Source organism: Pan paniscus, chromosome 4 (genome assembly GCF_029289425.2).
Source record: "Pan paniscus chromosome 4, NHGRI_mPanPan1-v2.0_pri, whole genome shotgun sequence".
Taxonomy (NCBI): domain Eukaryota; kingdom Metazoa; phylum Chordata; class Mammalia; order Primates; family Hominidae; genus Pan; species Pan paniscus.
In genome coordinates this window covers 25,190,766-25,262,854 of record NC_073253.2, presented here as the reverse complement: position 1 = coordinate 25,262,854, position 72,089 = coordinate 25,190,766, and the positions used below count along the sequence as shown (strand labels likewise).

At 38.9% G+C, this 72,089-nt stretch overlaps 1 long non-coding RNA gene across 1 annotated transcript; it reads right to left on the bottom strand.

Moving 5' to 3' along the window:
• Nucleotides 1-12,738: 12,738 nt before the first annotated feature.
• On the bottom strand, nt 12,739-26,042 carry LOC103786797 (uncharacterized). The gene is made up of 3 exons (XR_612528.5): nt 25,744-26,042; nt 21,801-22,030; nt 12,739-20,365 (listed from the first exon to the last, which is right to left on the bottom strand). It is a non-coding gene; the product is annotated as an uncharacterized LOC103786797 (long non-coding RNA).
• Between the last annotated feature and the right edge of the window lie 46,047 nt (nt 26,043-72,089).

Sequence of the window (72,089 nt, the reverse complement as noted above, 5' to 3'; positions counted from 1 at the left end):
GAGCAGGTGGCTGCTCCTCCGACCTCACCACTCATGGGTCAATCTTTCCATGTCCCTCAATCATCTACTCTTCTGCACGGGCCTCTCCTCTCTAGCGTGCGGCTTTCCTTCTTTAAGACTATCTTTGTCTCCATTTATTTCTCTTTCTTTTTCAACATTTCTCTTCTCTCACTCTCTCACTCTCCCTCACTCCCCATTTCTTTTTTCTTTCTTTCTTTTTTTTCTTTTCTTTTCTTCTTCTTCTTTTTTTTTTTTTTTTTTTTGGATTAGGTCATACTCTGTTGTCCAGGCTGAAGTGCAGTGGCATGATTATGGCTCACTGCAGCCTCAATCTCCCAGGCTCAAGTGATCCTCCTGCCTCAGCCTCCTGAGCAGCTGGGACTACAGGCACACTCCACTGTGTCTGGCAATTTTGGGGGTTTTTCGTTTTTTGTTTTTTGTGGAGACAGAGTTTCACCATGTTACCCAGGCTGGTCTCAAACTCCTGAGCTGAAGCAGTCCACCTGCATTAGCCTCCCAAAGTGCTGGGATTACAGGCATGAGCCACTGAGCCTAGTTCCTTACTCCCTTTTTCTAAATCAAACTAAATATGCGGTTGAAGTAAGTTCTTAAAATGGTGACTGTATTTTATATCCCTTGTTCTTAATTTAAAATGGATATGGGAGAAGGAGGTACCTTTTTATACATCTATGTTTCTTCTCCCACAAAAGAAAATGTCAAAACAAAGTTGCTGTTTACTTCTGTGTGGCCCTTCACTGATCTGTTTCTTAAGTCAAGACTTACTGGTAAGGCAAACGGTTTCATACTACCCATAATTGGTGTTAGGGACTGAATTGTGCCCTGCAAAAATTCATATGTTGAAACCCTAACCTCCCATTAGATTATACTGGAGATAGGTCCTTTAAGGAGGTTATTAAGGTTAAATGAGGTCATAAAGGTAGAGCCCTGATCTGATAAAACTTGTATAATTGTAAGAAAGAAACACCAGATCTCTCTCTCTCTCTTTCTCTTTCTCTCTCTCTCATTCTCTCTCTCTCTCTCTCTCTCTCTCTCTCTGTCTGTCTGTCATATGAAGAGATAGAGAAAGCAGCTGTCTGGAAGCCAGATAGAGAGCCCTCACCAGGAACCAAATCAGCTGACACCTTGCCTCCAGAACTGTGAGAAATAAATGTCCATTGTTTAAGCCACTGAGTCTATGGTATTTGTCTTGGCAGCATGAGCTGACTAATACAATTGTTTTTAAAATATAGTCCTTCTTTATGAAAAAAGTTCACATTTAAAACATTAGTTGTGTGATTTCAAGTTGAGCATTCACATCATTACTGAGCATGTTTGAACTTACTGAGCCTGGACAAAGAAGAAGCATAGTCCTAAGATACTTATACTTAAAACTGATCCATTATTTAAATGATTTGTCCAAGAGTTACCTGGCCATTTAAGATAGGAAGCCATTTTTCTGAAAAACTGAGATTTTGACAGAGGTTACCTGGATCCTTCCCACAAGAAAGAAGAAGAAAAAAGACAGAATTCACTTGATTTATTTACATGTAAGTTTGGAATGCAGTGACTTTTTTCCTGAGTTATTTTATTCACTATCCAGTAGATGACCCTGCTACCAATTCCATCCACATCTGATAAAAGAAAAATAAATCACTTGCCCAGCTATTGGATCCAGAAACTAAGAAGAACCTAACATAAGAAAAATACTCTTTTTCAAAGTTTCTTTATTTTTCCAAGCTAAGAGTAGTGTGAATAATACTGCTGTGCAGCCACTCATTGGAGCTGTTGAAACATCAAATGACTTTAGAAAAATGACAGTGGTTCTAATTATTTCTCCACTGGGAATCTTTGGCTTCATTAAAAAAGGTAAATGGGTGGTTTGTTGGGCAAATGGCAAAATAAAACAAAAACGATACAGAGAATACCTCCAACCAGCACCCCCTTCTAGGTTCATGAAAGTTCAACACAATGTGGTGTGGTGACCTGTCGGATCACCTTTGAGAGGTGGAGAGTCACTGTGAACTCCAGCCTTCTCTGCCCATGAGATAAGCAGAGGAACTTGAGAAGAGGAAGCCTTGTATCTGAGCCTGACTCAGACATGCTTTTTCTGATTCAGCCATAACCTTTGCTTGGAAAACTGTACGTCATGGCCTTGGCGGGTCCCCAAGCTTCCTCCTTTGCAGTCTGCTATTTTTCCTCTAGCTTACCCAAAATAGCTGGGCAGATATTTGGTACAGTTGGGATGCCAGTGTTTATAGGCCCAAGTGTTTCTGAGTTTCTTTCTGTGGGCAAGCACAGGTTTCTGCAGACCGGCAAGAATAAAAGGAAAGGTGGTTCTGGCCTTCTGGTTTTGCGTCCTAGAAAAGTTATAGATCTACTTCTCCTTCTCCAAAGAACCCCAGCATTAGAAAACCCTTACCATGTTTAACCTCCCCCTGTATCTTTTTTCATGTTCTGAAGAATTATTTATCCCATTCTGAACCCAAGGGCTTAGAATTACAGTGTATCTTTACTAATGTAGTTAAATATATTTATTTTCTAGGAACCTGCAAAGACAAAGAGGTTTAGAAGCTTCCTTCTGGAAATATTTCTGGTGTATTATTTCTAGTATTCTATTTTTAAATGCAAAGTCCAATACAGTCATGCATTGCTTAACAACCTGATACATTCTGAGAAATGTATCATTAGGCTATTTTATTGTGTAAACATCATACACGAATCTAGATGGCATAGCCTACTACACACCTAGGTGATATGGTATAGCCTATTGCTCCTAGGCTACAAACCATGTTACTACACTTAATGCTGTAGCCAATTGTAACACAATAGTAAATATTTGTGTATCTAAACATATCTAAGCACAGAAAAGATCAAATGTTGCACTACAACATTACCACGGCTTCAGTGTTACTAGGTGATGGGAATTTTTCATCTCCATTGTAATCTTATGGGACACTGTTGTATTTGCAGTCCATCATTGACCAAAATGTCATTAAGCAGTTCATGACTGTGTCACAGGATCCTTGTGGTGTTGCTTCGCCAGCCGGCAGCACCTTATGCTGAGAGTTGCTTGTGCCTGCTGGGCTTGTTATGCCCACTCAGCCCAGCAGGCTGCGCTCAGCTTGCACTACTGGCCAAGATCCCACACCTGCGAAGGGTAAACCAGGCACAGAGTGGAGAGGGGTGTGTGGACGAGTGAGCACAGGGTCAGCCACTGCACACAGCCAGACATGCCAACTGCTGTGGCGGGGCAGGCAGCTTCAGACACTGGCACAGGTGCCAGCTCCATGCAAGGCTGCAGCTGCTGGAAGCTTGGAGATGCCAGGAACCACAGAGCCCCAAAGAGGGTGTCACAGCCCTGGCTCTGGTGAGCCCCTAGGTCTAGGCTCCCCAAAGGGCCACAGCTATTTTCTCCTTTTGGTCACCCACAATGTGGTGAGCACGGGGCAGAGGGGGGTGTTTCAGATCTGTTGGGGTTACAGCTCTTTCAATCCCGCTATTTGGCAGATCCTGAGTTCTCATCCTCATCCTGCATCCAGGAAGAATGAGGTACATGGACAACTGGAGGGTAAGCAAGGTGAAGAGGACCTTCATTGAGCAACAGAACAGCTCTCAGAAGACCCACAAAGAAGCTCCTTTGTGCAAACAGGTTGTCCAGATGAGTGTCCTGCTCCCAGCAGACAGGAGACATGCAGTGGTCATCTGGACCAATGTCCAGCTCTCAGTGGAGAGGAGACCTACAGTGGGTAGCTCCTTTCTGCAGCTGGTAGTCCCAACTTCTGTGTGAGTCTATCTGGGACCAGGATTTTTATGGGCTCAGAAGGGAGGCAGTGTGTACTAATTGGTCTATGGGCAGCCATGGGCTGGCCTGGAGAAAGCACCATAAGTTCTCATTCCAGGCTGTGGACTCCACCTGGAACTGACAGCCTGGACTCCAGACCTCAGGCCCTCCTTGGCTTGAAGTTGGGGTTTCACTGGGGACCTGCCCCTTTCCACCCAGGAGCCCATCTGCCTCCTGCCACCACCAACATGTCCAAGGTGCCAGGCTGTTCATGCCGACCTGCCCTCAGCCCCCACTCAGCCTCCCTCCTGTGCTTGTCAACTCCCAAAGTCTGGAGGGGGCCAAGGCAGCAGGGGGCTGGCATATCAGCCCCACCCCGAGCACGTGCACACCTAGTCAGGTCAAGACAGCTCCCAGGCTCAGCCACAACTTTGCAACACCCCAGAGCGGGTGCTGGGAGTGGGGAGAGGCCAGGCAGTGGGAGCAGGCACTTTCAAGCCTGCAGCAGGGAAAAGGGGCTTCCTGGGCCCTCAAGAGCACAGAGATGCCCAGCTCTGGAGTCACAGCTAGGTGTTTGCAGTTGCACCCCGGTCCTCGGGGCTCCCACCCTGCCAACTAGGTAGGGGGCGGGGCTCCCACCTGTTCCCAGCCCCCACTGGCTCCATGGAGTGCACAGACCTAGCCACGCCTCCCCTGCTGCAACTGGCATCTTTGCAGTGGCCATTCCAGATGGGCTGCCACCACCATCAACTGTATTTGGGAGGAGAAATACAAGGGGTAGAGAAAACAGGTCACACCTTGAGGACAGAAGAAGAAATAGATTTGCTTTTAACTATTTTGTCTAGAAGTCCTGTTTCTTTCCTCTTATGATATTTGCACTACTTTTTCCCAGCTTTGTAGAAATGATGATCCCCTTCCCCATTCTTTGTTTTTTTTTTTAATACTTTAAGTTCTGGGATACATGTGCAAAACATGCAGTTTTGTTACATAGGTATACGCATGCCATGGCGGTTTGCTGCTCCCATCAACCCATCATCCACATTAGCTATTTCTCCTAATGCTATCCCTCCCCTAGCCCCCCACCCCCTGACAGACCCCGATGTGTGATGTTCCCCTCCCTGTGTCCATGTGTTCTTATTGTTCAGCTCCCACTTATGACTGAGAACATGCGGTGTTTGGTTTTCTGTTCTTGTGCTAGTTTGCTGAGAATGATGGTTTCCAGCTTCATCCATGTCCCTGCGAAAGACATGAACTCATCCTTTTTTATGGTTGTATTCTTTTTTTACTCCCCTCGTCTCTGCTTAATATAGCCCAGTGAAATAAGAAGATGGTCTAGGTCTTTCCCATCTGTTATAGTCTCCCTAGAAAGTTGCTGATCCTCTTGCAATCCCCCAGTGACACCATTGCTGTCCCATCAGGTCATGTTGCAGAATAAAATGAAAGTTGGCGATTCAGTTCTGGATTTGCTTTTTGGGCACCCAATTACAGATCAAGCATAGAACTCTGACATGGAGGAAGGCAAGAAAAAATTACAGATTACACTCAGGAAATCGTCCCGACTTACGTTACTGACTTCCTCCTCCTACAGCTACAAGAAGAGCCACTCAGTGGCTCTCAGCTACTATTTCTCCTGGCCAGCGAAGAGTTATGACCCTCAGAGGCCCTCAGAACTCTATAGGCCCCTCACTCCCAGCCCCAACACATCATTCAAAAGAAGACCAGCACACCATGAGTGATTGTTTATATTCTTGAAAATTACCCCAGATTCACATTTGTGAAAATTAAATTAGGTTCTTTCTAAGTCTACAAATATTCGTGCTGAAGTGTCTATGTTTGCTTTGCTGGGATCCTAAGGGTTGGGGTCTTGAGCATCAGTGTGTCACCTAGCCTTGCCTGTGGCTCCTGGATTGGACACTTGTTCTCTGACTTGACTTCTATATAAAATGACAGACCCAAAATTACATGGCTCATCCTTGTGGAGAATGTCCCAGGGAAACAGTAAAAACAAACATCAAAGAGGATCAAATACCAGTGTTTTGTCCAATTGCCAATGTGGTAGCTCCCTGATAATAGGATAAAGGCACCAAGAACACTAGGTGTTTACATTTATTTTTAAAACACCAGCTGAAAAGAGAACTCTTCTTGGCAGAGTGCACAAACATTTATATTGAACCTTTCATCCCCAGCACTTTTAAGCATTACCTCATTAATCTTCAAAGCAGCTACATAAGGCAGGTAGAACTATTTTCTTTGCAATTTTAAATGTCCCACTTAATAAGAGTGAGAGAGCACACAGTGACAGCACTACCAGATCACTGGGCCAAGACCTGGCTCCCTACAGACAGATTACTATCCAGAGTGGAGAAGCCACTCATGGAGCTCCATCTGGCCAAGTCTTCCTGAACATTCCCATATCCTCAATGCCCTCATTTGTCTCTTCTAGGGCTGCATCCATTATCCACTGCCCCATCAGCTCACATTCAAACTTGCTCATCTTTCCAAAATCCCATGTCTTAGTCTATATGCTGAGCTACAGAATTAATAAAAGACTTTCTGTTACACATTTAGTATGCTCTGCATGTCACTTTTATATTTATTTTTATATTTATATTTATATACTTTTTATATTTATATTTATACATTTATATTTATATTTATATTTTGAAATATAAAAAATATATTTTGATGGAGATGATGAAATAGACGATATATTTCATATATCATATATTATGCAGATATATTTGATATATTAACTAATAATACATGACATATAAAGATGATGTCTTAGTACAAAAATAATGGCTGGAAAAATACAATAAGCAGGAGGATCTTGTGGATGTCCTTTAAATGACATTAGACAACTGTAGGCTTTACCTAATCGCTGGGTCTCTCCAGTGAAGAAGGTAAACTGGGTAGACTGGAATGAAACTTTACCAATGAAAGAACTCCATCCTTAATATTCTGTTCCTCTAGAACCACTCCTGGTACCAAAATCTGTATTAGTCAGGGTTCTCTAGAGGGACAGAACTAATAGGATAGATTTACATATAAAGGGGAGTTTATTAGGGAGTATTAACTCACATGTTCACAAACTGAGGTCCCACAGTAGGCTGTCTGCAAGATGAGGAGCAAGGAACCCAGTCCAAATCCCAAGAGTCCAATGTTTGAGGGCAGGAAGCATCCAGCATGAGAGAAAGACGTAGGCTGGGAGGCTAAGCCAGTCTAGTGTTTTCACATTCTTCTGCCTGCTTTTATTCTGGCCACACTGGTAGCTGATTAGATGGTGCCCACTCAGATTGAGGGTGGGTCTGCCTTTCCCAGTCACTGACTCAAATGTTAATCTCCTTTGGCAACACCCTCACAGAAACACCAGAAGCAATAGTTTGCATCCTTTAATCCAATTAAGTTGACACTCAGTGTTAACCATCACAATTGGAATAAAGCTTTACCACCTCTCACTCTTCTTTATCATCTAAAAAGTGTGTGTGTTTGTTGTGTATGCATGTGTATCCCTTTAAGAAAAATGCTTTCTAGGTTTCTACTTATGTGTTCCAACTTTAATTAATATACAGGTCCTTTACATTTTCCTTTACTTTTAGATTTTAGATAATACTTTTGCATTTTAGTTATTTTATTTAGTCTTTGAATATTTGATCCTCCTCTGTGCTTCATCTTCAAGAAAACTGACTAATTGTCATCAGTTCTGGAATGATTAAAAGCGCAAGACATATGATATTCTTACTGTAACCATTTAGAAATATCAGCTTTGAGAGGCAAAAGAAAGTTACCTAATACCATTTATTGGTTTGTGTGTGACTGCATTCTTAGTCTAAGAGTGCACTAACTAATGCAGCATCATTAAATCTTTTTCACACTTCCCCATAATGGTACAGTTCAATTTTAATCACCTGACCAGACAATATGGTTTGTCAAAAGCAGAATTTTCTACCTAATATATTCAGAACACTTGTATCTAAATATTTGCTTGGGTTCTATCTCAGAAATAACATCAGCAACTAGCATTTAATCTATTTAATACTTAATGACAGCCCTATTGACATCTCAAGTCCCTCTATGCAACTTGCATAAAAAGGACAACAGCTAATCAAGAAGGATTCTTCCAGGAACAATTTGAAAGAAAATAAATCTTATCTTAACCTAAAAAAAAAAAAAAATCAAGTCCTCAGCAAGAGTAAACTTCTGTGTAGAGTAAAATATAGAATGACAAAACTCAATAGCTTCTCTACTCCAAATTATACCCCTAATATTTTGTTTAAGATGACATTTTATATCAGCTTCCATATTTATATTCAGATAAATACAAATGTCTCCAGTGCCTAGCACAGTGTTTGACACATAACAGATGCTTAGCAAAGTTTTGCTGGAAAAAAAAAATGAGCAAAAACCACTCAAATATCAAATATTAATAATTTTTGGACTATCCTCCATTTTACATTACCCAAACCTCGGCTCCCTTCCATTAGAGAAAATCATCAGCAGTTGGCAATAGTTTAATTATATTTTAGGGGATATACAAAAACATAAAATCTATGCTTATAAAACACAAGCCAAAAAACATCTAACTGCCTAAGTATGGCCATTCTCAACTACCCTCCATTTCCTTCTTAAGCGCCACTTAAATGTTCCCTTATTGCCAATTCCAGATATGTGTCTTAAATAAGTAATAAGATAATTAGCCGTGAAGTATACACACTCAACAGGCCAACTATTAAAATAAGACAAGACCTTGAGGAAAAAATAATGCATTATAAAAAGAAATCATGACGATCCAGTGGAGGGTGAAATAATACGGCTGCGGTACAGGACTGAGTCAGATAGGTATGGACTGTGGTCTCCATGATTCCACTGAAGCGTGGAAATTCCCAGACAGAGCCGGATTCTCATGGAGATCATGAGATCTGGGATGCAGCTGAAACATAAAACTAAGCAGCTATGAGAGACTAAGTGTGTGACAGTCTCCAGTCTTGGAGTGATTTTTGGTTTTGTTTTATTTTGTTTTCTCGCACACTAAAGACACTGAATAAATATCTGATGCAACTTTACTCATCTATAAAATGATAATCTCAAAAGTCCATTCCAGGATTAGTATGCAATGATTCTACAATTTAAGGTTTTCAGGGACATGGAATCAGAGTCATACTACAATTAGAAGAGCTCTATAAATGAGGAAACTGCTGCTTTCTGAAGTTTATCAGCAATCATCTCAAAACACTGAGTCCACCTCAGAATCAAAATGAGGGCTTCTCATTTTCTCAAATGTGAAATGCCTTATGTCCAGAATGTATTATCTCACATTGACAATTAGAATATTCTGAATTGTAAGAAATCACATGGGCTGGGTTTCTTATTGTTACATGAGGCAGATCCTTACTTGAGAACCCGTGCGGGAAGTCCTGCCTCAACAGTCCAGCAATCAACAGACAGGTTGGGCTGGACTGTGTCCTTAACTAACTCAGCATTTTCACATCCCAGACACTTGTCTAGACCAGCATCCTTAACGCAGTCTAAACTGGGACTCTGAAGTAGTCCAGTAAACTCAGTCGAACAAGGTTGACTGGGACCCAGCCACTACCTGATACCATTTAGACCTTGCTATTCGATAAATACTTATTGACCTCCTCCTCTGTGCCTGGTACTATGCTGCAGTGAGAATTCAGAGGTGAACAATATGTAACCCTCCCCTTAGAGGTCATAGCCTGGTAGGTATATTAAAAAGTGAATAGAGAAATACAGTGAAATATGTGCTAGGCAGAGATGAGGACAGGAAGCTACAGTCACACATAGAGGAGGCATCTAACCATCCTGGAAGGCCACAGAAGGCATTCTGAAGGGGAAGACATATAAAATGAGACCTGGAAGACAACTAGAGTACTACAAAGCGATTAGACCTTGAAGAAGAGTGACCCGTCTGCTAGAACAGGAAGTTTGATATTAGCAGAGTCTTCCCATGGCAACAGCCAGTGGAGCAGTGTTTCTCCACACAGCTGTGGTCCTCCACCCACCTGCAGAGTCCCACCTTGCAGAGCTGCTAAATGTGCAGATTTGTAGGCTCCAACCCAGCCTGGCTGAATTAGAATCTCTTGAGGTGGAGTCCAGAGTACTGAATTGTAAAAGTTTATCAAGTGATTTTGGTAAAAGTTAAAGTTTGAGAACCACTGTAATGACAAGTAACCCCTTCATGCTGGTGGCTGCCAAGGTCCAGGAGCTAAAGATGGTCATGTGTCTGTATGGAAAGATAGTCAGCAACAAAGAACCCTGAGTGAATTCCCAGTAACTGGGTAGGAGTTTTGAAACAGATTCAAGTTATTCAAGAAAAGGGACTGCAATCCTTATCAGATTGTCAAGCCAAGTTTCTGCCACAGAGGAAAATATCAGCATTAAGGGACCGGAGCTGAAAGACAGAGCAGGACCAAGTGACAAGAATGAGAAAAAAGTTTAAATGATAACTTGATCTTAAAGTCAAAGATAAACAGGCCACATAGGTGACCTTATGGTGAGTGCCTGGTTGTTGGGCCAGGCCTGTAACTGGGAGTCAATAAGACTTAGATCGAAAGAAGACAATTTCTGAGGCTGATAAGTGAGTCAGGCCCCATATATCCTAGGAATAAATTATGTGGTGTGGTGTGCCGTGTTATGTTATAACTTAGTATTCTAATCACTGAATCCCTTTTGCCCTATTATTATTCTCTCTTCTTGTAGATATTTGGCTCTCAATATTTCAATATTTATCTACTTTATATAATGAGGCAGAAACTGTTACTGCATTCTAACCAAAATTTAATCTTGAATTAAGGTGTCCTGTAACAGGATTAGGGACCCACTTCTATAATATTTGTGATGATAATTTAGAATTGCTGATCAATGCTGGTCTTTCTAGTGCAAAGCAAACAATTAAAATCCCTTTACTCAAAGCTGTTTTCTGACTTAATCTGCATTTAATGGTAATTAATTTCACTTATGGTTCCTAAACAACTAACAGTTTCTACAGGTCACAGGATTAGTCCAAGAAACTATGAGCAATAGCAAACAAGAAGCCCCAGCTTTGTCTTTTTTATTCATTAATCCAACCCTGTGTTCATGCTCTTGGCATTCTTGCTTGGATGACATTCATCTACTTCCAACACTCATGGTAGTTCAAAGCAAAAGGTATATATAGAACACCCTCCACAGCCAGTGTGTGTGTGTGTGTTTGTTTGTTGTTTGTTTGTTTGTTTGTTTGAAAAAAACAAAGTGTAATATATGGTATGGGCGCTGGAATCAGAAAGACCTGATTTCAGTCTCTCCTTGCACTGACTAACTTGTGTGAACCTGAGTGAGTTATTTATTTCTGAGATTCTTATCAGTAAAACAGGTATTAATACTATGTAGCTCTCTAGCTCACTGAACTGCTTTGAAATTAAGACAATTGTACATAAGGAAAGCATTTAGAAGAGCATATGGAAAGTTAGCTATCTTTATTTTTTTTGCTCTTGTTATACAGGCACTCCAGCCTTCAGGTACTAGATGAGGTAACATCCTCAGGAATCACTTGTCTACTATGTGTCTCCCTTTTTAATGCAAAGTGTCCTCACAGGTCTCCTCTGGGAACTCCAAAAAGAATGCTCCCTTTACACATGATCAAGGGAAAACTGCCTCAAGGCATCCATCACGTTCTTCCTCTCCTGCCTGGAGCCCTGACATATATCCCCTGTCTATTTCTCCAAGGGATCACTGTCACTACTACTGCTGAGAATGCCCATGTCCTAGCCTATGACGATGCCTTCTGATGCTCTCAAAAATCCAAGAATGTCACACTCTATCACTTGGAGCAGGGCAATGGAGCACCAATAATCCACAGAGTGTCTTATGAGAACAATTTCTTCAGCTATTATATGCAGCCCTATTCTCCACACAGCCATACATACGTGACTTCATGCATTCAGTCAAGATAAGTATTTCTGAAAGAAAGCCTACGCTTTCATTCCTACCCCCTTCCAAGCTCCTTTCACCATATCCTGCAAAATTAACATGCCTGTAAACCCTTACAACAGTGACTTCTTGAAGACAGTAGAGTTCAGTGGTTAAAAGCAAAGGATGTGAGTCACACCGTTTAGATTTAAGGGGAAAATAACAGCCTCTCTGTGCCTCAGTTTTTGGTTTGTTTTCAGACAAAGAAAATTGATGTAGTAATAGCACCTAATTGATGCAGTTTGGCTCTGTGTCCCCACCCAAATTTCATCTCAAATTGTAATCATCATAATCCCCACGTGTGGAAGGTGGGACCTGGTGGGAGTTGATTGGATCATACGGCCGGTTTCCCCCATGCTTTTCTTGTGATAGTGAGTGTGTTCTCATGAGATCTGATGGTTTGATAAGTGTTTGACAGTTCCTCATGCACACACTCACCCTCTCTCCTGCTGCCTTGTAAAGAAGGTACTTGCTTCTCCTTTGCATTCTTCCATGATTGTAAGTTTCCCAAGGCCTCCCCAACCATGTGAAACTTTGAGTCAATTAAACCTCTTTCCTTTATAAATTACCCAGTCTCAGGCATTTCTTACAGCAGTGTGAGAACAGACTAATACACTAATTGACACAGAAATTTTGTGGGCCTAAATGAGGTGAGTATCTGAAACACTAAGATTGGGCCCTGAAACTTATCATTAACTCAGCAAATGGTAACATTAGCAAGAACTCCTTTTCTGATAGCCACTTATGAACTCAATGTTTATGTTCCTCCAAAATTCTTATGTGATAATCCTTAAGTGCACTCATTCCATTCATGAGGGCTCCACTCTCATGACCTAATCATTTCCCAAAGACCGCACCTCACTGTAATAATTATTACAATGTAACTATTAATTACAACAATTATTATTCATTACAATAATTATTACATTGAGGTGGGGTCTTTGGGAAGGGATTAGGTGGTGAGGGTGGAGCCCTCATGAAAGCGATTAGTGCACTTAGAAGAAGAGGACCGAGAACTAGCTTGCTGTCTTTCTGCCATGTGAAAATACAAGTCAAAGTCAGCCATCTGCAACCTGAATGTAGGCCCTCACCAGAGCCCAGTCATGATGGCACTCTGATCCTAGACTTCTCAACCTCCAGAATTATGATAAATAAATGTTTGTTTGCCTGTAATCCCAGGACTTTGGGAGGCCGAGGGGGGCTGATCACGAGGTCAGGAGATCAAGATCATCCTGGCTAACATGGTGAAACCCCATCACTACTAAAAATCCAAAAAAATTAGCTGGGCATGGTGGCAGGCACCTGTAGTCCCAGCTACTTGGGAGGCTGAGGCAGGAGAATGGTGGGAACCCGGGAGGCAGAGCTTGAAGTGAGCCGAGATCATGCCACTGCACTCCAGCCTGGGCAACAGAGTGAGACTCCGTGTCAATAAATAAATAAATATTTGTGTTTAAGTCACCCGGTCTATGGTAATTTGTTACCGCAGCCTGAACTCACTGAAATACTACAACTTAAGACAAAACTAAGGCTTCTTCCACAACTTAACAAAATCACAAATGTTTCTAGTCCTATAGATTTGTTGTTGTTTTTCTCTTAATGGCTACAATTGGCGCAACAGATATTGTAATAAGCCCCTTAAATACAAGTTTAAGTGATGAGAAAATAATATGAAGCTTTGATTTTCAAAAGCAGTAACCAATCATATCCCATATAAGGTTGAAACATCCAGGTTTACAAAAGAAGCATCCCACCCAGCAGATTGAAGACTCTAACACATTGATTTAATTACATTTGTATAAGCATTGTTTCCTCAGAATTTTTGCTTTATGGAAAAAGTGAACCATGAATTGTGTTCACATAAACACATAATAAAGCAGTTCATTCCATAATAACAATATTTGTATATCACATATAATATAAAGTGTTTTGTAAACTTTTATAATTTAATTTAATCTCATAATTCACTTTCATAATTTATAATTTAATTGTATAATTTAATTTAATCTTACAACAATCACATATGAAAAGTACAGCAGGGGGCGTTTCCAAGATGGCCAAATAGGAACAGCTGTAGTCTACAACTCCCAGTGTGAGTGACGCAGATGATGGGTGATTTCTGCATTTCCAACTGAGGTACCAGGTTAATCTCAATGGGGCTTGTCGGACAGTGGGTGCAGGATAGTGGGTGCAGCCCACCGAGCATGAGCCAAAGCAGGGCGAGTCATCGCCTCACCTGGGAAGCACAAAGGGTCAGGGAATTCCCTTTCCCAGCCAAGGGAAGCTGTGACAGATGGCACCTGGAAAATTGGGTCACTCCCACCCTAATACTGTGCTTTTCCAACGGTCTTAGCAAACTGCACACCAGGAGATTATATCCCGTGCCTGGCTACAAGGGTCCCATGCTCACGGAGCCTCACTCATTGCTAGCACAGCAGTCTGAGATCAAACTGCAAGGCAGAAGCGAGGCTGGGGGAGGGGCGCCCACCATTGCTGAGGCTTGAGTAGGTAAACAAAGCAGCCAGGAAGCTCGAACTGGGTGGAGCTCACCGTAGCTCAAGGAGGCCTGCCTGCCTCTGTAGATTCCACCTCTGGGGGAAGGGCATAGCCAAACAAAAGGCAGCAGAAACCTCTGCAGACTTAAACATCCCTGTCTGACAGCTTTGAAGAGAGTAGTGGTTCTCCCAGCATGGAGTTTGAGATCTGAGCATGGTCAGACTGCTTCCTCAAGTGAGTTCCTGACCCTGGAGTAGCCTAACAGGGAGGCACCACCCAGTAGGGGCACACTGACACCTCCCACGGCTGGGTAGCCCTCTGAGATGAAGCTTCCAGAGGAAAGATCAGGCAGCACCATTTGTTGTTCTGCAATATTTGCTGTTCTGCAGCCTCTGCTGCTGATACCCAGGCAAACAGGGTCTGGAGTGGACCTCCAACAAACTCCAACAGACCTGCAGCTGAGGGTCCTGACTGTTAGAAGGAAAACTAACAAACAGAAAGGACATCTACACCAAAACGCCATCTGTACGTCACCAGCATCAAAGACTAAAGGTAGATAAAACCACAAAGATGGGGAAAAAACAGAGCAGAAAAGCCGAAAATTCTAAAAATCAGAGCGCCTCTCCCCCGTCAAAGGAATGCAGCTCCTTGCCAGCAACAGAACAAAGCTGGACAGAGAAAGACTTTGACGAGTGGAGAGAAGAAGGCTTCAGACAATCAAACTTCTCCGAGCTAAAGGAGGAAGTTCGAACCCATCACAAAGAAGCTAAAATCCTTGAAAAAATATCAGACAAATGGCTAACTAGAATAACCTGTGTAGAGAAGTCCTTAAATTACCTGATGGAGCTGAAAACCATGGCACGAGAACTACGTGATGAATCCACAAGCTTCCGTAGCCAATTCGATCAACTGAAAGAAAGGGTATCAGTGATGGAAGATGAAACGAATGAAGTGAAGTGAGAAGAGAAGTTTAGAGAAAAAAGAGTAAAAAGAAATGAACAAAGTCTCCAAGAAATATGGGACAGTGTGAAAAGACCAAATCGACGTCTGATTGGTGTACCTGAAAGTGATGGGGAGAATGGAACGAAGTTGGAAAACACTCTTCAGGATATTATCCAAGACAAATTCCCCAATCTAGCAAGGCAGGCCAATATTCAACTTCAGGAAATACAGAGAACGCCACAAAGATACTCCTCGAGAAGAGCAACTCCAAGACACATAATTGTCAGATTCACCAAAGTTGGAATGAAGGAAAAAATGTTAAGGGTAGCCAGAGAAAAGGACAGGTTACCCACAAAGGGAAGCCCATCAGACTAACAGCAGATCTCTTGGCAGAAACTCTACAAGCCAGAAAAGAATGGGGGCCAATATTCAACATTCTTAAAGAAAAGAACTTTCAACCCAGAACTTCTTATCCAGCCAAACTAAGCTTCATAAGTAAAGGAGAAATAAAATACTTTACACACAAGCTGAGAGATTTTGTCACCACCAGGCCTGCCCTAAAAGAGCTCCTGAAGGAAGCACTAAACATGGAAAGAAAAAACCAGTACAAGCCACTGCAAAAACATGCCAAATTGTAAAGACCATAGAGGCTAGGAAGAAACTGCATCAACTAATGAGCAAAATAACCAGCTAACATCATAATGACAGGATCAAATTCACACATAACAATATTAACCTTAAATGTAAATGGGCTAAATCCTCCAATTAAAAGACACAGACTGGTAAATTGGATAAAGAGTCAAGACCCATCAGTGTGCTGTATTTAGGACACCCATCTCAGGTGCAGAGACACACATAGGCTAAAAATAAAGGGATGGAGGAAGATCTACCAAGCAAATGGAAAACAGAAAAGGGCAGGGGTTGCAATCCTAGTCTCTGATAAAACAGACTTTAAACCAACAAAGCTCAAAAGAGACAAAGAAGGCCATTACATAATGGTAAAGGAATCAATTCAACAAGAAAAGCTAACTATCCTAAATATATATGAACCCAATACAGGAGCACCCAGATTCATAAAGCAAGTCCTGAGTGACCTACAAAGAGACTTAGACTCCCACGCAAAAATAATGGGAGACTTTGACACCCCACTGTCAACATTAAACAGATGAACGAGACAGAAAGTTAACAAGGATATCCAGGAATTGAACTCAGCTCTGCACCAAGTGGACCTAATAGACATCTACAGAACTCTCCACCCCAAATCAACAGAATATACATTCTTCTCAGCACCACATCGCACTATTCGAAAATTGACCACATAGTTGGAAGTAAAGCACTCCTCAGCAAATCTAAAAGAACAGAAAGTATAACAAACTGTCTCTCCGACCACAGTGCAATCAAACTAGAACTCAGGATTAGGAAACTCACTCAAAACCACTCAACTACATGGAAACTGAACAACGTGCTCCTGAATGACTACTGGGTATATAACAAAATGAAGGCAGAAATAAAGATGTTCTTTGAAACCAATGAGAACAAAGACACAATATACCAGAATCTCTGGGACACATTTAAAGCAGTGTGTAGAGGGAAATTTATAGCACTAAATGCCCACAAGAGAAAGCAGGAAATATCTAAGATTGACACCCTAACATCACAATTAAAAGAACTAGAGAAGCAAGAGCAAACACATTCAAAAGCTGGCAGAAGGCAAGAAATAACTAAGATCAGAGCAGAACTGAAGGAGACAGAGACATGAAAACCCTTCAAAAAATCAATGAATCCAGGAGCTGGCTTTTTGAAAAGATCAACAAAATTGATAGGCTGCTAGCAAGACTAATAAAGAGAAAAAAGAGAGAAGAATCAAATAGATGCAATAAAAAATGATAAAGAGGATATCACCACCAATATCACAGAAATACAAACTACCATCAGAGAATCACCTCTACACAAATAAACTAGAAAATCTAGAAGAAATGGATAAATTCCTGGACACATACACCCTCCCAAGACTAAACCAGGAAGAAGTTGAATCCCTGAATAGACTAACAACAGGCTCTGAAATTGAGGCAATAATTAATAGCCTACCAACCAAAAGAAGTCCAGGACCAGATGGATTCAGAGCCGAATTCTACCAGAGGTACAAGGAGGAGCTGGTACCATTCTTTCTGAAAATACTCCAATCAATAGAAAAAGAGGAAATCCTCCCTAACTCATTTTATGAGGCCAGCATCATCCTGATACCAAAGCCTGGCAGACACACAACAAAAAAAGAGAATTTTAGACCAATATCCCTGAAGAACATTGACGCAAAAATCCTCAATAAAATACTGGCAAACCAAATACAGCAGCACATTAAAAGCTTATCCACCATGATCAAGTGGGCTTCATCCCTGGGATACAAGGCTGGTTCAACATGCGCAAATCAGTAAATGTAATCCAGCATGTAAACAGAACCAAAGACAAAAACCACATGATTATCTCAATAGATGCAGAAAAGGCCTTTGACAAAATTCAACAGCCCTTCATGCTAAAAACTCTCAATAAATTAGGTATTGATGGGATGTATCTCAAAATAATAAGAGCTATTTATGACAAACCCACAGCCAATATCATATTGAATGGGCAAAAACTGGAGGCATTCCCTTTGAAAACTGGCACAAGACAGGGATGCACTCTCTCATCACTCCTATTCAACATAGTGTTGGAAGGGCAATCAGACAGGAGAAAGAAATAAAGGGTATTCAATGAGGAAAAGAGGAAGTCAAATTGTCCCTGTTTGCAGATGACATGATTGTATATTTAGAAAACCTCATCACCTCAGCCCAAAACCTCCTTTAGCTGATAAGCAACTTCAGCAAAGTCTCAGGATACAAAATCAATGTGCAAAAATCACAAGCATTCCTAAACACCAATAACAGACACACAGAAAGCCAAATCATGAGTGAATTCCCATTCACAATTGCTTCAGAGAGAATAAAATACCTAGGAATCCAACTTACAAGGGATGTGAAGGACCTCTTCAAGGAGAACTACAAACCACTGCTCAATGAAATAAAAGAGGACACAAACAAATGGAAGAACACTCCATGTTCCTGGATAGGAAGAACCAATATCATGAAAATGGCCATACTACCCAAGGTAATCTAAAGATTCAATGCCATCCCCATCAAGCTACCAATGACTTTCTTCACAGAATTGGAAAAAACTACTTTAAAGTTCATGTGGAACCAAAAAAGAGCCCGCATTGCCAAGTCAATCCTAAGCCAAAAGAACAAAGCTGGAGGCATCACGCTACCTGACTTCAAACTATACTACAAGGCCACAGTAACCAAAACAGCATGGTACTGGTACCAAAAAAGAGATATAGACCAATGGAACAGAACAGAACCCTCAGAAATAATACCACACATCTACAACCATCTGGTCTTTGACAAACCTGGCAAAAGCAAGAAATGGGGAAAGGATTCCCTATTTAATAAATGATGCTTGGAAAACTGGCTAGCCATATGTAGAAAGCTGAAACTGGATCCCTTCCTTACACCTTATACAAAAAGTAATTCAAGATGGATTAAAGACTTAAATGTTAGACCTAAAACCATAAAAACCCTAGAAGAAAACCTAGGCAATACCATTCAGGACATAGGCATGGGCAAGGACTTCATGTCTAAAACACCAAAAGCAACGGCAACAAAAGCCACAATTGACAAATGGGATCTAATTAAACTAAAGAGCTTCTGCACAGCAAAAGAAACTACCATCAGAGTGAACAGGCAGCCTACAGAATGGGAGAAACGTTTTGCAATCTACTCATCTGACAAAGGGCTAATATCCAGAATCTACAAAGAACTCAAACAAATTTACAAGAAAAAACCAACCCCATCAAAAAGTGGGCAAAGGATATGAACAGACACTTCTCAAAAGAAGACATTTATGCAGCCAACAGACACAGGAAAAAATGCTCATCATCACTGGCCATCGGAGAAATGCAAATCAAAAGCACAATGAAATACCATCTCACACCAGTTAGAATGGCGATCATTAAAAAGTCAGGAAACAACAGGTGCTGGAGAGGATGTGGAGAAATAGGAACACTTTTACACTGTTGGTGGGACTGTAAACTAGTTCAACCATTGTGGAAGACAGTGTGGTGAATCCTCAAGGATCTAGAACTAGAAATACCATTTGACCCAGCCATCACATTACTGGGTATATACCCAAAGGATTATAAATCATGCTGCTATAAAGACACATGCACACATATGTTCATTGCGGCACTATTCACAATAGCAAAGACTTGGAACCAACCCAAATGTCCACCAATGATAGACTGGATTAAGAAAATGTGGCACCTATACACCATGGAATACTATGCAGCCACAAAAAATGATGAGTTCATGTCCTTTGTAGGGACATGGATGAAGCTGGAAACCATCATTCACAGCAAACTATCGCAAGGACAAAAAACAAAACACTGCATGTTCTCACTCATAGGTGGGAACTGAACAATGAGAACACTTGGACACAGTAAGGGGAACATCACACACCGGGGCCTACCGTGGGTTGGGGGGAGGGGGGAGGGATAGCATTAGGAGATATACCTAATATAAATGAGGAGTTAATGGGTGCAGCACACCAACATGGCACATGTATACATATGTAACAAACCTGCACATTGTGCACATGTACCCTAGAACTTAAAGTATAATAATAAAAAAAGAAAAGTACAGCAGATATTGTTTCTATATTATGGATAAGAAAACTAAAGCTCAGAGTGGGTACATAAATCAAACTAGTCATGCTCCTGGAAATAGTGAAGCCACAACCTGAATCTAAGACTTTTAAAATTCCATACTAAAACTTGTTTACTGTAACACTATGAATGAAGTTGTTTGCTTTGATTAATTTTTTTGTATATGCATTTTGATATGCCAATCCTTTACTCTTCAATTCTGCCAAATTTACTTGCTGAACACATTCCACCACGTCTTACAATAAGATGCCAAATAGCATGAGGATTCTTGTCCTTCTCTGACCTCTCTTTTGAGTTTCCTGCCTGGGAAAGATTATGAACAAAGAGAATTGAGAAAGCAGTATAGAAAAGAATCAGGAACCATGAATCACCACCACTGGGTTCACTTGAGACTGGATTCACTGGGTTTTTCTGAGACTCCAAGGAACCTGTGGGAAAACAAAATCGAGGATGAGAACTTAGGCAAAACTCAAAGTTTGTGCTCTCTTCCTTCTTCTAAACTTGATTAGGCCAGTGGTTCTCAGTTCCAATTGCACCTAAAAGTATCTGGGGAACTCTCCAAAAATGACAAAACCTGAGTCACACTCAGGGCCAATAAACTCAGAATCTTTGAAGATGGAGCTGGGATATGGGGAGTTTACAAAAGCTCCTGGGTGCTTCCAGTGCGCAGCCAGGGTTTGAGAACGAGTGTGATGTCATAACCACCAGATCTCAAAGGCAAAGTGGGGAACCACAGTAGCTCTTAAAATAAGCATCCACCACTGCTCCAGAGAAGGGTAGAGACCTGAGAAAGGCCTGCACTGTGCCTGGTCCAGGAGGAAAAATGGGAATCTGGGTCAAGAGACAGCCAGATTCTTCATGTCATCTCTAGCAGCAAGGGCTAGAATAGAGGGAACATTCTTTTCTTCACCCAGCCTAACCTTTCCATTTCTATATGTTACCCAAGTTATTTCTAACTGGTAAGGATTATCCTTATTTTCAATTATCATTGTGACATTCATGATTGTGTTGTTGGTGTTGTTGGAGCTTTGACTGTTAGGGCAGTGACTGGTAACAGAAATATAATCTTTCAAAGGTGCAGCATTTATTGGCTTTTATTTGAACTTAAAATAAGTGACCTATTGCTTCTTGCACTATTGTCAACTGTAAGTGTGTGGGGAAAAATCCTATCTTTGCCCTTGATTTATGACAAAAATATTTTTATATGTGAAATCATTCTTTTGATGTTTGCAGTACATTTCAAATGAAGATGGAATCTTTTGCCACTATTCAGAATTTGTCCCATCTGCCCCAATAAAAATACAAGTTATAGATTCAAGAATATCCATAGGAATCCTTTAACTCTGTATCAACAGACAAAGAAATCATTCTTGAAATACATCTGATGACATGATAGACTGGTAAAGTCAAATCTCTCTAGAAGCAAAAATTAACTATGATTACTTGATGTAAGACATCACTCAAACCAATCAAATGTTATTTTGGGAAATCATAAATTTATATCCAGCGTCAGTTTGTCACTCATTAAGTTCTTATAAGAATGATTAGGAAATTATCTTAATAAGTAAACGTTAGTCTTAATCTCTTCTTACTTTGATGGCTTAAAAATATAAGTTTATATCAATTCATTGGGTCTCGCTAAATGACTCTGCCTGCTTGGAGGGTTATTTATTCTACTATTAATAAACTTTAGGATTGACAAGAAATTCTTGCATTGCTCCAATCTGCAACAAATCTACCTACCATGTGTTAGTACAGCTTTCAAAATATGATTTTATAATTAACATTAATAAATATTTGCTGGGTACCTACTATGTTACAGACCCTGTGAAAGGTGCTAGAAATATATGAAAATCTCATTACCTTAAAATTGTTTCCATACACAAAAACTCCAGGAGCAGACTTTAGTCTTGCCAAGGTGTCATTTTAGTGACTGACATGGATCACCACCCCCTGGCAGTCAACAATGACAGCAAGCAAAGCTGCTTAACAGGGAGTTACTGATCTTCCAGCTGTATTTTGCTTGTCACTGCTTTGAAAGATGCTTACTTTGAAGATCTCCATCATGTGGAAGAGAAAAGGTACAATGTAACCTATAAATCAAGGAACAGCGAGGTTTTAGAGACACAAGTAAACCACCATGTAAGTAACTCAGAGAGCTCACAAAGAAGGTAAACATGGTGAATAAAATAAAGAGTTCGTGAACTTGATGATAAAGGAATCAATTTCTTCTCCAATAAACATTTTGTAAGCACTGTACCAAGAATAGAAGAAAAGAGTCTCCGTCCCACCCCTTGCCCAAAGGAAGAAAGAGCTAATCACAGGAGATGCTCCAGAATGCCTAAAGTATCATAATGAATAGTTCTACTAATGTCCACTTTTCAATGGAAAGTATGGACCTCTTAGATTCGCTTCCAAATTCCTCCCAAAATGACTGTCAATACTCTTGTTATTGAACCTGGAAAAAAAAGTTTCTAATATATTATTGATCACTTATCAATTCCCCAAACTGACGACAGCAGTTCTTAGATTAACTGTTAAACCTTGTTCATCATGATTATGCTGAATGTTTGTATGCAGTTTATGGGTTTTATATCTGCAGTCATTCCTTCATTTTTCCATAGAAATCATATAAACAATGATGATGTAATTTAAATTTTATTCAATTTACTGGATTTTAAATGTTTTCTACATGGAGACCATGAAGAGGAACTATGTTCAGAGAAAATGTCTACAAAGCAGGACCATGGCCAACCACTTTTAATTTAACCCAATTCACTAAAAATACAATAAAATATCATCTATTTGGAATTTATTAATTTTAAATATGTGAAAATCCACATTGCTGAAGTTGATCTGTGAAATTATATCTAGATTTGAATACCAGTTCACCACTTGCAAACTTATTGATTAAAATTTCTAAACGTCCATTTACTCATCTGTAAAATGGGTACAATCTCTTTATTTTTTCTAATTACTGCTACTGCTAGCACTCTATTCCAACCTACAAACATTTTGTGCCTAGAATAGTACAAAAGTCTCCTAACTGGTTCTCCTGACTCCATTCTTGCCTACTCCACCTTCCCCCTCCCTGCCAAAAAAACAGGCTATTATTTACATAGAGACCAGAGTGATTTGTTTTTTTAAGTCAGATTATTTCACTCCTCTAATAGAAATTCTAATGACTTCCTCTTTCACTCAATAAAATTCAGACTCCTTGTGGCCAACAAGACCCACATGAGCTACCCCCACCCACACCCCCACTACCATTACATCTTCCCTAACCTCATCTTTTACCACTCTGCCAGTTGGTCCTTCCACCCTAGTTACATGGGCATTTCACATAAGCTCTGCACCTACCTGAAATGCACTTCCCCCAGAATGCCACATGGCTTGTCTGCCCACTCTCCTTCTCAGCTCAAATGCCACCTTCCCTGGTTATGTTATTTAAAATAACATTCCATCCTTAATCTCTCAGCCACTCTGTATCCTCCTCGCCCTGTTTTATTCTTCTTCACAATACTTCTCAGGGTGTGACTTAGAAGTGGCTTTTGTTTAATATCTGTTTCCCTGAGAGGGGAAAACCAATTAGTCTCTCTGAGAAGAAGGATTATTGTCTCTTTTATTCACTGCTATACCCTCTGCATGGAGAATAGTGCCCGGCATATAGTAAATTCTTAGCAAGAATATAAAAATGGATGGTTTCTTCTGCTTAGTAATGCCTTTCATGGCCTACTTTAGTTACTTAAAAATAACAAATTCATTTTTCTTAATATACTCCATAACCAAGTTTTTCACTAACTCAGATCTGATTTATACCTGAATGAATGTTATTCTGTCAGAAGGGATAAATATGTGACCCCATTAAGACAAAAACTTGGTAACAGATCTTTTTGAAATCTTACAACTATTTTACTTTCTTGGAAAATCAGCCTATTTTGTTCTTTTTATCAGTTTAATTGGATATCTGAGATGATCTTAGTTATGATGTCTTGCCCTTAATAACCTTGGTTAATTATACAACAGCTGGTACAATTATATAATATTGAATTTTAAAATTCTCTTAAATCCATGTTTGAGTTATAAACTTAAAATCACCACAGCTGGGTGTGGTAATTTTAAAATATGGCCCCAGATGATTTCACAGCCCTTCCATTGGGAGGTAGGGTCTATCTCTCCTCCCCTTGAATGTGGGCAAACTTGTGACTTCTTGACTTACAGAGCACAGGCTTCCTGGGCTAGATCAGAATAGGTTATGCAACTTCCACCTTATTCTCTAAGAATGTTCACACAGGGGTAAGCCAGGCACCATCTAAAGAGTCTGCCTACCCTAAGACCTCCCTGATGAAGAGGCCATGTATAGGCACTCCAACCAACTGTCCCAGCTAAGCTCCCATTTGACAGCCAGCATCAACTGCCGGCCACCAGCCTATGCCAGGCTTCAAATGGCCACAGCCTTAGCTGACACCTAACTACAACCAAATGAGAAACACAAAGTGAAGATGTCCAACCAGCCTCTTCCTGAATTTCTGACCCACAAAACTAGAGTAAAATTAAGTATTTGTTGTTTTTACACTTCTACATTTGGAAGTCATTTATTATCCAGCAATAGAAACTTATACAGCAGGAAATGCTGTCTCCCCTGTATTGTTCTGACTCTGTTTTCCACATGGTAAGAAAACAATCCATGGAAAATGTAGTGGATTTTATCAACATTGGTTTTGATTCACACAAGATAGAAAATCATTAAAACTCGAAAGCATGTTGATTTCAGTGTTCTGAAAATGCAGCCTGTATAAGCTGTGGTCTATCAAGACCACTGAGTTAGAGAAGAGGTAATTAAATTATGGGCCTGCTCACCAAATGTGGCCCACCACTTGTCGTATATAAAATAAAATAAATATAGCCTACAAAGCCTAAAATATTTACTATCTTGTCCTCTACCAGAAAGGTTTGCTGATCTCTGAGTTGAAGAATGGCAAAGTTAGAAAGAGAATATAAGTGTTCTAAGTATTATTTTCTTATTATGTTGTTGGGCAAATATCTCATTTTTCAATAATATCAGTATGTTTTAATGGGCCTATTTCATGATTCTTATCAGCACTTCTTAAATTTTTAAAGGATTTTTAGTTGTTGTTGTTTTGGGAGTTCCCCCAGCCCCATTTTTTAGGTCTTCTTGTTTTGCTTTTAGTTTTCCTATCAAAAAGAAAGAGATAAGTCACAGGAGAAGGAATACACATCACAGTTTTCTATGATACCATCAGTGAAGCAAATTCATATCAACTGAAGAAAATTAATATCTTAGGTCAGGGGTTGGCAAACTTTTTCTACAAGGGCAAGGATATTTTTAGCTTTGCAAACCACATGCTCTCTGTCTCATCTACTCGACCCTGATGTTTAACAGAAAAGCAGCCACAAACAGTGCTTAAATAAATGGCTACATTTGTGTACAATAAGATTTTATTTATAGAAGCAAGTGGTGGGCTGGAGTTAGCCTGCAATCGTCATTAGCCCACCCCTATTTTGGATAATGTAGGGACACACACACAAGCAGGGAGGTAGCAGGGATGTGGCACTGCTGCTTGAGATGTTTGCAGTTGTAAATCCTATACAGAGAAGGAAGGGGAATACCATACATGAGATTCATGTCATAACAATATTTTGCCTGTTTACTACATTTTTTAATTCAGTATACTCTAAACTATTATCCAGTTTACTAATAATATCGAATTAGAGTTGAGTTAGTATACCGAAAGACCTCATAAGTTAAAATTTAGTCTTTATTATTACAACTTGAAAATCTTACCTTTTTGCAGTAGATTTAGTTCTTCAAGATATAAAAAGAGGTCATTTCAGATTTCAATAGCCCCACTAAAACAGCTACCTCCCAGCCTGAGGGTCCTGAAACAGGCTTTTTTCCCTCTGTTGTCAAACCTTCCTAAACACAGTATTCGCAGACTGTGCGGTATGTTTTCCTCCTAGTTTTCAGAATCCCTGAAGTTCTTCCAATACAAAAAAAAAAAGGCTTATTTTTACCAGTTGGTGGAGGATGTTCCACTTTCAAAGGGAGAGAATTTTTAATTCCCTCCATAGGTCTTCATAGCTATTGTAAACTTCATGGGCAGGCTTTCACCTGCATAGAGGACCAATTCCACATAATGCCAACCATTCTAGGGTAAAATGGATCGGGTGAGGGTGACAGTAACCCTGTACCCATTACTAGCACATAGTTAAAAGGTAATATGAAAATAGACTTTGGGGAAAATTTTATGTTTTATATTTACCTCAAAATAAATGCCTACTTAGACAAAAAATAAAATTCTTTCCACGGCTAAAAGCAAATAAATAAATTTCCCAGAGATTCAAAAATGAAAAGAATATTACCTTTGTCCCTAGGATAGATATATAGATGAATAGATTTCAGAGCATTTTAAAATGCACTGAAAAAGTAAGCAACTAATTAGCAATTAGAAATGTATAGTAACATTGATTACATAAATATAAGTGTACATATATAAATAATTATAAAAAGCAAGGCACAAACATTATAATATTACTTTCAACCAGTTCAATCTGAAGAAAAGGAAATTTTGAAATGTTTGCTTTGAAAGCTCAGAGAATTATCCACGTGTGAAAAAATCCAAAATTGCTTCAAAGTGTAAAAATTATTCTTCTTTCCACCTACAAGTAAGTCAAAATTGCTGTGCACATTTTCATCAAAATTTCTTAAAAGAAATTATCCAGCAAGGAAAATCTTCGAAGCTATACAATAAAAACTTCAGGGACAAAAGAAAACTATTCTCAGTGCCTGCATCTATAGAGTACAAGCAAAACAAACCACCCCTTACACACAAGCACATGTGTGTGTACGTTTATTAACTGATTCAACAAAATTTTACTGAGAGTCATGTACATTAATTTGTACACAATTGTATGCATATAGGCATGTGTATTTTACACGAGTATAATCATATGTGTGAATATATCTGCAAAAGCAAAGCCAAGAGGAAGGCCTAAGGATAAAGAGCAAATATTCATGTAAAGAAACCCCCAACCACATGAAGGCAACAGAAATTATTCTATATATACAAAAATGTTGTATATAGTGATGTTAGAGATCATAATGAATATTGGAGGTGAGAACAGGATGACCTCAAGGGTATCCTTCTGGAGCATCAGAAATGTCTTTGATGGGCAATGATGGAGAGGCACCTGCTCTTAGGAGAGGACATGGAGGGAAAGGCAGAAAAGATAAACTGTCACATCACTGTTTAAGAGCAATGACCAAGATTGGAAATTCTTCTCTAAACTTTTTAATTAAACATTTTAAAGTAAAATTGATTATTTAAAAATACTCCTGAAGTTGTCTGGAAGGCTGCTTAAATTTGTGGTTGTTTTGGTTGTAATTAATAATAGTAATAACCACTGTTTTCACTTCTAAAGTAAGAAAAAGTAGAGGCTGGCCATTAACTTTTCTCCTTAATCTCTGGCAAGCCTATATTTCAATTGCCTTTTATAGCCAGAAATAAGGAACTAAATTAGTAATCCATATATAAGATGTTTCTCAGGTAGGTAGCAACTTACCTAGTAATACTAGGGAAAAGGATGCTCTTACCATCACTGATACACCATCATGTAGTCTCCAGGCCACTGTGCTTGTTGAAGTTAACAGGTAGCTGCAGCCATCATAAGATTACCATTGGGAAAAATTCAACATGATATAATATTAAACAGTAATTTCTGCAGAGATAAAAACAGGTTAGTCATTATAACAGCCAGACCCTGGATTTCCAAACTAATAGATATCTGGTTTTTAATTCTGGCTTAGAAATATAATGCACACCTATTGGAAGCTTATTATTTCATAAGAGAAGTACATAGGAAAAAACTCCAGGCCCTAGGAATTGAGAAAAAGAATTTCATTTTTTTGAAGTGGGAAGAATGTCCAGAACCTATTAGAACCTACATTCCCTCCATTGCTCTTCCCAGGAAGATCAACACTCACTTTATCAAGAGAAAATGTCTCACTGTGAAAAAACAGGGCCCATTGTGAAGCTGAAGGAGCCAAGCAGACTTGTCTGCTTAAGACCTAAAGGTCTGCCCAAGAGACAGAACCCTGAAAAGAAGTGAACCTAGTCAGCACAGAAAGCATCTTGGCAGGAGCCATCTAACTGCAAACACCAATACCTCTATAGCTTCTCCTTTAGAAATAGTGCCAGACCAAGCCAGCTTACCTGGTCATCTTTCATTCCCAACTAGATCTGCCCAGTACCTCATGGCAGGTGATCAAAGAACACTACCATCTCGGTGTGGCCTCCCAGCCCTATACCTGCCAGGCTGCAGCCTGCCCAACGCAGGGTGGCAGGGTCAGAAGGACATTTTCAAAGGGGATGAAAATGACCTTTAATATTTTGAGCAGAATGATAACTTCTTGGCAGGTTATATTGCGATAGCACTTTGGTTACATAATGATCATCTCAATTTCACATTCATTTTAAGAAGTTTTTGCCAGAAAATAGTAATAACAATAATAATAATGGTGAAATACAGGGATTTATTCCAGAATGTAAATCCTTGACCAATGCTTCCTCTAGAAAGATAAGCTGTGACGCTGCAGATTTCCTGGACCTACACAGTGAACTGCCTGTTCCCAGTGACACAGAAGCCATGGCCCAGGCAGCTAGTGCATTCTGTAACCCAGCTCAATGAAAACTAAGAGTTTGGCGCCCCCTCTTCCTCACCAGAGGCTCTAATTGTAACGGCCACCCTGCTCCACCTCCACCCACCGGTCCAGCGCCAAGTTGCCTGAAACTTCCCCACACCACACACAACGTGGCTAACAACAACCTCTGTTCCCAATACATTTGATCATCAAAATAGCACCATGTTTCCCCCAGAGAAATGCAATTTCATCTCCATTTCAAGTAGGTTGATGTGTGGTAATCAGAGGGAGACATAAATTTTGAACTTGAGCTTTATGTTGTGACTAGCATTAATTTAAGTGCCCTGCATCAAAGATCTGAGCTATTCCTCTAAACTGCTTTAAAACCCACCATGACTTTTCGTTGTTTCAGAAACCCACAGTGCAATCTGCAATGCATTATAAATTTTAAGCCAAGAATCTTATCTATATTTTCTTGTGCATTCCAAAACTCCCTAAAATACTGATCAGAGACAGTGCCCACATTCCAAGACTAGTGCCACAAGTTTGCTACAAGTTGAGGGAGGAAAAAAAATTCAAGTAACAGATGTTTGGGTTGCCTACTTCTGTTATTTTCAAAACTTCATCAACAATGCAAAGTTTTAAATTAGAAATGTACTATAGTTCTATTGTTCCCTATGGAAATTTTTAACTAAAACCAGAGTCTAGGAATTCATTTTCAAGTAAATATTCCAACTTTGGTTTTAAGAGGAAAAACTATACATATATATATATATATATATATCCTCTTAGAAGGAATGAAAGTTCCATCTGATGAGAAGCCCCCTCCACTCAGCACCGCAGCAGGGAGTAGAATTCAATTGGTGGTAACTGCTCCCCGCTGCTCTTGCAGACTTGGTGGCTCCATGGGGTGTGCTCTCAAGGCTTCTGCTGTCCAAAGGGGAAGCTGTAGGGGATGCTCACGGCCCCACTACAGCTAGAAAATTTTGTGGGTCTGGTCCTGTCAATCCTCGGGATAGCTCCACGTGAGGTATTCTCACTCACTTCAAAGACAGGGCAGCTTTAGAAGCCCTTCCAGAAGGCTTGCCTGCATCAACTCAGCATCCATGCTGCTCATCCCCCTCCTGGTTCTGCATGCCCAGCAAGGAAAGCTATTAGCTCCCTCCTGGCCTCAAAGGAAAGAGGGAGCAGAGTCCATTGTTTGCTCTCAAATCTGCATCCCTGGTGGCTAGTGGTTCACATATTAACTTAATTCAAAAGATTAGCAACACAGGGCTTAAATTATATAGGATTCAGAAAAGTTCTGATCCAGGCTGAGAATGGAGACTGGACCAACAAGTGGAAACTCATAAAGTAGAGCCAGTTTTATTTGAATGTAAATTGATAGAAGGAAGTCAACATCTTTTGTTGGTGGTACTGTTCCTAAAATCCTTTTGTCCTGCATCAATTTCCCCATCTCTTCCACAAAACTACTCCTGACTCCACTAGCCACAGTAATCCCTCCTTTCTCTGAGCTCTTAAAAATACATGTAGTATCTGCTGCCAACTTAGCACTTTATTATATACTTACCTGTATTAGCCTCTGTATTATATTTTTAATACTGACTCCCCAAATAGATTTTGAGTGTCTCAAGGGCAAACAGAACGTCTTACACTTACTTTCAGGACCCATCACAGGAAGAGTGAGGAAGGGGGACCCCAGAGGACCATTTGGCATAAGCCTCATATTTAAAACAGGCCTCAAATTTAGATTTTTGATGCCATCTCCAAATAAGGTTACACCTCAATTTTCATAGACGTACTGGCAAGAGTTTTTAAAAGAAGCATTTCATCCAACAACTTAAAATTCATCAGTTTCTATGATGCTCTTTTGGTATTACTTATTTTAATACTCCAGAAGCCTCAAAAAATAGAAATAATTTAGTTTACCTCAGATTTTCTGTAGTGCCTGGCACTCTGTTACAAAAGATAAATGCAGAAAATGTTCCCTAATGGTCACCAGACATGCTGCAGATGGAGGGAAGAAGTACAGAACTGTTACAGCACTTGACTATAACAAAAGCAGAGTTAGAGACCCAGGGCAACTGAAAAGATTCTACGCAGACTGGCTACAGCGAGCCCCTAAAGCGGTTGTGTGTGTTTTCAGGGCCCTCTCTCCTGTACAGCTACCTTGTCTCCTTCCTGATAACAACATTAGCATCAAAAGAAGGGGCAAAAGCAGAGTTAGAGACCCAGGGCAACTGAAAAGATTCTACACAGACTGGCTACAGCGAGCCCCTAAAGCGGTTGTGTGTGTTTTCAGGGCCCTCTCTCCTGTACAGCTACCTTGTCTCCTTCCTGATAACAACATTAGCATCAGAAGAAGGGGTCTGTCCTCTTTGTTTGATAATGAAGCACCTCCTAAGAACTTGAAGATAAGGCAGCTTTGTAAACCAGTGGAACTTAGAGACAATAGCTGTGCTTCACCAGGTGTGAGAGAAAGCCGAGCAGGAAACTGTCTGTGAGGTGCAGCCAAAGGGTTCTAAAAAATCCAGAACTCCAATCAAGGTAGTTTCCAGAAGTGATCTCAGGGAAGCAGGACTAGCATGTGATTCTAATGTAATCCAGAATCCCATACTGTCTTTGGAGAAAGATACTGTGACACAAAGTGTGTGTGAATAGTAAAGGGAAACACAAATTAGCCATGAGTTCATTGTGTGTGTTCCCTTTGTGAAGAGACTCAGGGGTAGTTGGTCATCTTCAGATGACACCTCCAAAACAACCCTGTGTTCAGGGCACCTCTTTCTACCCTATTCTTGACCTCAGCTGATGTGGTAGTTTTTAGTACTGTTCACCAAATTTTTCTGGCTCTCCATCTTCTGGAACTTTATAGAATTGCATTCTCCTATTCTTCATCGCAATTAGGGATAGCCTTGGCTTGTTTTAGCCAATGAAATGTGAGTGACTTAAGAGCCAGAGAATGAGCCACTGCGTCTCCATTGTCCTACCTTGCTCATCACAGATCATGACGAAAACAGAGACAGAGACTTGCTCTGCAAAGGTCCTGAGTGAAAGAAGCCAAGCTCTCCAAATGACCAGTGGGGGCCATTTAATATGAAGAAGAAACAAGCCTTTGTTATTTTAAGCCACTGAACTCTTGGAATTATTTCTTAACACAGTTTAACCCACCCTATTCTGATTGATAAAATCAGCGATTACCTCACCATGCTTAATCCCCTGCTCCTCAAACTGAAGTGCCTTCAGGGTTATGCTGTTCTATGCCAGGGGATTAGAGAAGCCGCAGGATAGGGGAGGCACATGTTACCAGAGCATCCACCGGACTCACTGTTAATTTAAAATGTTATTTTTATATTCAAACATACACAAATGAGTACAAAATTTTATTAGTTTTTAAGATGAAAGAGGAGATTTCAAAGAATTTCAGAAGCACAGATTTAGTGGATAAAATAAGGCATTCCGGTAGAGAAGGGGCCTCTGAGAGAAGCAGCCTCAGTGAAGAGAAGAGAAACTGAGGCACAGAGAATCTATGTGACTCATCCAAGGTCACACAGCTAGGGAATGCAGCCCAGGTTGGCTGATCCAAGGCCAGAGCTCTTTTGGCCACACACACCTAAGCATGTGCAGTAATGATTCTTCTGGTATTCTCAACAACATAAAGGAGACAGCCATCCTCATGTGAGAACCAGCCATTGCCTCTTCACTGTTGACTAAGGATGCCGGCAATGAAGTAGCTGACCTTGCTACCAAATCATCACTGTTCACAGACAGAGATGCAACAAATATTCTGCCTTCCTTTCTTTCCCAACTTCTCACCATAGAAAGATAAAAAATAGATAAAGTTTGCCTTTCCCCCCAAATTTTCCAGCTTTCAATCTTTATAATCTAATAAATTATCTCCATGTTGGGGGTCATTAAATATAATGAACTATTGGAGAAAAAAGTGTGTGTGTGTGTGTGTGTGTGTGTGTGTGCCTCCAAGAAGGTTCCCCAGTGATGAACAATCCCTTAATAGCTATCTTTGGAACAAGGCAGGGTTTGAATAAATAACCTTCTGCAGTCAGTTTAGTGCCAGATCATTCTTAAAAGCAATATCTTAGGTAAAGTTTGGAAGTAACATTTATGTTTTCTTTTTTTAATTGGAACTTAGCTTTTTCAGTCTCTTTTGGAATTTTATGAACCTAAATTTTCAAGTGGGAGAATTCAAAGCAGATGAAAAGCAACCAGATTTTTTAAAAAAAGAAAAGGACTTAAAAATCATAACCCACCCTCACTCACAGTCTTTCAGAGCTAATTATATATAGTTAAGATAATCTGAAACTCTAGAAGCACCCTTGCCAACATTCTTTGTATCTATAAAATCAGCCTATGATAATTTAAGATCAATAGTTTGTAAAAGTCAATAGTCGAGTCCTACCTCTTGTAAGTGTGGCCAGTTTCTGATGCAGACATTGCCAATTGCTCAGCATTGTGAGATGCTCTGAGCCATGTAAGTCCATGCCATTCAATGTCCACAAGCATTAACTCAGGTTTCTTAGTAACTCATTTTTTATGCACATCACTCACAAAGAAGAGCTACTTTTATTTTTGCACAAGTCCTTGCTCACTTTCAGAGGACATAGCTCTCACAAATACACTTTGGTTTCCTTGCTCTCTCAGTAAACAGATTTTTTTCCTGCAATGCTCTTTTGGTGAAACTTGTTTTGAGAACAGTGAGTACCACCCTACATCAGATTTTGTCAGTTATGCTGTTATTGCAGATACAGAAGAAAAGTTTGTTTGAAGTTTCCAAAAGCTCTCAAAATAAATGCCCCAGGATGGTCCCCAATCTACCTGTCCAAATTTGTCCCCCATCCTCTCCCTAAAGTCCTCCATCCCCGTCAAGTACACCCCCCAGCAACATTCCAAGCTGGCTCTATCTCTGAGGTTTTGCTCACACTATTTAAACACACGTGCACCCAGTGTCTGTGATGCACAAATTTTTCTGTCTGTCAATGTAAATCCTGTCCAACCTTCAAAGCCTAACCCAAGTCCCAAAGACTCCTGGAACACTTCCCATATCAAATTTACCCTCAACAATAACCCACTTCTGTGAATTCTGACAGCAATTGCTGTGCTTGCCATGTATTCTGATGTTTAGCCCTATTCCATTTTACATCATCCTGCAATTGCTTCATTGTGTATTTCTTAGATCTTTCATTTAATCAAAATGTCATACCATGGAGGGTATATGTATAAACCAAAGAATGAAATTCTTCAGGAGAGACCCACATGGTAACTAAGATCTTTGTATCTTTCCCAATTCTTAGATCATCAACTTTCAGAAGTTTTCCAGGTCTAATCTACAATGAGCATAGAAGGTACAGATAGCTTCATCTCCACCCATCTACCACAAGAATCACCCCTCAAATTGTGTGCCTCTTGGAGTCATACTCAAATGAAGGCCAAAACTGAGATAACCACAATTAGCCACTCTAGCAAACAGACTGCTTCACCAGCAAGGCTGAAACATCAACCAGGGCCAGGTGGTGGGAATTGTACAAAGAATCAGACAGAAGTAATGTGTCATGCATAACCAGAGGAGTGTCAGCTACAGACCTTGCCCTCAGCCCCACAGGTATAAGCTATCCTCCAGGTAAATAGCCTGCATCACAAAGATGCCATGGAGCACAGGCATCCTAGACACACCCAGGGAATGAGACCTTGAAAAGCCAAGTGCCTATAGCATATAAGCAAATGTCTTATCATAAATAAAGTAAAGATAAAAACAGGAGATTTCTGTTACCTTTGGAGATAATATATAGTCCTATACACACTTAAATGTTTTAGCAGAGTGGCATGTTTAGTAAAGTGTGAAATTTTCAGTGTTTTTTCCGCATTAGTCAACAATATTATTCAGATGGTAAATAAGTTCACTTTTCCTGGCATTAATAGAGGTAGATTGCCGCATACACACACACACACACACACACACACACACACACACACACACACACACACACACACACACAGTCTTCCTTAGACTTTATCCTTTAGGTTAACAATACCATTAAAATGTGCAATTCAGCTGCTCATCCCTATAGAGGCAAAATGTTATTTAAAAAGTTGCCTTCAGTTTGTGCCTATTGCTCTAGGGCAGCAGTTCTCAACTAAGGGTGAATCTGCCCCCAGGGGACATTTGCCAAGGTCTGAAGACATTTGGGGCTGACTTGACTGGGATAGTAGTATTGGCATGCTGGTAAACATCCTACAATAAACAGGACAATCTCCTACAACAAAGAATTTACTAGGTCCAAAATGTTAGTAGTGTCAAATTTGAGAAACTCTGTCCCAGAAGTAAAAGCAATACAACATTTCAAGGCAAGAATGCTTGGCCAGGTGCAGTGGCTCACACCTGTAATCAGAGTTTTTGGAGGCCAAGGCAGGAGGATCACTTGAGCCCAAGAGTTTGAGTTCAGCCAGGGCAAGATAGTGAAACCCTTGTCTCTACAAAAAAATAAAAATAATTAGTCAGGTACACACCTTGTGGAGGCTGAGGTGGGAGAATTGCTTAATCCTATGAGGTCAAGGCTACAGTGAGCCGAGATCATGCCACTGCACTTCAACCTGGACAACAGAGAGAGACCCTGTCCAAAAAAAAAATGCCAGATTGCTTCTTGTTTGAGGGAAATCACTTTAATAATCCTTTGACTTATGCAAAAGAAAAGTCAAAATCTTATTTTGAAATAGGTAATTTCAGACTCTAAGCCCTACTGATGGCTTTGTGAACAGCGTCTCTGCAGAGACTGGTATGATGTTAACTTCCTATTAAATTCTTAAATTCGTTGAGTGAGAAAGGAAGAAAGAGTCAAGAAGTGTCCCAGATTTCCAGGAAGGACTGATTTGAGGGAATTCTCTTCTAAGGAGGGAGATAAAATAACGCTCAGCAATGTCGCAGTAGGCAAGAGGCTAAATAAAGCCAGTCAAAATGGTGCTCCCCATGTTGAGCATGGCAGATGGCAGCTGGAATTGGTGGGATTTCATCCAGCTGTAAGTTTTCCTTTTTCACACTGTTATTCTCTAACACCCGCAAGCCTTCAAAGAAAGTTTTATAAAGCACCACGGCCTAGTGTTCACTGTGTCTGAGGAAATAAGAATTACCTAGTCAAGGATGTCTTTAGAGGAAGTAGGTAAAAGTGTGAAGGAAGCCAGGGCAGACTGGGAGAGCAGTGAGATACCACAACCTGAGAGTGGCATAGGGGGAAATAAGGTGGGGCAGAAGCTTCCTAGAGCACCCAACAGCATATGGGAGGTTCTGCAAAGCAGCAGGGAAGTTATTGAGTCAAGTTGGCTGTCAGAAGAATCTGGCATCTCCCAGGAATGAAATGCTTTAGTATCCTTGCATGGTCTAGTCACTGGTTGAGCCCTTAATTGGCAAAGCCCTTAGGAAGAGTGGCCTCAAAGTAAATGGAGCCATAGATTCAGAGTGCAACAGCCAAGGTCAGTTACAGTCCTTATACTGGGAGGTCAGCAAGGTGCATTCTCATGGCCACATCATGAATAAAACTATAACTAACTATTTGCGTGATAAGAGGAAGTGTTTCCTGGAACTTCCATGTCTCAACCCCACCATCTGTTCATATGCCCTCTTTTCTACAGGAGTAGCAACAGATACTTTAATTGCTGATAAATCTCTCAAAAGTAAATAGCTGCCAACCGAGTGTAAGAATAAAGAAAATGAGAAGTCAAGTGTTCTAGGATCACCAGAGAAGCAGAAAACTCTCAGACTTTAGAGAGTGCCCAAATTAAGAAACTCTTCACCCACCTTTTAGCTTCACTTGAAACTGGCCCAGGATATGCCATTCAGAGCCCCACTGCAGGGCACCTTGGCATGTTGCCAGCCCTCTGTCATACAATGACTGCCAGCTCCTTCCAGACTTTGAAATGCTCTGTGAGAGAACCATCATTACCTACCATAGAACTTCTAAGGGAAAATTGAGTTGAATAAATTATTAGCAATTTCATAATAAACTTCAAATCATCCTCCATACATTTTCTTCTAACTGCCAGAGTAATTCATATATTAAACATTTAGATAGTACCATCATTCCTTGTCAACTTTCCCTTGTGAGAGATTGTTAAGAGTAGAGCATTATGTTCCAGGAGAGTTTGAGTTCAGAAAGGCCTCAAGGCAGACTGTGAGCTAGAAGCCTTCTCAAAGGCCTGCCAGCTCTGTGATTTTATGATTTCTGATGAAAAACGATAGCACATTGAGAAACTGTCCCTGAAACAGAAAGGAAAGTCAGTGGAGAAGCCAGCCTTAGGGAATGCCTCACTTCCTAGACTATCTCCTAAAATATAGACTATATGTTAGAACCATAGATACTCATATTGTCCCTTTATTTCTGAGCTTCTTTTGGAATAAGTGGTTATTAGAAGATAGTATTTGTTTGCATTTGTAAGCATTCCAAAAACAGCATGCAGAAGGACAAGTGAGCCTTAAAAGAGCATCATGAGATTTTTGGTTTTGGTCCTGGACAGAATGTCAAGCATGACCTGCAGTTATTTTTCCAATAACAGTGTGAACCAAAGTCCATTTCTCCATTTTGTCTTACACACCCACTTGCCAGATCTAAACAGAATAAATATTGATACAGTGACTTCAGACAAAGTTAAAGTCAAGTTGGCCTAAAGCACCAGGAACATCAGAAATGTCCCTTAGTGTGTTCTTTATTCAAGTCCTTAGAGTTTTTGGTTGCTCTGACAATAAAATTACTGCACACATTGTTTTCATCTTCTATTTGTAGAATACTAGAACACAAAAATGTTATTAACTTCACAAAGTGTGTATACACACACACACTCATACATGCACACAAAAAATGCTCAGCTTGTCAACAGCTTTAGTGAAGTAAAATACAATTGATAATTAGAAACATGTGTCCCCAGCAAAGAGGCACAGAAACTAAAAGGTCATCTTTTTCCAAATGACCTAATTAGAAGAGCCTGGAGTGCTGGCTACAGTATAATGGTTTTGCACAGCTTTTAACTCAGACTTCCTGTTTTAAAACAGTGCAATTTACTGCTCCTGCAGCAAATATGAATGGTCACTTAATGCCAACAGAATTAGGCCTTACAACACCACCTGCCTCCAGCAATCTCATTGTTAGACCCATCAGCTGAGGATTGCTGATTTACCATCCCAGAATGATGATTTAGAACCTAGTGCCAGGATTGCTGCCAAGTTGAGAACAAGGATTTCATGTAGAAGAGAGCCCACTTGGTACTTTATATTAATGCCAATTGAAATATGCATGAATAGACCAGAGGCAAAGCGGTTGTTCAGAATCAGACTATCAGTGAATGCTTCTTAGGTTCTTTTTTTTTTTCTTTTTGGTCCTAGAGCTAGGATTTTGATGCTGAATAATTTTAATTGACCAGAGACAACAGACACAAACTGGCTGAAAATGCTGCATGGTAGAAACTTAAACAGACACACAAATAGAATTGTCATTTTAAATAGATACCTCTGTAAATTTGTACTCAATCTCTCTCATATGTATTCAGTATTTCGTGATGTTTCAGGAAGTATTCATCTTGCTTGTCTTTTTCTTTGCCTCAGTTCTCTCATCTGAAATACCTAACTAATGCTTTGGAGCAGCAATGTTAATTGAGGACTGTGAAGAATAAAAATTCGGTAACAGCAATGGATGCTCAGCTACAGACTACATTTCTCAGCCTCTCTTGTAGCTAGGTGTACTCATATGACGAAGTTTGGTCTCACAGGATGTGAGTGGAAAGGATGTGTACAACTTCCAATGCACCTTTATGCAGATGGTTTGCCTTGAATTTTCTCTGTCCCCCTGTTGATGGCTAAGAAGTGATGATAATTTTAGCAACCTTGGGTAAACAACCTTGGGTGATAAAGCTTTCCTGACAGCCTTGGATCATTCATCTATATACTCTTCCATGAGAGAAATAAACTTCAATCACTGTTAACACACTGTGGATGAGGGCTACTTTGTTAAGCTGTATCTCGACTAATAAAAGCAAAGGGAGTATCAATAAGTTGCATCTACTCTTGTGCCCAGAATTTTGTGTATATCTTTTGCATTGTTCAGTTCATTAGTAAACCAAACTGAAAGTAACTTTAACTTTGGCTAATCCTTATTTTTGCCAATTCTTGAACTAAACTTGTCTTTAATATCAAACTTAGTTCATGGGCTCTGTTCTGCAAAATAAGGAAGATGAGGCTGTTGAAGTTGCAAAATCCAATGGTTTAAGGTTCTGAACTTTACTATGACTGGAAGTAGACCAATCTGAAATATGTTTCTGGCATTGTATCCAAAGAAGTACATCTGTAAATGCTGTTTCTATAATTTCCCAGATAGAAAAGTTTTGATACATGTATTTTCCTTATATAATAGTTTCTTTGCAATATTTTAAATTCCTATCTGTCCACTGGCTTCTTCCTTTGGACCCTTAGTCACTCAAAGGTCTATTTGAATTTATAATATCTCTTAATTGGATTCTTCTGTTCCTCTGATAAGATTTGTTTTATACATCACTTTCCCTACCCAAATTTCTCAGTGTGGTCTAGGACAACTGTTTCTATGCCTATATTCTCATTCTCTCCTTAAATCCCTAAACCTGTGTCTGCTTCACCCCAATCTACTACAATTTCACTTAAAAGATAATCACTCTATTTTCCCATTTCTTATGTTCCTAGACTATTTACACACTCAGCAAACATTTATTGAGCCTCATCCATGTGTCATGAAATAGGCAGATTAGAATACAAAGCACAGTGCTTGAAGATCTTCACAGTTTTATAACATTGGACCGTTTTAAAGAATCTCCTTGAACTTCTTATGATTTCCATGGAAACACACCATTCTTCTTCTCATCCTACCGTTCTGATTATTTCATTCTTTTTCTGGGCTGATCCGCTTTCAATACCCCTTAATAGAGGTTTCCTCCAATGCTCAGTACCAGGTCCTCTGCTCTGCCTTTGTACTCTCTCCTTTTGAAATAGCATCAGTTGTTCCAGCTTCACTGACTGTCTTTTGTAAATGATTTTCATTTGTCTCTGGGCATAAACTTCCACCCAAGCTTCAGTTTCATTGTCCCAATTACACTTTATTTCCTCAACCCATGAAATCCCAACATGTTTAAAACTAAACAAATTTATTTACCTTACATATACTCCCATTCCTATGCCTCATCTAATATATTCCTCTGACATATTCTCCTACATACATGTACATAAACTTTCTTGTCTCGCTCTCTCTTTCTGGGTTAACCAAGCCTGCCTGGACAATAGTAAAAACAGAAGTTCCAATCCAAGCAATCTATTTCCTTGTCTGCTTTAATTCAGGCCAACTCACTCATAGTTGCAGGCAAACAGGCATTTACCTTCCCTCAGAGCATGGTGTCTTTTATGCAGTGCCAAATAAGTGGGGGAACAAATGAAGAAATGTCAATAAGCAATTACATATGTACTAACAATGTTAACCTGACAAGTATTTGAGGAAGAAGTAATATGCTTAGTCTCCAAAGAGTTCTCAAATATTCAGGCTTGGGTAAAAATATTTATAACAGAAAAGCAACAACAAAAATCCCTCTAATTTTTGTTCTCTCATTTTCTACATTCATGATGTTGAACAGACTTTCCTCAGGGTGGCCCTATAGCACCGTCTACCCCAGAACCAAATCAGAGAAGTACTCCTGGTTCCTTCCATTTCCACTGTACTTTAAAATGGGAAGCTACATTTCCTTTCCTTTCCTTTCCTTAGCTATGGTTCATATTAAACTTACCCGTCTATTGTCCTCTTATTTTTGGTTCTACTTTTTTGGCAGAGACCTGTTTTTCTTGGATTATTTTTTACACATGTTTACATGTTTCAAAAAAAAAAACTATGAGATTTACTTTTGTCTTATTCTGTATTTCATCTCATATATGCATTCTTTTTCTTGTTTCCTTTATCATTCAATCATTCATGGTTCTTAAATGTAAACAGACACAAAAAAAATGCTTAAAGAATGAATGTATACTGAGTCTTCAGGATGACCTAAGAGTCAGGTTTGGTGGCTACTTGGTCAAGACTAATGCCCAAACCACTCTCAGAGACTGTCCAGCAAAAACCACAGCCACACTGCCCAGGGCACTCAGCACAGGACATCAGAAATTGTTCTACTGCTGCCCCAGAAGGGCAGGGTCTCGGCCACCACCTTCACCAGAAATGAGTTAATCATTGTGCCTAATTTTTCCCATTGCTTACTTCTGAACTGAAGTCTCACTGAGGGCCATCTGATTGGTAATAGCTCAGTCATGACTCTGTCATACCTGTGAGGAAGGCCGGGAAAATGAATTACTATCCTCAGCCCTGGAGACTAAGAAGGTAAGAAATATCCTCAAACTAGAAAGGGTATCCAAGGATTCTATACAAATAAAAAGGTCTGACAAATATCCACTACATTAACTCACTGGCTTTCCTTTCCCACTTCTCTATCTCTGCCAATGTTGCCATCATTTTACCAAATAGCAAGGCTTCTATCAGTCATGTGTTATCTTTTTTCTCCTTCATTTCCTGAATACAATCAATCAACAATTACTTTCAAGAAATCCACTACTTATCCAGTATAATTACTCATGCTGGAGAAATTCAAACAAAGTATAAGCCATGATTAGACTGAAAATCTTAGAAATAACATAGAGAAAATAGTTAAAGAATTATAAGTAGTATAATGAGAAGATTGATTTTAATACAATAAAGATTTTGAGGAGAGATCTATCAGAGTGGATAAAGAAGTTAAGAAAGGAAAGTTTTATAGAGAAATTCAGTATTAAATTAAGCTTTAAGTTTGAGCTACAGATGAGGAATATACAGAAGAATGTACTTGTGCTTTTTCCAAAACCTCACTAAAATAAAAGTAAAGAGATGAAAAGCTATGAATCTATAACAAGTGCCACTTAGTCGAGAACAATGTCCAAATTACACTGACAGAATGTCCCACAAAGATTCCACCTACACTGCCCAAGGCGCCCAGAATAGAATCTGGAGAGGGGCCATTGGCAGACAAAAAATTTTAACAAAATTGTTGAAAATCTTAAAATAGAGGAATGATAACTATGCAGATGAAACCACAGATTAGAAAGTTTTCAAGGAGAATGCATCTAATAAAGAGGTCGGTTAGCCCCCAAAACTCTGGACTTACCTGCCATGTGCTAGAGAAAACTCTAGAAACCAGGTATCTGTCCTTGGAAAGAGAATGAATGCTCTTCCTTTATAAGAACCTGAATGAGCCTAGAGAAAGACCACATTCTGATCCATAGGGCTTTTCTAGCATGAGTGTCAGCTCTTCACATAATAACTGTAAGACAATACCTTCCAGTCCATGAGCCACATCCAAAAACATAGATTTCCCATTTAACTTTTTGAGGTCTTATTTTTAAGTATAGACAAGATTATCAGACTTGAGGAAAACATTCAAGATGCAAGAAAAAGACAAAAAGAATAATAAGAATCAAAAAGAATATACAACCCCAAAGACAATTAAAACTGTAAACATTTTTTAAAATTCTTTAACAATTATATTGCATCTATTACACAGAAGCATGGTGCTATGAAAAAAAAGAAGTGATAATAAGAAAGGCCTCTGGCAAATTAAAAAATATAAGTGAAATTAAAAAGAGTTAAAAGATAAAATATATGAATCTCCCAAAAGATTAAACAAAAAGAGAGAAAAAAAATATGAGATGGAAAGTCTGACAGAAATTTTATAAAATATAACACTGTGGTACTGGAGGTTCACCATCTGACAAAAGAAAGAACAGAACAAATGGAAAGAAAGAAGTTGTTTAAAAAAAAGTACAAATAAAATTTCCAAAGTTTTTGAGATTGGTCTCTAGCTCCCAACACCCCACTAAAAGAATAGAATTATTATTGAATGAATGAAAAGCATCATACCATGGCATGTTCTAGTGATATTTCAGAATGTCATAAAAAAGAAGAGATGCTAAAATTTCCCTCCATGAAGCAATATCCAGTACTCTTACACAGAAATTTGAATTCAGAATGCTGCTTCTCAACAACATAGAATATTAAAGAGTGAAAATTGAAGCAATGCCTCAAATTTCTGAGGGAAAACACTTTTCAATGTTTATATCTTTAGAATTTAACTATACTATAAATAATATGTTTAAATATAAAGACATACTCAGACAGGTAAGAACTCGTACAATTTTCCTCACACACACCTTTTCTTAGGAAGTTATCTGGGAATGCGATCCAGTAAAAGATGCGAGTAAGCCAAAAATAAGCCAAAAAATTGCACCAAAAAAGAAACAGTTGACTCAACCAGGGAGATATTTCTTATTCTAAGCTTACTACATTATAGCAAGCTTGTTAATCACTCTCCCACATAGGAACAAAAAGATGAAAAATAAGTAATGAGGACACCAGGAGAAAACATTTCAAAAACTTTTTTTTAAATGCCTGATATGGTAAAGGGTTTGAAAAATAAGTGGAGAGTTACTAGAAGGAAGCTATGAAAGTTATTTGAAACCAATGAAAAAAAAGAGACAATGTACCAGAGTATCTGGGACATAGCTAAAGCAGTGTTATGAGGGAAATTTATAGCACTAAATGCCCACATTGGAAAGCTAGAGAGATCTCAAATTGACACCCTAATATCACAATTAAAAGTGCTAGAGAGGGAAGAGAAAACTAATCAAAAAGATAGCAGAATAAGAAATAACTAAGATCAGAGAAGTATTGAAGGAGATAGAGACAGGAAAAACCCTCCAAAAAAAAAAAAAACAAAAACAAAAACAAAAATGAATCCAGCAGCTGGTTTTTTTGAAAAAATTTAGCAAAATAGACCTCTAGCTAGACTAATGAAGAAAAGAGACAAGAATCAAATAGACACAATAAAAAATGATAAAGGGAATATTATCACTGACCCCACAGAAATGCCAACTACCTTCAGAGAATACTATAAACATTTCTATGCAAATAAACTAGAAAATCTAGAAGAAATTGATAAATTCCAAGACATATACACCCTACTAAGACTAAACCAGGAAGAAGTTGAATCCCTGAATAGACCCATAACAAGTTCTGAAATTGAGGCAGTAGTTAATAGCCTACCAACCAAAAAAAGTCCAGGACTAGAAGGATTCACAGCCAAATTCTATCAGAGGTTCAAAGAGGAGCTGGTACCATTCCTTCTGGAACTATTCCAAACAATTGAAAAAGAAGGACTCCTCGTAACTCATTTTATGAGGCCAGCATCATCCTGATACCAAAACGAGGAAGAGACACAACATAAAAGAAAACTCCAGGCCAATATCCCTGATGAACATTGATGAGAAAATCCTCAACAAAACCAAATCCAGTAGCACATCAAAAAACTTATCCACCACCATGGCTGGATGCAGTGGCTCACGCCTGTAATCCCAGCACTTTGGGAGGCCGAGGTGGGCGGATCATGAGGTCAGGAGATCGAGACCAGCCTGGCCAACATGGTGAAACCCCATCTCTACTAAAAATACAAAAAATTAGCCGGGCATGGTGGCGGGCACCTGTAATCCCAGCTACTCGGGAGGCTGAGGCAGAAGAATGGCATGAACCCAGGAGGCGGAGATTGCAGTGAGCTGAGATCGTGCCACTGCACTACAGACTGGGCGACAGAATGAGACTCCATCTCCCCTCCCGCCCCCCCCAAAAAAAAACTTATCCACCACCAACAAGTTGGCTTCATCCCTGGGATACAAGGCTGGTTCAATATATACAAATCAATACACATAATCCATCACATAAACAGAACCAAAGACAAAAACCACATGATTATCTCAATAGATGCTAAAATGTCTTTGATTAAATTCAACATCCCTTCATGTAAAAAACTCTCAATAAACTAGGTATTGATGGAGCATGTCTTAAAATAATAAGAGCTATTTATGACAAACCCACAGCCAATATCATATTGAATGGGCAAAAGCTGGAAGCATTCCCTTGGAAAACCAGTACAAGACAAGGATGCCCTCTCTCATCACTCCTATTCAACATAGCATTGGAAGTTCTGGCCAGGGTAATCAGGCAAGTGAAGGAAATAAACGGCATTCAAATAGGAAGAAAGGAAGTCAAATTGTCTCTATTTGCAGACAATATGATTTTATATGGAGAAACCCCATCGTCTCAGCCCAAAAACTCCTTAAGCTGATAAGCAACTTCAGCAAAGTCTCAGGATACAAAATCAATGTGCAAAAATCACAAGCATTCTTTTTTACCAACAATAGACAAGGAGAGAGCCAAATCATGAATGAGTTCCCATTCACAATCACTATAAAGAGAATGAAATAGTTGGGAGTACAGCTAACAAGGGACGTGAAGGATCTCTTCAAGGAGAACTACAAACCACTGCTCAGGAAATAAGAGACAATGCAAACAAATGGAAAAACATTTTATCCTCATGGATAGGAAGAATCAATATCATGAAAATGGCCATACTGCCCAAGGTAATTTACAGATTCAATGCTATTCCCATCAAACTACCATTGACATTCTTCACAGAATTAGAAAAAACTATTTTAAATTTCACACAGATTCAAAGAAGACCCTGTATAACCAAGACAGCCCTAAGCAAAAAGAACAAAGCTGGAGGCATCATGCTACCTTACTTCAAACTATACTACAAGGCTATAGTAACCAAAACAGCATGGTACTGGTACCAAAACAGACATATAGACCAATGGAGCAGAACAAAGACCTCAGAAATAACACCACACATCTACAACCATCTGATCTTCAACAAACCTGACAAAAACAAGCAATGGGGATGGGATCTCCTATTCAGTGAATGGTGCTGCAAAAACTGGCTAGCCATATGCAGAAAACAGAAACTGGACCCCCTCTTTACATCTTAGGCAAAAATTAATTCAAGATGGATTAAAGACTTAAATGTAAAACCCAAAACCATAAAAACCCTAGGAGAAAACCTAGGCAATACCATTCAGGACATAGGCATGGGCAAGTACTTTGTGACAAAAATGCCAAAAGCAATTGCAACAAAAGCCAAAATTGACAAATTAGATCTAATTAAACTAAAGAGCTTCTGCACAGCAAAAGAAACTATCACCACAGTGAACACGCAACCTCCAAAATGGGAAAAGATTTTTGCAATCTACCCATCTGACAAAGGTCTAAGAATTTACAAGGAACTTAAATTTATAAGAAAAAACAACCCCATCAAAAAGTGGGCAAAGGATATGAACACACACTTCTTAAAAGAAGACATTTATGTGGCCAACAAACACATGAAAAAAGCTCAGCATCACTGACCATCAGAGAAATGCAAATCCAAACCACAATGAGATACCATCTCATGCCAGTCAGGACGGCGATTATTAAAAAGTCAAGAAAATTTTCTCCCATTTTGTAGGTTGCCTGTTCACTCTGATGGTAGTTTCTTTTGCTGTGCAGAAGCTCTTTAGTTTAATTGGATCCCATTTGTCAATTTTGTCTTTTGTTGCCATTGCTTTTGGTGTTTTGGACATGAAGTCCTTGCCCATGCCTATGTCCTGAATGATAATGCCTACAATGATAGACTGGATTAAGAAAATGTGGCACATATACACCATGGAATACTATGCAGCCATAAAAAATGATCAGTTCATGTCCTTTGTAGGGACATGGATGAAATTGGAAATCATCATTCTCAGTAAACTATCGCAAGAACAAAAAACCAAACACCACATAGTCTCACTCATAGGTGGGAATTGAACAATGAGATTACATGGACACAGGAAGGGGAATATCACACTCTGGGGACTGTGGTGGGGTGGGGGGAGGGGAGAGGGATAGCATTGGGAGATATACCTAATGCTAGATGACGAGTTAGTGGGTGCAGCGCACCAGCATGGCACAAGTATACATATGTAACTAACCTGCACAATGCGCACATGTACCCTAAAACTTAAAGTATTAAAAAAAAAAAAGTCAAGAAACAATAGATGCTGGCAAGGATGTAGAGAAATAGGAACACTTTTACACCGTTGGTGGGAATGTAAATTAGTTCAGCCATTGTGGAAGATAGTATGGTGATTCCCAAGGATCTAGAACAAGAAACACCATTTGACCTAGCAATCCCATTACTGGGTATATACCCAAAGGAATAGAAATATTTCTACTATAAAGACACATGCACACGTATGTTTATTGCAGCACTATTTACAATAGCAAAGACATGGAACCAACCCAAATGTCCATCAATGATAGACTGGATAAAGAAAATGTGGTACATACACACCACGGAATACTATGCAGCCATAAAAAGGAATGAGATCATGTCCTTTGCAGAGATATGGGTGAAGCTGGAAGCCATCATCTTCAGCAAACTAATAAAGGAACAGAAAACCAAACACTGCATAAGTGGGAGTTGCACAATGAGAATACATGGACACAGAGAGGGGAACAACACACACCAGGGCCTCTTGGGGGGTGTGGGGGGTGAAGGGAAGGAACTTAGGGGACAGGTCAATAGGTGCAGCAAACCACCATGGCACACATATACCTATGTAACAAACCTGCACGTTCTGCACATGTATCCCATTTTTTTAGAAGAAATAAAAATTTAGAAGAAAATGCCTAATATGGTAAAGGGTTTGAATAACAAGTGGAAAGTTACTAGAAGGAAGCTATGGCAAGAAGAGAAACATTTGAAACTTCAGTAAAAAAAAAAAATCTGTAGAAGACAATAAAATGAGAATGGTACCTTACTTAGATCTAGAAAGAGCAATATTCATGTAGTCATAATAAAAATGGATTTGATTAAATATAGTACTATTACATAGAGATGATAGGAGAAATGGGAAGTGTAAGAGGCCTGTATCCTTATCTTCAGGGCAGTAAGTAAATCATTTCTAAAATTGATCCATCAAAAAATAGCAGCATAGTTGAATGGCTTTTAAGGGTTAAAGAGTCTTTCCTCTGAGCAGTAGGACTGCCGAGAAGGGACCACAGGAGAGTTTTGTTTTCTTTTCAGCTTTTCTGTACTATTACTTTTTTTTTTAACATGTGAATATTAACTTTATATTTTAAGCCTTTTTAAAATAGAGAACTTAGCAGGGTGAATAGGATTTGGCAACCCTGAGAGGGTGAGAGTACACATCAAAAGAATCAAGAAGAACTAACATAGCAAAAGCACCGTATCAGACTTATGTCTGGTGAAAAGCCAGGCCTGATAAGAGCATCAGTGTCACAGCAAAACACGGACGAAAGGAAGGGTGGGGCCAGGCCACTGAGGCCAGCAGTGGGTTGGAAGCCTTTGTAGATGCCTGAGTAACACCTTGATGAGAGCAGTGTTTTAGGAAGGTCTGAAGGGCTGGACTGTGCAAGTTGCCACAGAGGGAGAGACGCAACTTTCAGTATCTCCCCTACTCCAATACATCTGGTCTAGTACGTCCACCAAACTCATTTTTCTCCCAGAGTCATAAAGCACAACCATCATTCATTCCTCTCACTTCTGAACTGGAATTACAATAAATTAGCCAAATTAGTATTCAGGGCTCTCCGTGATCAAGATCAGCATGGTGGCTGCCAACACCAGCTGATTTCTGGGCAACAAATCAAACCAGTCTCTAGGCAATCATTATCAAACTGTGGTCCTCAGACTAGCAGCATCTAAGTTACCTGAGTGGTAACTTGTCAAATAATAAATTCTTGGGCCCACCCCATAATGTTGAATCAAGCCGGGCCTTCCAGATGATTCTGATGCTTCATAAAGCCTGAGAACCATTACTGTAAAGGCAACTAATTATATGACCTAGAGCAAATTATTTAGCTTCTCTAAGCTTTGGATTTCTCATCTGAAAAACAGAGACAATACTGTCTACCTCACAGGCTTATGGAAGAGATAAATTTGAATCCATTTGGTGCATACAAGCTCAGTAAATTATTTTAAAATATCATAGTTTTAGTTTTTTAAAAAATATTTTATATTCTATGGTCCCGATAAGCCATTCTACTCAGCATTCCATACACCTGTGTCTGCATTGTATTAACTGTCTGTGAAATGGTTCTTCCCTCAAGAAAGAAACGATCTAAGGCAGAACCACACATACTCACACACTAATAAAACTTAATAAATGTTGGAACTCACATTTTAAATAGTGTTTATCATGATGAAAAGGAAAGTTCAAATTAAGTCATCCTAAAAAGGCTCAAAGAAAAGCTTAGCAGAAAAGGAATTTAAAGAGTGGTAAGATATCAGCAGCTGGACAGGTGGAGAAAGAGTAACACAGTCATGACAGTGCAAGCCAAGTTTAATATAATCCTTTTAGGTGCAACAGCTACATTTCTCATTCATCACTAGGCAAATCCTGCTATGGGAGGCGCTTCCCTCTCTTACTATTTTCTCCACATCTGACCTTAAGCTACACTTTACCTCTTCATGAGCAACATAAACAGTCTTTTTCAGGATGATAATGGGATTCATCATATGGAGTGTTTGGGGGATCACACCTTGACCTTCAGATGCTCATTTTAGCACTCTGGCCTCAAGTTTTCCTTCTCTGTGTTCTCTCCACTTTTTACCTGGCTCCTTTCCTAGGTCCCCTAGCCTGCCCTCACCCACATAAATTCTGAGTCTCCGAAATCAATCACTTTCTGTGCTAAGAATGATCTTCTCATGTCTTTCTCAAAAATCACTTTACTTTTGGTCAAAATTCAAATGATAGCTATCTCCTTTTTGGAATCCTCAGCTATTCACAACCAGAAATAGAGCCTCTGTAAGTAATCTCAGAGCATTTCTGATTTTCTATTATAGTCTTTAACATGGGTGTGCTTTAATACACCTATCCATATACCTCCTACTATATTTATGAAACTTTAAAGGGCAGAGACCAGATTTTTGTTCATCCTTTCATGTCCCTTTATGATACCTTACACATAAATGTTCAGTTCTTGTTAGCTGAATTGAATTGACCTCTCTTGCTCAGAAATCTCCGGTTATACCCACATGCCTATACCATCAAGTCTAACATCAGAATCTTGCTGTCTTTTGTGGCTGCATACTGCCCACTCAATTTTATTTCCTACTTGACCCCAATACAAATGCACCAATACAGCTTTATCAGTGATTCTCAGCACCAGCTGCACATTAGAATTCCCTGGAGAGCTTTTTAAAAATGCCATTACCCAAGTCCCTCTACCAAAGACTTTTATATAATTGGTCAAAGATGAGGCCTAGGCATCTGTACTTTTTAAAAGCATTTGGGATGATTCTAATGGCAACCATGGTTAAGAAATACTGAGCTACTGTATTTGCTTCACTTTTTCCTGAGAGCAATTTATTCACCCTCGACAACATTTTCATGCTCTTCTACCTAGCCATTTTAGTAAAACTCACACACCTCTATATTTGTGCAGGATTTGGTTCAGGCTCACCTCTTTCAGGAAGCCTTCCCTCACTACCCCTATCTACTCTGATCTCTCATAGTCTTATATTTTATTGACTTACTATTTCACAATTTCTAGTGGCAGTGCTCGACTTGCCAGTACAAATGCCTGCAGGGCAGGAAGTCTTGTCTGAGAAACTCAATAAATATGCTGCACTTTCGATTATCACTTTGGTTTGATCACATTTCAAGATGAACACTTTATACAAAATAAAGTAAAAATAATAAAACTCAGTGTATAAATATATGCTGATTATATTTCCATAACTGTGTAGAGAGCCCAAATCCTGGAGTCAAACATACCTGAATTTGAATCCCAGCTCCAGCACTAGTTAGTTGTGTGACCTTGGGCAAGTTACTTAATCTTTCTAAGTCTCAGTTTTCTGATATTTAAAAAGTGAGTAATAGCAGTACCTACCCTCATTAAATTGTTGTGAATATTAAATGAAATAAGGTATGTAAAATCTTTAGCAAAACATCTGGTTCATATTAAGCAATCAGTTCATAAATATAATTATTTATTATTTGAGTGAGTGTTTTACACCTAACTCCTTTTAAATCCACACTTTCTTGAAAAAAGCATCTATCTTTTATATATTTTCTCAAAAGCAAAGATAAGCGATCCTTTATGCTTTATTGCTATATCTAACAAGATTATTTCACCATACCAAAGCTTAACTGTGTTACTATTACGTTAGAATGTTCGTTATACACAATACTCTAAGTAATTTCAGTGCTTATGGATATATCGTTACATTATATGAAGTTACTGACAATTTACAGGTTTAATTTAGTGACTAAATAGTAGGAAATTCTGATTAAGAATTCGCCAGATGGGAGAAATCTAATTAAAGGGGAGTGAAGTCCATACCATGGACCATTTAGCTGAATTAAACCCAGCTTCCAAGGGATGGTACAGGGAATGATTAGAATGCTACAGCTCAGGTTACTACAAACATTGAGTGGATTACCAACCAATCTACATCTCTACATTTTCGCACTCACCACCCATGACTTCAGAGCATTTCAATAATGAAACTTTATAGGGAGAAAAACTGTTTAGATGTTTTTCCTTCACCTATTGTAATCTCACAGTCAGCTATCTAACATACACAGAAGTTGCCCGCAGATGACACCACTGAGAAATACAGAGAAAAGGAAGCATGAAGGAAAGAAGGAGGAAGGCAAAGGGGCAAGGGGAAAAGATCACACATTGCAAGTCATATGATTATAAAAATCAATGAAAATTCATTATAAAATAACTGGAAAATGTTTAGGTTTTTTTACTTTGCTCTCAACCCTACTCTTCAAGATGCTTTATTGTTTTGCTATTTAGAAAGTGCTTAGAGAGTTCTACAACAGAAGTACTTCACTGTTTTATTAAAGATTATTTTTAAATGTGCAAGGAACAATTTACAGAAAAATCCACATTCTCTTTGGCTCATAGGATTCAGCCCTAGCTGTTAAAGGCTCAATAAACTGTTATTGCTTCACATTATTGAATAGATGCAACTGTGAAAAAAAAATATAACAAGTTCACATTCTCATTCATTCTTCACATTTCTCCCGCCTTCCTTCTCATCTCCTTCTAGAGCTTTATCCTTTCTTCTTTCCTTCACCCAATGTCATTCCTTTCGCTCTGTACCAAAATACACACTAACATTCTTTAAACAGTGTTGTTAGATCAAAGTGCTAGTTTTCATCCTGAAGTGTATAGGTTTCTGCTGTGTTTAGCAAGTAAAAAAAAAAGCAACTCTGACAGTTTCAGATTATCAGTTTCACATGCTTGGTACAAGTGAGGAAACTTGAGATGCAAAATCAGTAGAATGTATACAAACTGCATTTATTTTTTTCATCAAAGCACACACTGAAGTGTTTGGCTTATTGCCTAAAAATCAATTATCAGATTTTTTTAATTTTAAGAACCTCATCTTTGAACATAGAAATCACAAATATTTCACTCTTCTAAGTTTTGGGGCTTTGCTTAGCAAATTTAAGTCAAAAACAGAAGTAGTAGCGTCTGTTGTTTCTGCCGAATGATTAGTACAGGCAGAAGGGTTATAGAGGTTAAACAAGGAAATCGTTTGTTTCTGCCTACACAAAGGATTATGAGAACACTTTTCAATGTAAACACACTTGAGATGCTGAGGTATGTTGTGAAGAGTTAAGCTGTGAGTCCTGTGTGAATTTACTTGTTTGTCTGACAAACGAAAACATTTCAAAGGTTATCTATGCCTGGAAGCTTATGCCAGGCAGAGAGACCTTCACTTATTTTTAACATGGGTTTGGGATACTGGGGTGATAATAATATGTATTGTGAATGAAGTGCAGATAGGAAAAAAAGAGTGAAGCAGATAAAAATGGGGCTTTTTTTCCTACTTGTACAAATTGATCATTGCTTGCTTCTCCAAAGGCCAAAATATCTTAACTACTGGGAAGCCATTGAAATTATTTCCCAGTATTGTGAGTTGACACAGGAGAATAGAAGGTCCTCTTTATTTAAAAACTTATTTTGCACCCAAAATAATCCCATCAGGCCTTCAGTATTTGGTGGCAGGGTTTCGGTCTTCGAAGAGGAATACACAAATTAGAATTGTTTGGGAACCCACTCACCACAAACTGACCAGTTAACTTTTGTGGAATCAACAATAGTGCTAGCATAGCAACACCTACTGGTTAATTTATGAAGTAAAGTTGAAGCCAACATGGCCAGAAATCAGTTCCTCCATCTTTTTTTTTTTTTTTTTTGAGACGGTGTCTGGCTCTGTCGCCCAGGCTGGAGTGCAGTGGCACGATCTTGGCTCGCTACAACCTCCGCCTCCTGGGTTCAAGCGATTCTCCTGCCTCAGCCTCCATAGTACTTGGGACTACAGGTGCACGCCACCACGACTCCCAGCTAATTTTCGTATTTTTAGTAGAGACGGGGTTTTTCACCATATTGGTCCTGACTTCTTGATCCACCAGCCTTGGCCTCCCAAAGTGATGGGATTACAGGTGTGAGCCACCACGCCTGGCCCAGTTCCTCCATCTTAATTAGAAAAATTAAAGCATGTTTTTTACCTATGACGTCTAAAATTTTACCCATTTTAGATATATAAATGAGTATAAAAATGACTGTTTTCAAATTAAAGAATGGGAAAGAAAACTGTAGTTGTGAAAGAAAAATAACTATGTTTAGGGTGCTACTAAGGCAATTATTACACTTCTCAGTAATTGGAAGTTGCCATTCAGCCTTCTAAAAATTATGTTATGTAGTTCATAAGTGAGACTGATTCTTTTTCTTCTTTCTTCTCCTCCCCTCCCCCCTCTCCTCCTCCTCCCCCTTCTCTTCCTCCCCCCTCTTCTCCTTCTCCTTTTCTCCTCCTCCTTCTCTTCTCCTCCTCCTTCTCTTCTCCTCCTCCTCCTCTTCCTCTTCTTCTTCTTCTCCTCCTCCTCCTCTTCCTCCTCTTCTTCCTCCTCCTTCTCCTGCTCCTTTTCTTCCTCCTCCTCCTCTTTCTTCTTCATACATTTTTTAAAGGGGGTTACACAATTACGGGAAGCCATTCATGAAAATACTAGATGGATGGAAATAAGCTGAGAGGTATCATGTTTATTTTTACCACAGTTATGCAGTCTAGTCAGTAAACAATGAATAATACAGCATGTAATGCATAGTCAGCTCTAACACTCCTAAACAACGTCTTAACTTAAAGAGACTTTTAAGAACAGTAAGTACCACAGAAAATAGAGCTGTAGAGAATATGACTCATACCAAAATGAAAATACACACAAATTGCTTCAAATCCTGAACTTCAGTAGAATTTGACCTTGCCAGTATTTAGAAAAGCCATAGATCCTGTCTAACTCCTCTATTCTGTAATAATGCCTTGTAAAAACAAACAAACAAACAAACAGAAAAACAGCCCTGTGGAAGTGAACAAGAAGCAATTTGTCGCTAGTTAACCAAGTTGTAAGCCAGGACATTGACTGGCTGCACCTGTATGTTCTCAAGAACCGCCACGTGAAGTCTTCATTCACGGACAAGCAGCTCGGGGAAGGAATTTAGGAGGTAGGCAATAGGAACTCCACACTAATCTCTGAAGAGCCAAGGCCTGGGGGAAAGCAAAAGGATGCAACCAAGGCAAGCCTGGAGACTCCCAAAACCTTGAAGTAAAAATCTCTTCCCTCCTAGATAAGGTAGTAATTTTTTCTTAAAATATAAAAGGATTATATACATTGTGAATCTGCCATTCTGAGTTTGCATAATTCTACTTTTAGTTAACTTGGGCTACATAACATTGTATTTTTTCCTTAAGATGGTGTTTTGCTCTTGTTGCCCAGGATGGAACACAATGGTGCCATCTCAGCTCACTGCAACCTCTGCCTCCCTGGTTCAAGTGATTCTCCTGCCTCAGCCTCCTGAGTAGCTGGGATTACAGGCATGCACCACCATGCCCAGCTAATTTTTTTTTTTTTTTTTTTTTTTGGATTTTTAGTAGAGACAGGGTTTCACCACGCAGGTGAGGCCGGTCTTGAACTTCTGACCTCAGGGGATCCACCCGCCTCAACCTTCCAAAGTGCTGGGATTACAGGTGTGAGCCACCGCCCCTGGGCAACAGCTTCATTTCTTTAGTTAACAACATAGATACATCCACAGTACCTATGATACATTTCTAAGTGATCCATTTGGTTTAAAGTAACAGACTGATGGACTCTCAGGGAACATCAGGAAATTTTGTGTTCCCAAGACACAGAAATATGTGGGTTTTGTACAATGCTGGGAAAAGTCTAGGCCTTTACCACATCCTACTTGGATTCCTGCAGCCACCTCCTAATTGCTGTCTCTGATAATAGTTGTACCCCCAATTCTGGACATTTCTGCCCAATTTATTTGTCTAAAATGTTTATTCAGAGTCATGTTTCTTTTCAGAAACCTTAGTTGTTTATCTTGCCAAAGAATTTTCAAACTCCATAGTTTAGTGTTCTTTCTAGAAATGTGCCAGTATCTCCTTTTCAACCATGGCTCTCATTAGCCCCTTAACACAAACCTTTCTGTCCTGTTGTTAGTCAGGGTCTTTGTTCTTAGAGCACCCAAGATGGTGGCGGGCCGCTCCAAAGATAGTGGTGGCCGTTCCCAAGATGGCAGCAAGCTTTTTGTTCTCTGACCTGGGGTTCTTGGCCTCACGGATTCCAAGGAATGGAACCTTGGGCCATGCGGTGAGTGTTATAGCTCTATTAGAAGCCATGGGTCAAGGAAGAGAACCGTGGAACCCAGCAACCAGTGTTCAGCTCAATTAGGACAAACCCAGGCACTTAGCCACGCAGGAACAATGGTGAGCATCTAACCCAAACGGGAGTGGCAATGGGTGCCTCACTGGATCAGAAACGCAGCAGACACCCTGCTGGATCCAGAGGGGTGGAAAGCGGGTCTGTGATGACGGCGTTCAGCAGTGGTGGACGGCCAGTGAAAGGTCAGCTCGAGCCAAAACAAACAAGGACCAGAAGATTATGCAGTTGCAGGATTTAATAGAGTGAAAACAGAGCTCCCATACAATGGGAGGGGACCCAAAGGAGGTTGCCCACTCCTGGCTCGAATGCCTGGGGTTTATATCCCAATCATTGTCCCTCCCCCTGTGCTCTCAGATGATAGATGATTTGACTGTTTCTTTACCTCCTGCTTTTAGCCTAACTGATATTTTAGTGAGCCCTATTTACCACCTGATTGGTCAGGTGTGAGCTGAGTTACGAGCCCCATGTTCAAAGGTGGGTGCAGTCACCTTCCCCAGCTAGGCTTAAGAATTCTAGTCGGCCTAGGAACTCCAGCTAGTCCTGTCTCTCACTGTCAAGCTAATCAGTTGGGTTAATCAAGTCGTATCTATCAAGTTCACATTCATTAATATTGCCTCCACATCTCAACTGGTGGTGTCTACCTCCTCCTTTCCCTGTTACTATTACTTCTGCCCCCTTACCCCACCCCTGTAACAGTGCTTTCTCCTCTTCTTCTACCAAAATATTCTTCCAGCATCCTCTATATAGGCCTCATTCCAGACCCACAGGAAGAATTCTTCTGATTTCCTTACTAAAATTTTACTGCTCCAGACATACACTATCTTGTAACTTAAGTTTTCATTTGTGTATAGATCTTCATTCCTATCATAGTAACAAACTTCTCTAGGACAAGGATGAAATTTTATACTTTTATATAGCCTCCATAACTCCAAACACAATACACAAATCTGAGAGGAAACACACACACACACACAAGTTAAAAGCTTTAAAAATTACTAGATTTGCATTCCAAGACTGATACAAGATATCATCTAGCATTAAAAAAAACTCACACTGTTAAGCACTTTCACATGCATTTTCTCATTAAGCAAAGTATTAATATCTTGAAATAGTGTCAAGAAACTCAAGAAATTCTCAGTTTCCACAGGAGAAGATAATAGAAAGGGGAGTGGAATTGGAATGTGGAACACCTTTTAATGACTCAGTAATCCTTACTTATTCAAGAAGGATTAATCTTCTGAGATAGTACCATGGTATATCCTCTGTAACTTAAGGCCAACTTACTGCATTTTTTTTTTCATTATTTTTATTGTGGCAAAATATATATAACATAAAAAATTCTCATATTGTATTACTTTGTAACTCAGACTTTGCTAGTTTTTCTTCATTATATATTTCTTTTTCAACTTTTTTAAAAGATTATTTCTTCGGACTTTTGTACTTACCTATAGGGAACATAACTTGAAAAAAAAAACTTGGGCTGTTCCCGGTGACTCAGGCCTGTAATCCCAGCACTTTGGGAGGCCGAGGAGGGCAGATCACCTGAGGTCAGGAGTTCAAGACCAGACTCACCTGAATGGTGAAACCCCATCCCTACTAAAAAAAAAAAAAAAAAGTACAAAAATTAGTCGGGCGTGGTGGCAGGTGCCTGTAATCCCAGCTACTCAGGAGGCTGAGGCAGGAGAATCACTTGAACCCGGGAGGCAGAGCTTGCAGTGAGCCAAGATCGCACCACTGAACTCCAGCCTGAGTGCCAGAGCGAGACTCTATCTGAAAGAAAAAAAAAAGAAATAGGAAAAAAAAAACTTGGGAATTTTTTTATAAAGTGCTTTAGATGTCCATGAGACCATGGAAAAATATGCTCTGGATATGCCCTGGAATATAAATCACTCTACAAATTCTACTTATTTTTATTATTGCTGCAGTTGTCATGGGATATTCTTAAATGGTAAACTTTCCTCATAATAAAATGCATTTGGCATCTGAGCAATTAAACCATCTTATGCCAAGTCCTCTTTTTTTAAATATTGAAGGTCTTATGCTTTCCTACGATTTGTTTTGTCTACCATGACATCTCAAATTGTTGTTACAGGGAAATAAAAGGTCATGATAACCTGAGCCTGTGATGAACTTGCTTTTGCATGTCCTTTCAATGTAATATTTCCTTTCAGTCATCAGTTTAAAGGTAGAATCACTCAGGGTTCTCAAAGGGCAAAAGATAACTTGCAATCCTCAGAACCCTGGAGATGGGCAGGCAAGCTGTCCTCCCCACAAAGGTTATTTGTAAGAGGACTTCTGAGAAGGGAGTTGAAAGGAAGAAGGAGAGGTAGAGAAGAGAAGAAAACACAGAATTCATACCATGTAGTTTCCATATAAACTACTCCATGAACAAAAGTAATATACCTGAAAGCTAAACAAAGTCAGTACAAACTCTGTTAAAATAATTGGCATTGAGAAAGATAAATAAGCTCCTGCCTATTGATCTGAATCCTTTATGCCCTTCAGTTCTTATTTGACACTACACGATGGTATTTCTCTTCATGACCCCAATGTCTTGATCTGAAAACCAAACCAGTCATTTCTCACTGAGGGGGGAGAATAGTTTTGTTAACGTCTGTTTTTTTAGCTCTTTTATTTTTAAGTTGTTACTGAAATCGCCTTGATCTGCCTACCAGGGAACTGGAGCACATTCCATGAGCTTGCCGCCTAAATCTCTTTTCTCTTTATTTGTTCTACAGAATATTGATTTAGATTTCGGCCTATTCGCATTGCTTTAAACTTTTAAACACTGTCTCTAATAGCTAGAGGAAACACTTTGCTGAAGCTAAAATGATCACCCAAGAGAACTTATTGGGAAAATACATCGACACACTGTCTCTAATAGCTAGAGGAAACACTTTGCTGAAGCTAAAATGATCACCCAAGAGAACTTATTGGGAAAATACATCGACCAAAATTAGCCCTTGGCTCTCAACGTACAGCTCCCATTGAAAGCAGTGGAAGCTGAACTCTTAGGATTTGAAGACACGTTTTCTTTGCATTGAATATAAAGGCTTTTTGAAAGGATTGTGCTTATTTGAGTTTCTGTTAAAGAAGCTGAATTAGCTCTTTGTCATATTATTAAAAGAGAGGCAGCATTGATTCTCCAATTTGTCTCCTAAGGGGTCTTTTGATATCTAACAAAATTGCACAGACATCCTTTTTTTTTTGTTTCTGTACACTGATTGTTTAATACTATAAAGGACCAGGCATCATACCAAGAGCTTTCGGTCTTCAATAGTTCCTAGAACATTTTACTATAACATTTTCTAATCCTTTACAACCAAAATAACAATAAAAATAGAGCAATGTTTAGAATCAACATGGGAGAAGGGAAAAATGGTACCAGGAAACTAGCAGTGTAACTCTCTGATGTGAGATAACATCATAAGTTCCTGCCGCACCAAATTACTGCTGCCATAAATTCCTCTCAGGCTTCAGAACACTCTTTTATTACACTGTGGATAGTGCCATTGAGAAAGATCAGATTTCCAAAGGCCTCACCATGTAGCTGATGTCTTGAACTGCTGAAATGCTCAGGATGCATTAACTGGCACAAACTGACTCTAAGAGTCTGTGGCACCATCTGCTCTGAAAGATGCAAGTTATATAAATGTGTTGACCATAGGAAACCTCTGCACTAGCAAATGTGAGTCCCCTGCAGCAGGACTCAGCAACAGAGCACTTTTCAGGGTTCATCTCCATGTTAACACAGTTTAAGCAGGTTGTTAGTTTACTCAGGAGAGTCTTGCCCTGTTTTCCACATCTGACAACAAATAAAAAGGCATGATATAGTCTTTGAGATAAGGAAGGGCAAGGGCCATGTCTCACTCATTTTTACATATCTTGCTCCTAACATCATTCCCACACAGAAGCAATTAATTAATATTTATTTACTTTGAATAAGTTAGGAGTGAGAGATGCCAGATGACACAAGATGTGCCTTATAGACTTGTAAAAGACTAATCCTTGAAGGGGCAGAGCAAGATGGTGGAATAGAAGGCTCTACAAATCAGTCTCCCCACAAGGACGCCAATTTAACAACTATCTAAACAAAAAAAAAAGCACCTTCAATAAGAATCAAAAATCAGGTAAGCACTCACCATACCTGGTTTTAAATTCATATCACTGAAAGAGGCACTAAAGAGGTAGGAGAAACAGTCCTTCCACCTTTTTCTCATGCCCTGGCAGCAGCAACATGGTGCAGAGAGCAATTCTGTGTGCTGGGGAGAGGGAGAGTGCAGCAATTGTGAGGCACTGAACTCAGTGCTGCCTTGTTATAGCAGAGAGTAAAACTGGACCAATCTCAGCTGATGCCTGCCCATGGAGAGAGCACTTAAACCAGCCCTAGCCAGAGGGGAATTGCCAATCCCAGTGGTTGGAACTTGAGTTCCTGCAAGCCTCGCCACTACAAGCGAAAGTGCTTCGGGGCCTCAAAAAAATTGGAAGGGAAGTATAGGCCACAAGGACTATAACTCCTAGGCAAGACCTAGTGCTGAAATGGACCCAGAGCCAGTGGACTGAGGGAGCATGCAACCTACTGACACAACAGCTTAGGGCAGCTAACGGAGTGCTGATATCACTCCTCCCCTAAGCTCGGGCTGCATAGCTCACAGCTCCAAAAGAGACTCCTTGAGGATAAGAGAGGGAAGAGTAAGGAGAACTTTGTCTTGCATCTTGAATACCGGCTCTGCCACAGCAGAGTAGGGCACTGGTCAGAGATGTGAGGCCCCCTTTCCAGGCCCTAGTTCCTAGAGGACATTTCTAGACACACCCTGGCCCAGAAAAAAAACCTGCCACCTTAAAGGGAAGGGCCCAGACCTGACAGAATTCATCACCTGCTAACTGAAAGCCCCTGGGCCCTAAACAGCCAGCAGCAATTCCCAGGTACAATGTTCAGGGTCTTGAGTGAGCCTGAGACTTGCTGGCTTCAGGTAAGACTAAGCACATTCCCACCTGTGGTGGCTATAGGTCAAGAATTCTTCTGCTTGAGAAAAGTGGAGGGAAAAGTAAAGGAGACTTTGTCTTGCACTTTAGGTACCTGGTCAGCCCCAGGCAGTAGAGCACCAAGCAGACTTTTGGGGTCTGGATTCCAAGACTTAGCTCTTGGATGGCAATTCTGGACCTGTCCTGGACCAAAAGAGAGCCTACTGCCCTAAAACATGAGTCCCAGGCAGGCAGCATTCACCACAAGCTGAATGAAGAGCCTGTGAACCTTAAGGGAACATTGGCAGTAGTCTGGCAGTATTCCCCATGGGCTTATAGTGGCAGTGGCCATGGGGTGGGGCTCTTTGCCTTTGCCTTTGGAAAGGGGAGAGAAAAGTGGAAAGGACTGCATCTTGTGGTTTGGGTGCCAGCCTATCCGCAGTACATTCTTAGAACATTAGATTGATTTCTATGGTTTTTTTACTCTAGGCCTTGAATCCCAGACAGCACCTCTAAACTCAATCATTGCCTGTGGGAACTCACCTCCCTGAAGGGAATGACACACACCTGGCTGGCTTTGCTGCCTGCTGATTGTAGAGACCCAGGGCCTTCAGCAAACTTAGGCAGTAGCCAGGGAGTGGTGACAGCAGGCCTGGGGTGAGACCCAGTGCTGTGCTAGCTTCAGGTCTGACCCAGTGCAGTCATAGAGGCGGTGGCCACAGAGGGGCTCATGTCACTCCACCCCCAGCTCTAGGTGGCTCAGAACAGAGAGACAGAGATTCTGTTTAGAAGGACATAAGGGAGGAGAACCCAAGCCTCCTCCTGGTAATCCAGAGAATTCTTCCAGATCTTGTCCAAGATCATCAAGGCAATACCTCTATGAGCGTGCAAGAGTCACAGTGTTACTGGGTTTGGGGTGTCCCCTAAAGCAGATACAGCTTAGATGACAACACCCAAGTTCTTTTGAATATCTGGAAATCCTTCCCAAGAGGGACCAATACGAACAAGTCCAGACCGAAAAGACTACAATAAATATCTAATTCTTCAATGCCAAGACACAGACGAACATCTACAAGTATCAAGACCATCTTAGAAAATATGACCTCACTAAATGAACTCAATAAGGCACCAGGGACCAATCCTGGAGAAACAGAGATATATTACCTTTCAGATAGAGAATTCAAAATAACTGTCTTAAGGAAACTCAAAGAAATTCAAGATAACACAAAATGAATTCAAAATTCTATCAGGTGAATTTAACACAGAGATTGACATAATTGAAAAGAATCAAGCAGAAATCCTATAACTTAAAAATGCAATTGACATACTGAAGAACATTTCAGAGTGTTTTAATAGCAGAATTGATTAAGCAGAAGAGGGAATTACTGAGCTTGAAGACAGGCTATTTAAAAATACACAATCACTATTTGAAAATTCACAATCAGAGGAGAAGAAAGAACAAAAAACAGTAAAGCACAACTATAGGATCTAGAAAATAGCCGAAAAAGGGCAAAATCTAAGAGTTATTGGCCTTAAAGAGGAGGTAGAGAAAGAGATAGGGGTAGAGAGTTTATTCAATGGGAAAATGACAGAGAACTTCCCAAACCTGAAGAAAGATATCAATATCCAAATACAAGAAAGTTGTAGGACACCAAGCAGATTTAACCCAAAAAGACTACCTAAAGGCATTTAATAATCAAATTCCCAAAGTTCAAGGGTAAAGAAAGGATCCTAAAAGCAGCAAAAGAGAAGAAACAAATACAGTGGAGCTTCAGTAAGTCTGGCAGCAGACTTTTCAGTGGAAACCTGGCCAGGAGAGAGAGGCATGGCATATTTAATGTTCTGAAAGAAAAAAACCTTTATCCTAGAATAATATACCCAGCAAAGATATCTTTCAAACATGAAGGAGAAATAAAAACTTTTCCAGACAAACAAAAGCTGAAGGATTTCATGAACACCAGACCTATGCTACAATAAATGCTAAAGGAAGTACTTCAGTAAGGGAGTGCTCATTGTTAATGAACAGTATGAAATCATCTGAAGGTAGAAAATGCACTGCTAATAGTAAGTACACAGTAAGACACATAATATTATAACACTCTAACTGTGGTGTATAAAGCATTCTTACCTTAAGTTGGAAGACTAAACAATGAACCAATAAAAAATAATAACCACCACAATTTTTCAAGACATACTACAATAAGGTATAAACAGAAACAACAGACAGCTAAAAAGCGGGGAGACAAAGTTAAGTTGTAGAGTTTTCCTGTTTGTTTGTTTATAACAGTGTTAAATTGTTATCGGCTTAAAATAATGGGTAATAGGATAGTATTTGCAAGCCTCATGGTAGTTTCAAACCAAAAAACAAACATACAATAGATACACAAACAAATAAAGAGCAAGAAACTAAATCATATCACCAGTGAAAATCACCTTCACTAAAGGAAGACAGGAAGGAAAGAAAGAGGGAACAGAAGACCACAAAACAACCAGGAAACAAAGGATGAATGGCAGGAGTAAGTCCTTACTTATCAACAATAACATTGAATGTAAATGGACTAAACTCTCCATTCAAAAGACACAGAGTAGTTTAATGCATTAAAAAACAAGACACAATTATCATTTGCCTATAAGAAACACACATTGTCTATAAAGAAACATGCAGTCTGAAAATAAAGGAATGGAAAAAGATATTCCAAGTCAATGGAAACCAAAAAAGAGCAGGAGTAGCTATACTTATATCAGACAAAATAGATTCAAGAGAAAAACAAAGAGACAAAGAAGGCCACTATATAATGATAAAGGGGTCAATTCAGCAAGAGGATACAACAATTTAAATATATATGTGCCCAACACTGGAGCACCCAGATATATAAAGCAAATATTATTAAAGTTAAAGAGAAAGATAGTCCCCAGTATAATCATAGCTGGGGACTTCAACATCCCACTTTCAGCATTGGACAGATCTTCCAGACAGAAAATCAACAAAGAAACATCGGACTTAATTGTCACTGTAGACCAAATGGACCTAATAGATATTTACAGAACATTTCATCCAATTACTGCAGAATATACATTCTTTTCCTCAGCACATGAGTAATTCTCAAAGACAGACCACATGTTAGCTCACAAAATGAATCTTACAGCATTCAAAAAAATGAAATAACATCAGGAATTAAACTGGAAATCAGTAACAAGAGGAATTTTGGAAACTGTATAAATACATGGAAATTAAACAACATACTTCTGAATGACCAGTGAGTGCATGAAGAAATTAAAAAGGAAGTTGAAAAATTTCTTGAAACAAATGATAATGTAAACACAACATACCAAAACCTATGAGATACAGCAAAAGCAGTACTAAGAGGAAAGTTTATACTTATAAATGCTTGCATCAAAAAAGAAGAAAAACTTCAACTAAATAATCTAATCATGCATCTTAAAGAACTGGAAAAGCAAGAAAAAAACAAACACAAAATTAGTAGAAGAAAAGAAATAATAAAGATCGGAGAAGAAATCAATGAAATTGAAATGAAGAAAACAATACAAAAGATCAATGAAACAAAAAGTCATTTTTTTGAAAAGTTAAACAAAGTTGACAAACCTTTAACCAGACTAACATAAAAAAGACTCAAATAAATAAAATCATAGATTAAAAAGGAGGTATTACAGCTGATACCACAGAAATTCAAAGGATCACATAGTAGGCACTCAAATTGTGAATTGCTGAATTGAATTACATAGAAATACTATTGTTCAACCAAATCTCAAGTTGCATATAATGAATTAGCCGCCATACAGAAATCATGTGTTATTGAAATTGGTGATAAATTACTTATTATCTGTAATGGGTTTCTGAAAAATACTTCTCTTTCCATTAATGATTTTATTTTCAGCATTTGCTGGTCAATAAAAATCTCACATTACTAATGTAACTTCTCATCATAGGCAGAATTGAATATTCATGCCTAATTCAAATCACTGTTGTTCTGGCCTGTTGCTTTTTTTTCTCCTCAGATAGTTAAATCCTCATTTGTATAAAACATTTATTATACTTTGCCATTTATAAACTTTATTTCAGTCTGTTTTGTTATATTAACTAAATTTGGTAAGGAATTTTATTAGATTTTTGTGGAGGGAGGGGACATAAAAATTAGACACAATTAAAAATCTTATACTTGTTTTAACCATTAAGACATTTGCCATTCTTTCTACTTTTGCTATATGTTCCTAGTAACGTGTAGAATTCCTCTTGTACTTAAGTGTTCTAAAGTTTTAGCATCATACCGATGAGGAGCCTTAATAAATCCAAAGCAAATTAGCCAGTGTGAGTACTCTCTACGCGTATGGATCCGACAGACTGCTAAGATGTCATAGTACAAAGAAGTGTACTTCTCTTCCTGATAAATAGACTTGCATTTTAATTTTTTATTAAATTATTTGATAATAAAGACAAACAATAGCACCCTAGCGTCTTTTGTAGAAGTAATTAAGTCTTTGCAATAAGTGATTTCGTGACAGCTCTCTGCTATTAATAAATTTTAGTGAGAGTAGAGAGAGATTGTTGAGGTTGGTCTGAAAATTATTGGATCCTTAGACTAGTGAAATGAATGAGTTGAGCTCTACTGTATGAAAAATACTTTCCATAATAATTTGTATGTTAAACAGTTTATAATGATTCTGGCCAGGAGCACAAGAAGCCACCATTAATTTATACTGATAACCCAGAGCTAGCATGTTCCTTTATCAGGCAACTTCTGAAAACAAGCCCAAATTATTGTTGATGTTTAATATTAATTAGGTTCTCTCTTGCCCTGTGGCTTCCTCAAGTAACTCTCTGATAGTAAATCAACCATGAAATGGCTAAGTGTGGCCTGAAACGAGGTGTGTGCTATCAAGGAGTAATGCAAAGGCAGAATTGGATTAACTGAGTCTCATAAACATCCTATAGAATATACTCTCTCCTTACCTTCTAGAAGATTACATTATGAAACCTGACATTCATCATTGACACTAGGTTTTTTTTTTTAGAACAAACATCTCTTAGATGAATACTAATTGCATATTAACAACGTAACTCTCCTATTAAACCTTCATAGAAAAGCAAAATTGTACAATCCATTGACAAAATAATTCCTTGCCATTAACCAAGCAATAACCTTCATAAATTTCCCGAGCATATTCAGGCTGAAGTCATGCACTGTAATCCAACATAGTATCCACTTTTGGTGTTCTATACCACATTCAGCTCTGTCCAGCCACACTCCCTTCTAAACAAGCACAGCAGATTTACAGCCACTACATCCTCTGATTTCCCCAGAACCTCTTGCCCACTCCTTCCTGTTAGGTCCCGTAGTCTCTGAATCCAATTTGCTTCCCACTGTCATTCTACTTTTATCTCCTTCTACTCTGCTTTAGACTAGTTGCCAATGTTTCATTGACTTTTAGAAAGTTTTGTTAATGGCCCATTAGGGTTTTTTTGTTTTTTGTTTTGTTTTGTTTTTCCTTCTGAAGGAGGAAGGAAAGCTGATTTCAATGATTATGTTTTAGAAGCAAGCAGCTAAATGGCAACCAGACTTTTAAAATGCCAAAGGTCATCAGTTCTCCTGTGAGTTATTATGCAAAAAGAGTCATTGTTTCTTCTTTTACTTTGTGGCAGCATTATCAAAGGTCTCTTTCTGCTGCCCTAGTTTAATTTGAACCTGGCCTCTGAAGGCAGATGTATATATGCAGGGACCCAGAAATGGAGCAGGACCCAGGAGGGACTTGATCCTGCCATAATACAGATTAAGGAAAATGTAGCTTCTGACTTCAAAAAAAAAAAAAAAAGGTTTGAAGGCTAGTCTTATTAATGATGATTCACTGCAAGTAAGATAAAACAACAGACAAATAGAATCCTAGAATCGTATAGCAAAAAGGGGCTTAAAAAAAAGATCATCTAGTCTGTTTGGCCATCTAAAAATGCTCCTCGAGTGTCTCACAGACAAGAAAACTATTCCTTGGGTATAGGTCAGGCACGTGAGAGCATGATCATCATTCAAGAGTTTTATTCACCATGCAAAAAAGCAGGCAACGCTCCGAATGAAGGGTTGAAATAGCATGAATCCAGGGTCTGGAACACTACCAAAGAGTTAATAAAGTGGCTAACAAAGAGCAAACAGCTAAATGACCTACCTGGACCTGGTCAAGAGTAAAAGCTGAAATTACTACCTGCTGTAGAAATATGACAAAATGTTACATTTACAAACCAAAGCAGTCTCAGAAAATGTAACAACCTTAGCTGTAAAGTGATGGGTTAACAATCTCCACTTTCACGAAGAATAAAAAGTAACAGGCCAGAATAACAGTGATTTGAGCAATGCATGAATATTCAATTCTCCCTGTGATGAGAAGTTACATTAATGGTGTGAGGATTTAACTGACAAGCAAATGCTGAAAATGAAATCCTTAATGGAAAGAGAAATATTTTTCAGAAACCCATTGCAGATAATAAGTAAATTATTACCAACTTCAATAAAATATGATGATGCACATGCAAACCTTTAATGTCTAACATTAGGCATTTCTAAAATACAGGTTTCAGAGAGATGAGCACCTTTGTTATGGTCCTTTTTTTTTTAAAGTATCCACTTCTCCTCGAGATTTCTTTTAGCTACTAATAAAATTAAAGCTGTTAGAGTCTTAAAGGTATTCTTTATTTTTAAGGAATAAGGAAAAGTAGAGGCTTATCTTTCTTCCCCACTAATAAATACAATTTTTAAAGTAGTATGTGACTACAGTTTTTTGGATATGTCAATAAATGCATATTTATAAGTTATAGATTAAATTTTACTAAGAAATAATATTTAGATTTCCATCAAGTCAGGTATAAAATAGAACTTATTTTATCACATTTTAAAAACAAAGGTGTTCAATTGTATTCAATCATTAGGTGTTACGTTGTTGTTCTCAAGGACCAAAAAAAAAAGGCTTCTTGTTAACAGTGTTAGTTCACAGAGCAAAATGTATTTGGAATACATGGTGGGATGGCCCTTCTGGAGGAAATGCTCCAGCAGAGGACCATTTGTCAGCCAATTAGCAGTGTGAATTTGGGGAGAAAGTAATTCCTTTTTCATTACTGCTTTAGTGTTGGTCTATTAATGGGATAAAAGATAAATAAATAATTTTTAAAAAATTTAATCTCTCAGGATGAAAATCCAAAGATCCTACTAAAGGAGAATGGAAAAGGAAGTCTGAGGTAAGGTCATTTCCAGTGTCTCTAACAAATAAACTAAAATGAAAGATCAGTTGGTCCAAAGAGGTGGAACCTTGGGAGCCCCAGGATTCAGAATTCTTGAGAGCTTTCTGGCTGCAACAGCCTTTAAAGCTCTGCAGATGTCTGATCAGAGTAGATTGTCCCTCTTCGCAGAGTGACCTAACACGACTATTACCTCAGTGGAAGCCAAGGAAATTCACCATTGAACTCTTGGAATTATCGTCCTGATGCATCCCCCTGGAAATAATAATAGGGAAAAAGGAAGTACCAAAATCAATTGGAAAATATTTGTTTTTCTATCCTCATGTTCCCACATTAAGTTAACATGATTCTAATACCTCTGATAAACTTCAAGATAGGAAAATTATCAAAAAATAAATTGTTTTAATACTGAATATGACAATGTTATCTTAGCATAATAATAGTTCTAAGAAGTCGTAAATTTTAAAAAGTCTACATATTTTAAATAAGTAATTTTTATTGTACACAAGTGTTCCTCTGGACATACTTTGAGAAATATTGCCCTAAGTAATAAAAAATGACACGAATCTTCCTTTAAGCAAAAATAGACCTAGGGTTTGCCTGCTAGATTTCTGTTTACTCAGGATTTCCTCTGTCTTTCTACCGTGTCTTGTGATTTATAATGAAAAATGAGTTCTTCTTCTACCAAAAATCAACTTAAATTAGTGAATGAAATTGTAAAGGTGTTTAGTAACTTAGTTTTGACAGAGGTGAAAGCTAAATTAAAATGCTAAATGTTAGTGGAAAGGGAAATGTGGTCAACGTACACAGGACATGACAAGAACTGGACTAAAAGGTGTCCTCCCGGTTTACAGCCCATTATATTAACCTCGCACACAGTCCCAGCCACAGGCCCACTTCTCTTCATGATTCTCCAACCCTCCTGTTCATCCTCTCCATTATCCTATACTCTTGGAACTCCTGACTTCTCAAACATTTCCCTTTTCCCCACCTTTTTTTTGGATTTTACTTTCCTGGATAGATGTTCTGATAATGAACAGTTGCTCCCCCTCAAACGTCAACCACCACCCCACCACCCTGTTCTTGGATTCGGATCCTGTCCTTAATGTTAAGATTCTCACTTCCCACTTCTCTTGATTCATCAGAAGAAATCAAACAGATCACCCAGACTCTAAACTTCTCATCTATACCTCATTCTTCACACTAGATTCACTGACTCACCATCTCTTTAATAAATGCTCCTATATTTATGTTCTTATATCACTAGGGAATTATACAAATGAACACTGGGACGTAAGACCTTCAAATAAAAAGTGCTTATATTCTGTAAGTAAATTTTGTGTTACTGAAAATGAGGTCCTCTTATTTATTGTAGTTTCTAACATACATGGACAGAGGGGAGGGGTGGAAATGAATGGGCAGCTTTTCCCCAATTATGAAAAATACAAATCACTAATTCAAGAATTTAAAAAACTCAGGTATTCTTCAGAAAAGGTGGGGAAAGGGAAGTAATGAGCAACAGAACTCAAGGAAACAAACTGTGGGGAAAATAGATAATTTAGCATAAACTTACAGAAATCCAAATCACCTTACAATCTCTCTCTCTCTCTCTCTCTCTCTCTCTCTCTCTCTCTGTCTGCAGTCAATCTATAGTCTTCTTTTTCTATCTAGTGACAAGATTTGGGGTACCACGAATATTTTTTATTTTAGTCTCATGATATTTATGTATATGATGCTTCCTGCCAAATAGTTGAGCCATTAGAATTACACATCTAGCCTGTAACACTGTGTGTTGTCCTTTAGTTGACCGTCTGCACCAATGAAAGGCACTGTTGTTAAGACATGTCCCTTTGCCCTTGTGGTTACCATTTTACTCCAAACGATTTCCAAGGGTGAAGCTATTATATTACTTCAGCTACTGTATTCACCCTATTGAGTCATATTTTGGCTACAAGCCTAATAAGAGGCAGAGTCAATACTGAATTCAGATGAATTTATGCATCTATATTTTTTAAAGATACTTTTATAACAAGGAACTACTGCCTATTAAAAGCAATATAATTGACAATTATGATATCAAAATAATGTAACACACTGGTCACTTGATTTAAATAGCACATTAAGAGAAAAAACATTCTTATGTAAATTTCTTTTAATCTGTCATTGATTTTAACATAAATTCAGATATGTATTTTGGTGGCAAAAATTTGGCGTTTGTATGTAGTATGTGTTATAAGTAAAAATGGGATTTGTATAAAATCAAATATTTAAAATAAAAAATAACATTTTTGATTAAAAACTAAGCAAACCTTCAAAATTATAATAATGTAATAAACACAAAGATAAAACAAAAACAAATAATATATACTATACTAGAAACTAAAAATACATGTCATGTGCTTCATATGATGCTGCTTCTATAGAGAAAGTAAATTCTAATTCTCAAGTATTCTACTTTCTACAAATCTCAAAGAACTTCAACACTTGAGACAAATATTTTAATTTTTATTTGCACAGTAAACACAAACTGAAGAAATGTGTCTCTCTCTAAGCATTTGCATTGAATAGTCCTTGGAATAACTGCTTCTATCTTGGTGTGTTACCTTGGACAATTCATTTTAAATTTCTGGTCTCAGTTTCTTCATTTATACAGTAAAAAATAACAGGAAGCATAGAGTTCAGTGGTTTTTATGGTTTCTTCAAGATGCTTCAGAAACAGCAAGAAAGAAATTGAATTTTATTTCTATTAAATATTGGTCCCACACAGGGATACCATGAAAAAGTGAGTTAGGGTTTTAACAGATCCTCCCAAAAAAACATTTTAAGTAACTGTACAATCTAAGTAGAAATAGTATGCTTACTATGCAAACACAGCCTCAAGACAAGTCCCTTGGCCAAAACATACAGGTTGTTGCCTCCAAATCTCTTCAATACAGAAATTCTCAAGCCACCACTAAATCCAGTACTTCATTTTTTAAAGTTTTGTTTTGTTCAATTTTTTTAATGACTAGTATAACCAAAAGAAAATGGGTTTTGCGGTTAGACAAATTGGGGTTCAAATCCCCAGTCTGCTTTCTATGAAACCCTGGACAGGTTTTTCAATATTTCAGAGCTTTGGTTTTCTCATTTTAAAACAGATAATAATACCTACCTTACAATGTCACTGGGGTAATAAATAAAATACTGCATATAACTCAAATGTTAAAGATTGGATGGCTTTCTTTGGACTATAAACTTTCTGATAACTCCCCAGTTCTTTGAGTGGCACCCCTAAGAATTATAGTAATTCTTGAGGCAATTACACACATTGTTATCCTTTGCCTTTGTGCCTCTATCTTCCTCAGATATTACCTCTGCTTCACTCCACATGAAAATCAATATTCTTTTAGTTTTCACAGGCATTCATAAGTAAAAATGTGATTACATAAGGTAGTTCATATATTTGTCTCTCTTCCTAGTTTCCTCTCCCTATGTGCCTTTCCATTCGTTTCTCCAGGATTGGCCTGACAATTCTAAATTTTTCTTCCTCATTATGAAGAACAATTTCTTTTGATGTAAAGCTTTGGCAATAGATATCATTCGTATCCTGATGGTAGAGACCTCACCTAATTCACATATTGCCCTTGTATTATTTTCAACAGCTACAGAAAACATATTTCTAGAAAGTTTTAGCATTGTGATTATCTCCTCAATATTTATTCCATCAATTTTTTTATATTTAGTAGTCGTGCTGTTTAGGTTTAGTTAAGCCTTATTACTCAAAGTGTGTTCCAAAGGCCATCCACTGTCAACATCACCTGGAAACTCCTTAAAAAAGCAAAATCTCAGGGTCCATTCCAGAATAATGAGTTCGAGCCACAGGTAACTTCATCTCTCTTGCCACACAATCTTCAAAAGTTCACACAACTCAAGCCTAAGCCAATCACACTTACAAATTCCTAGTCTCAGGAATCCGTTTAAGATGTGTAAAACCTTAAGACTGTCCAATCAGTGATGCTTATGATTTGTGTTTTCTGTTTGTAAACACGGGCTTTTTCTTTCCCCACCACACCATCCCTCAAATATGCATAAGGAAGTATGGCTCTCTGGTTGCTCTATGAAGCCACCTTGTAATAGTGAAGCAACAAGCCTGAGGACAAATCTTATATAAAGAGGGTCTCATGAGTCTCAGAGAAATGGAAACAACTGTGATGAACTGCCCTCTGAAGCTCATTCTACCTTTCCACAACATAACCAAACTAATTCAGATTATTTTTTGAGGCTAGCTGGAAAAACTATGGCCTATAGGCCAAATCTAGTTTGTATTGTTGTAATCTAAAGAATTATTTTTAATTCTAAAAAGATGTAGAAAGACATGAGAAGAGTTCAAAAAGATGACAGAGTAGGAAGCACCAGAAATCTGTTCCCCCACCTGGAAAACAATTGCATTGACAGAATTTGTCTAATATAACTAGTTAGGAACTGTAGAACCTATTGAAGAATTATAACTTCCAGAATAAGGCTTGAAGACAAATTGCTGTTGATTTGGGTCTGTTTCAGCTCTTATCACAGTAGCAGGTACCAATCCTCCACCCTCAGCCCCAC